General features: G+C 31.4%; 3 protein-coding genes and 1 long non-coding RNA gene across 8 annotated transcripts; 1 reads left to right on the plus strand and 3 right to left on the minus strand.

Annotated features, from left to right (window-relative positions):
* The first annotated feature begins 1,174 nt into the window (after positions 1-1,174).
* On the plus strand, positions 1,175-5,548 carry LOC108480094 (amino acid permease 3). The gene is made up of 7 exons (XM_017782946.2): positions 1,175-1,302; positions 2,130-2,253; positions 3,597-3,830; positions 3,931-4,024; positions 4,122-4,336; positions 4,427-4,566; positions 4,658-5,548. Exons 1-7 carry the CDS (start codon positions 1,297-1,299, stop codon positions 5,309-5,311), a joined length of 1,467 nt encoding a protein of 488 aa, XP_017638435.1. The 5' UTR covers positions 1,175-1,296; the 3' UTR covers positions 5,312-5,548.
* A 5,768-nt stretch (positions 5,549-11,316) lies between these two features.
* On the minus strand, positions 11,317-13,578 carry LOC108480806 (uncharacterized). 2 transcript variants are annotated; one of them, XM_017783916.2, is made up of 5 exons: positions 13,460-13,578; positions 13,051-13,216; positions 12,692-12,743; positions 12,128-12,194; positions 11,317-11,645 (listed from the first exon to the last, which is right to left on the minus strand). In XM_017783916.2, exons 2-5 carry the CDS (start codon positions 13,204-13,206, stop codon positions 11,555-11,557), a joined length of 366 nt encoding a protein of 121 aa, XP_017639405.1. In that variant the 5' UTR covers positions 13,207-13,216; positions 13,460-13,578; the 3' UTR covers positions 11,317-11,554. The 2 variants fall into 2 exon arrangements, with proteins under 2 accessions (XP_017639405.1, XP_052883679.1); XM_053027719.1 differs by having other exon boundaries at positions 13,051-13,139; positions 13,460-13,531.
* Positions 13,579-16,205: 2,627 nt separating this feature from the next.
* LOC108480414 (NAD kinase 2, chloroplastic-like) lies at positions 16,206-23,838 on the minus strand. Of its 4 annotated transcripts, none has more exons than XM_017783408.2 (9): positions 23,530-23,838; positions 20,144-22,102; positions 19,423-19,544; positions 19,189-19,330; positions 18,869-19,093; positions 18,075-18,149; positions 17,863-17,964; positions 16,963-17,185; positions 16,206-16,554 (listed from the first exon to the last, which is right to left on the minus strand). In XM_017783408.2, the coding sequence occupies exons 1-8, from the start codon at positions 23,608-23,610 to the stop codon at positions 16,982-16,984; spliced, it is 2,910 nt and encodes a 969-aa protein (XP_017638897.1). In that variant the 5' UTR covers positions 23,611-23,838; the 3' UTR covers positions 16,206-16,554; positions 16,963-16,981. The 4 variants fall into 4 exon arrangements, with proteins under 4 accessions (XP_017638897.1, XP_052883517.1, XP_017638896.1 ...); XM_053027557.1 differs by having other exon boundaries at positions 20,144-22,099; positions 23,530-23,828; XM_017783407.2 differs by lacking the exon at positions 16,206-16,554 and having other exon boundaries at positions 16,730-17,185; positions 23,530-23,835.
* A 30,417-nt stretch (positions 23,839-54,255) lies between these two features.
* On the minus strand, positions 54,256-55,409 carry LOC128293060 (uncharacterized). The gene is made up of 3 exons (XR_008283088.1): positions 55,294-55,409; positions 54,735-54,819; positions 54,256-54,298 (listed from the first exon to the last, which is right to left on the minus strand). It is a non-coding gene; the product is annotated as an uncharacterized LOC128293060 (long non-coding RNA).
* Positions 55,410-66,586: the final 11,177 nt, after the last annotated feature.

Genomic DNA, 66,586 nt, shown 5'->3' on the forward strand with positions numbered 1-66,586 from the left:
AAAATTATATTATTCTTCAACCAACAAAATTTATATTATTAATGTTAAATTACATAATCATTCTTCAATAAATATTAAAAAGCTAAAAATAAAATGTGCATCCAATAATATAAAACTTAACATATCTAATAAGGATTAGAAGCATACTTTATCAAAAAGTATATATATATATATATATATATATATATATATTTCGGATACTTTAGCTAATTCCTATTCTCAATCCAAATTAACCAATAGTCAATTTTAATTTAAAAATATTAATTAACTAATTAATTAAAATTAAAACCAAAGTATGCTATCCTAAATAATTTCTTTAGCAAACGCAAGGTCAGTGAAAAATAAAAATGTCGGTCCTAGAGCATCTAATTATATAAAATTGACTACCATTTCCTCAAAGAGGAAGGAGATAGTGTTCTGTTTTTCTCAAGAAAATAAGGGTGTTCAAATCACTTGGAAATTTATGCTTTCATTAGGAAATGTGAACCAAAGATAGGAATTAGGTGCTATAATTGCCCTGTCCACCCACAAATGGCAATGCTTTTTAAAATCTTACAATAAAAAAAAAAAAAAACCTAGTTAGAAGAAATTTAATTATATTTGTGGATGATGAAATTGAAAATTGAAAATTTTTAAATATCATGGTTTTGCAAATCAATTTAATTAAGTTGGAATTCACACTAAATTTGATCAGCTTTGTTTAATTATGTTTGCTTTAAGGAGTTAGATGTGAAAATTATTGCTTAATTAATTTTTAAAAATTTTAATTATTAATTCTACTTTTTAATAATAAAATAAAAATAGTATCAAGAGAATTTTATCAAAGAAAATAAAACCAAAAGTTTAGAATTTTATCAAAATTATATAAATACACATGTGCTCATACATATTGTATTGTACTCAAACAAGTTTGTTTTCCCTTTGTAATAAAGGGCTGAAATAGTGGAGCCTTGTTTATTGTTTAGGGTTATGATCATTTAATTAAACAAAGTATTTGACTGTCATTAAGTAATTATAAATATTAAAATTCTGGGGTTCATGCAAATAAAGAAGAAGGAACCTTATTCCCCTTCAATAAGGGATGGAGGAGAGGCAATGACCAAGAGAATTTGAATCAAAGGTGGTCCTTTAAAGACAATAAATTAAAATTTTAATTATTCTTGCAAAAAGCTCTTCCCTTCTACTATATAAGCAACCCAAATTTCATCACCTAGACTCATAACCAAAAATATATTAAAATTTATTTCTTGTTAGCATCTATCCTTGTAGAGAGGTGAGGGTACCTAAGGCACAATAATGAAGGTATGAATATTTTAAGCTCATTTTTGTTTTGTAGGGTATAGCATTTACTTGGTTTTCAAGGAAGTAATGGTTAATTAAGCTAATTGTTATTTATAATAAAAATATATAAAAGCTACAAGTTAACCATGAAGTCTATAAGTAAGTAAATCAATCTGCTTGATTAAGGTATTTACTCTGTTTGAAATTCAGAGATAACCTTCTTCTTTAAACTGTCATAAGAACACTTGGGAACCAAAACAGTGAATCAGGGAGCGTCTGTAATGGATTAAAGACTTGCAACTTGCAAGCAACTAGGAAAGTGAAGTGATATGCATGCCTAGTTTGTGGGGTAACCCTAAGATCGTTAGGAAAGATTTTGTGATATAGGTTAAACACGGAAAGAGAGGCTGATAGGGCTATGCCTAGTAGTTTTAACCGAGTGAGTGGTCTCTGCGGCCATTTTAATAATATATGGTCTGTCATTTAGAACACGTGCTAGTCTTTGCAACCTTTGTTTTTCAACCCACAGCAGCTATATAAACTCCAACCCCCAAATTCAATTCCCCATATCTCTACCCCATCTCCTGGAAGAGGGACTTCATTGCTCTGAATCATTGCGTTTGGAGTATTGGGAAGTGTATAAATCTCAGTGTCAGTGAAAAACAACTGTCACTGCCATAACCGGACGTTGATACCTCAACGTCAAAGACCCATCACCTTTGATTTATTTATAGAGGAAGCTTGCAAGGCTATAGTTGAAGGGGTTCTATTCATCATTTCGTTTATCAGACAAGAAGGCGCAGGCTTAATTTTTGTTGGGTGTTTTCTTTTCTTTTCTTTAACAAAAGATGGGAGACGATGGAGCTGCAAGAAATCACCTTCACAACAACCAAGTGTTCGACCTCTCCATTGATGTGCTTCCACAAGGTGGGACCAAGTGCTATGATGACGACGGCCGCCTCAAGCGATCTGGTAAGTTCCACCAAGTTGTAATGATATGAATCTTTTTGGCTTTTTGTTTGCCTTTTTAAATTTTGTACTTGGAAGGTAAAAAGGGTCACTTACACATCCTATCGACGGGGTATCACCCATCGAAGTTCGAAGATGATTCTGAAATTTAAAAGCGCTTGGATAAAAACATTGCATACTGAAATTGAGTTTTATTGGTTGCATTTAAAATATAGTTTGGGTTATGGTTTAAATTTAGTTATTTTTAGATTTATAATATTTTATATTATGTTATTTTATATATTATAATAATTTATTATTTATAAAATTAAATATATAGTAATATATACTATTATAATATAAACATAAAAAATATTAAGATAATTATATATATAATTTTAATAGATTAAAATATATAAAATTATTATACATTAAATTAAAAATAATATAAATAATATGGACCAGTTAAAATGAATTTTAGTTAAATATATATAAATATAGTTGAGTTTTAATAAAATTTTAAGTTCATATTTTAAATTGGTTTAGACTTGAGAAGTATATCTAGTATTAATATCATGGTTAAGACCGATCCTAATCTAACCCAATTGATAAACACTTACTTGGAACTATAGGTGCTCATGGGTTGAGGTGTGTTGGGTTCGAGTCAAGCCCATGTAAGGCATCTAGACCATTTTTTCAAGCTTAGGCCCATATCGACCTGAAAAATAGGCTTACATTTTTGTCCAAGCTTGACCCAATTTAAGAAATGTGAACTTAGACCCGACTTAGTCCGCCCATATTTAAATTTTTAGATTAATTTTATTTTAAAATATTTTTAAAAAAATATAATACACTAAATGCACTAAAAAGGTAAAGTAAAAATCGTCGACACATTAAAATATTTATATTAAAAATAATACCATAAATATAATAAATGTTTTATTATATTAAAAAATAATACCATAAATATAGTAAATGTTTTATTGTATTAAATATATTTTTAAAATTTTATATTTTGTGTTAGGTTATTTAGTTGACTAAGTGTTTTTTTAGGTTTTGGGTAATAGATTTAATTGTTATTGGGTTAGTGATTTAATATAAATATAATATAAATAATTATTATTTTACCTATATAATTAATATAATTATTTTTATAATATAATATATTTGGGCGGATGAAGTCGGGTTTAGACAAAAAAATCTTACTCAAAACTCGAGCCATGTAAAAAAAAGATAAACATTAAAATTAATCTAAATCCTTTTTCGAATAAACCTTCGTACCTAGATGGGTGACTCGATCTATCAGCATGTTTGAATTCACATTTTTTTTTTCTGACCTTAACATCGCTGTTTTTCCTTTTCGGCAGGAACCGTGTGGACCGCTAGCGCACATATTATTACAGCAGTCATTGGTTCAGGGGTTCTGTCACTGGCTTGGGCCACGGCTCAGCTGGGATGGATCGCTGGTCCAATAGTGATGATTTTGTTTTCTTTTGTAACTTATTACACCTCCACTCTTCTTGCTGCTTGTTACCGCTCTGGTGACCCTGTTAACGGCAAGCGAAACTATACTTACATGGATGCTGTCCGATCAAATCTTGGTATCTATCTATACAAATCAAACTTTCACTTCCATTAGCAAATCGGATTTTCTTTTCTAAATGTTTTTAAGCTTAACATATTTGATTTTTGCTTTTTCAGGTGGGTTTAAAGTTAAGATTTGTGGGTGGGTTCAATACTTGAACCTTTTTGGAGTTGCCATTGGGTACACAATTGCATCATCAATTAGCATGATGTGAGTTTCCAACTTCAAATTTGTAGATTTAATGAAAGAATATATGTTTTTTTTTTTTGTTGGGGGGCTAAAATAGTTGGATGTTTTGATATAACAGGGCTATCAAAAGGTCGAATTGCTTCCATGCTAGTGGCGGTAAAAATCCATGCCATATGAATAGCAACCCTTATATGATTGCTTTTGGTATTGTTGAAATCATTTTCTCTCAAATTCCTGACTTTGATCAACTATGGTGGCTTTCCATTGTTGCTGCTGTCATGTCTTTCACCTACTCTACAATTGGACTTGGCCTTGGTATTGCTAAAGTAGCAGGTATTAGCAGCTCCGTTGCTACCACTCTTCGTTTTTCTTTAAGTATCAGTGTCCGACACTTTTATCTAATAACATTTTTTAATTTACTAGAAACTGGGAAAATTAGGGGAAGCCTGACTGGAATCAGTGTTGGAACTGTGACTCAAACCCAAAAAATATGGAGGAGTTTCCAGGCACTTGGAGACATTGCTTTTGCCTATTCATACTCCCTTATACTCATTGAAATTCAGGTATATATAATTTATCCAAACTATAATAATATTTCTTCTTAAAGCCGTTAGAACTTGTTCAACTTGAACAATATGGTGATTTTTTTTATAGGACACCCTTAAGGCTCCACCATCAGAATCAAAGACAATGAAGAAAGCAACCTTGATAAGTGTTGGAGTGACAACCTTGTTTTACATGTTGTGTGGTTGCATGGGCTATGCTGCTTTTGGAGACTTGTCACCTGGAAACCTTTTAACTGGTTTTGGATTTTATAACCCGTTTTGGCTCCTTGATATTGCCAATGCTGCCATTGTTATTCACCTTGTTGGTGCATATCAAGTTTACTGTCAACCTCTTTTCGCCTTCATTGAGAAAAGCGCGACCGAGCGGTTTCCGGACAGTGAATTCATTACCAAAGATATCAAAATCCCGATCCCGGGTTTTCGCCCTTACAATCTCAACTTGTTCCGATTGGTTTGGAGGACAATTTTTGTGATCATTACAACATTGATCTCCATGCTTCTTCCTTTCTTTAATGACATTGTTGGACTCCTTGGGGCACTTGGATTTTGGCCATTAACAGTTTATTTCCCAGTTGAGATGTACATTTCACAAAAGAAGATACCTAAGTGGAGCACAAGATGGGTTTGTCTTCAAATCCTTAGCATTGCTTGTCTCTTTATCACCATTGCCGCAGCTGCCGGTTCGATTGCCGGGGTTGTTCTCGATCTCAAGTCGTTCAAGCCCTTTGCGACAGTATACTAGTTCGGTAGAATTGACCCGGTATAATTCGCAACATTCACGGACAGTAAAAGGCGAAGAAAAACTGATCTTTTAGGAACAAATGAAGGTTGTCGTTCCTGTGCATATGAAGCCAGAATTTGCAGTTTTTAATTACCTTATAAATTCAACAAAAAATGGAGGCCATTTGGGTCACCATTTCCACTTGTAAGTTGCAACTTTCAATGTCACTCAATCCAAATGGAAAAGAATTGAACTCAAGTTGAATTTTTTATCATACAATTAAAGCTAGAAATTTAAAAACTTTACTGCATGGTTCATGCCAAAAACTGCTTAATATCTAGTGGGGAAATCCGACACCTCCATTAAAAGCAATATAGCATTGAAAGTGTCAAAGTGCACATGTCTATTCAACAGTGGCACCAGCTTATCTGCAAACAGAGACAACATTTATCCATTGAATTTCAGTATCTATCACCTTTATTGAATTTATTCTTTTTAAATAATGGTGATTTTTACTAATCCATAGGCCATAGGAACAGATTCTGATTGTCACTGTCCATCTATTAAACAAGGTGATGGAAAGAAGCTCACTTTCAGTGGCCCTCAATAGATTTGACCTTTTAACACTTGGACCCCTGGATTTTGGTGTTATTAAAAACTAAAAAGCTGGATGAAGTAGGAACCTTTTATCATGTTATGCTACGATTAGCCCAAATCTTTTACAAGCATTTACTTAGTGGACTTATCAGTGATCAATTTAACTTCAATTTCAAGGCAAAATAATTCACACCATTAGAATCTTGTTTGAGACTTATCTACTCCACTACTTGTGCTCCCACTTATTTCTAAAATGCCACTACCATGATATAATAATAATGCCGCCTCCTAAATGAGCCATTTTTTTTGGTCTTCAGTATAATTGAGAAACGTGCAAGTTTAAACCTTAAATAAGGCATAAAAGGTGATACGATGGACAATTCATCATGTGTTGCACATGTAAAAGCTCCGGGTTGTGGTGAATGGATGCAAAAAGTTAAGCGGCGGTAGTGACATGGTGAGGGGCTGCCGAAGGGCGTAGGTAGACAGCCGGCAGGCGCCAAGGATAGGCTGAAAGTGGTAGGCCCTGGATAGATGGATTATTAGTGGGTTGATACTAGTCATCAATGGGTCCATTTTGCCTAGTACTACTAAACTTTTTGAGTCTTTTTTCCGTATTTATTGGTAATGATTGTTTCCAGAGTTTTAGAGAAGAATCTACAAGTGAGTCTTTATTTTACTATTTCTTTTTTTTAATTTTCAAATGAATTAATTATTTTTTATGAAATACGAAATGAAGTATTGTTTTATATTATAAATTATGGGTAAAAGTTTTTAATTTATGGGTGGATTGTATTTCGATCTCTTTATTAAAAAGAAGTAAATTATTTTATATATTTTGAAATGTGTAAATTAATCTTTGGGTTAAAATTTTTTTTAAATGATGATGTGGAAGGTTAAATCTATTCTAAAATTATTTTTATGGGTAAACTATAAAATGAGCACTCAACTATGCCTTTCGTTTTATTTCAGTAACTCAAGTATTATTTTTTTAATTTAGTCACTAAACTTTTTGAAAATAAATATTTTAGTCACTAACGTAAGCTTTTTATTGGTCTAGTAACAAAATTAGCCTCTAATATTTGCACATTCTATCAAATTGATCATAAATATAAAAATTCAACAAATTTAATCATTGATGTTTATAAATTTGTCATTTTCATTTTAATTCTAAAAATCAAATAAATTTGACTCTCAACATTTACAAAATATATCAATTTAGTCCTAACTCTAAAAATTTTAAAAATGTTTAAAAATTATTTTAGCCCTTTAAAACCCATCGGCTCATTCATATGAGATATTAAAATAAGAAAATAGTATATTCTTTCAAATCACTTGCAACAATTTCTTTTACTATAATTTAAACTTCATAGTAGAGCAAACCAATTGAATTGGAACCTATCTGGAATAATTGACTGCATTACTACCCCAGCAGATAACATTTTTAATGTCTTTATTTTCTTTTGGATCTTAATTTTTTGTGTTTTATCCCAACTTTTTAGAGTTCTTTTGAAAATGACTTGGGGTACTTTTTTTTTTTTAATATCTCATATAAATTAGCCGATGGGTTATAAAGGGCTAAAATGATTTTTAAATATTTAGAGCTAGGATTAAATTGTCAGATTTTATAAATATTGAGGTCAAATTTTTTTTAGAATTAAAATTAAAATGACAAACTTTGTAAACATTGAGGATTAAATTTTAATTTTTTTATATTTAAGATCAAATTGATAGAATACGTAAACATTCAAAGGCTAATTTTTTACTAGACTAATAAAAAAACTCACATCAACTCAGAGTGACTAAAATATTTAATTTCGAAAAATTTAGCCACTAAATTAAAAAATTAATAGTTAAGTGACTAAAATAAAACAAAACGCATAGTTGGATGACCATTTTCATAGTTCACCCATAAAAGAAAAAAATTTGAACATGAATTTAATGTTCCACGTCATCATTTAACAAATAAAATTTAATGTACGGGCTAAATTTACACGTTTAGAACTATATAATAATTAATCAAACTTATTTTTTTAATAGAGAATCGAAATGCAATTCACCATAAATATACAGGCTTTTCATACTTTTACCAAAATCATCACATGATTTGCAGGTAAATTTTGTGTGGAAAAAACAAGAAAGTGAAAGGAAAAAAATTGTGAGAAAGAAAATAGTTTATGTGTATTTTATTTGAATAGTTAAAGTTAATAAAAAATGAAAAAAAAATTATTGACAATTTTTACTTGTTAAACCGTTAAAAGGAAAGAAAATAATTGATTATAACATTGTTACACTATACTCGTAAGCATGACGGAAGACCTAGCAATGCTGATGGCAAAAGTTGACAAAGGATTGAGCTGCCAAGGCTAACAGCAAGAAGACAAAGGATCGACGCGGTCAGTTCATTATACAGAGCAAGCAGGAGTCAATCCCATCACAGCTTGGACTTTAAGACTAAGAAAACTATCACCTGAAAGATAAGAGCAAGGTAAGTATTAAAATACCCAGATAGATATTTCGTTTCATCATCTCATTCACTAAACTCATCTCTGAAAATTCCTTTAGCATCAAAAAGCGACTCCAACGCCCTTTTAACTCATCCTTTGGTTTTGCAGATCGTATCAAATCTCTTGAAGTATCTTCACCAGCCCAAATCCATACTAGCTCAAACAAAACTCTGACAGATACATTAGACATCAAGCTACATACTTACGTGAATAGCTATATTTAATGATGCATGGATATTCTAGAGTAAACATGATTATAAATTAATTTATATTAACATATATCTAACTTTTTTTATGAGTTAATTGCGCCATACATCTTCAAATAACGGCTTTCATTCTAAATTGGTCCTCAAACTTCAAAATATTTCAATTACATCGCTAAACTATTAATGTTATACCAATCATATTCTTTTATTATTGAAAATGAATTTAACCATTGAATGACAGTAAAATATTATGTGACATGATTTGAAATAAAATCTTTAAATCAAAAAAAAATGTTGTCATAACTTATAAATCTCATATTCTACTTAATTTAAAATTTAATAATAATCGTCTTCCATATACGACCTGATAGAATTTCGTAGCCTGCATTGTTTGGGTTAGTGTGCAGGGAAATTTGGCAGCAACGCAATTTGTTTATCTTTCAACAAGCGGACTGTAGCACGGACAGGTTGATATCTCTTTCTTGGAATTGGACTTGTGGGGTTGAAAAAGCTGCGGATCGAATAAGTGGACATTACCTGACCAAGGATGGGTAAAAAAACAATATTGATGGAGCAGTAGAGGTCGGGACGAATCGCGCGAAGGATTGGAGTGTTATACGAGATTCACAAAGCGTATGGATTTCGGGATTTAGTAGGAACATTGGGATTGCATTGGTTCTTCATTTGGAATTATAGGCTATCCGAGATGGGTTGGAGGTGGCTCGAGGCTTTCGAAAAATTATGCTGAAAAATGTTTGTGCTGAGGTTTTGCAATTGGTAACATATTGAAATATGGCTGTTAACATTTGTTCACTAGGGAGACATACAAGGAGTCTACTTCTTCGATAGTGGGAAGTAATCGTTGGGCATATTTTGCGGGAGTGCAACCGAGTAATTGATGCGATGGCGAAATGGGTAGGAACGGAGAGATATATGCTACAATTATATTATACACCAAAGTCTACTTTATGAGGGTTGCATTGTCATATGCCACTGATCTAATTTGGTGAGAAATGCATATAGAATATTTTATGGTGGTCAATTGATTAAATATGATTCATTTGACTCACTTAAATTGATTCGATTTGTAAAACGCATGAAAAACTCATTTATTTGAAGCTTTAGTGACCTAGTGAAATATTTTAGTAAAACTAGAGTTACAAGATAATAATTGTAAATCCTAAACGATAAGCATGTATAGAGTTTAAATTCTTTAATACTCTCATCTAGTAGATAGGCACTAATCTTACTTGTTGATGTAATTCTATCTATACTGTTGGCCGGGGCTCCGACCCCCCTAAAATGAAAAATATTTCATTTAGGCCCTTTAAAATTTTTAAAATTTTAAATTAGTAAATGTAAAATTGCACTTTAACCCTTTAAATTAATTTAATTCTTTAAAAATTATAAAAGATATAGGCTATTAAAATGGTGAGATTGTATTTTTACCATCGTAAAAATTACAATTTAATTTCGACCTCCCAAAAAAAATTTTTAGCTTTTGTTTAGTTATAGTCCCCATCATTTGTAATCATTTAGTTATAGTCCTTCAAATTAATAGAATACTTTTGAGTGTATTCACTTAATTACTTAAGTATGTTATTACTCTTTTGGCTTTTCTGTTTAATATAAGTTCCTTTGTCTTTTCAAGTTTTGTTTTTGGTACCTTAAATTTTTTTTACGAGAATTCTCATTTTTTGAGAGTAAGATTGACTTAAGCGGATTTGAACTCAAGAAATTACTTAAGATTACACGGCTTTACCAAACTAAAGTTCTAAGCTCGTAACAATTGTAGAAGAATGTTTACACTACTGAAAGGTTCTATTTTCTATATGAACAAGGAGATAAAACCCCTAAGCCAAACTTCCATTCGAAAAATTGTAATGATAATTTCAAAATACAAAATAACTTTTTTTTATTGTAAAGCAATTTAATTATATTTTTAGATTTTCTTTTTAATTAAAAAATTGTGTAAACATATATTAAACAAATAAAACTAACACATGCATGGTGTGAATAATAAACTAATGTGTATATGTGTTGAAAGTTATTATAACATATTTTCTTTCAATTATATCTTTTTTATAAGAAAATGTTTAAAATATTTCATTTTATCAAATAATTAATCTAGAAAATTAATAAAATAAGATGATATTTGACATTCTTTTATCTTCCCTTGCTTATATAAAAGGTACTTACCCTTTGCTTTCTCTTACTTTCTTTTCCTTGTTTCAAATCAATCCAAACATAAGTTTAACTTGAAGCGCATTTAAGTACAAAAAGTGGAAAAGAAGAGAGTGAAAGTTGAAACCAAAGTAAATTTTGAATATGAATTGTATGAAAGAAAAATGAGATTTATTCTAAAAGAATTACTCTGTATATAATTAAATTATTCTAAATTGAAATTGTACATTTTTAAAAAAATTCATTTTCTTTCCACTTATTTTTTCAATCCTACCAAGCATTGAATGAAAGAAAATTACTTTTTTTTTCTATGTTTCCTACCAAACACAAACACATTAATGGAAAGAAATTATATTTTCATTATATTTTTCAACTCATTCAATCTTTCTTCCATTTTTCCAATTTTATTTTCTAATTCATCACACTTCGCCATGGCAGGGCATGAAGTCATTTGCTTGCATACAAACTGGAATCCACTGATACATTGTTGTCATATAAAACCAAAGCAAAATGAAGAGGAAAACAATAACGATTCTCAAAATTCTTCATTCAAAAGAAATAAAGGGTGAGGAAGCAGAGTGGGGTGAAGATCTATCTGCCATCCACACATGTACAAGTCCTTGGAGCCAATAAGTGAAAAGCAGTAACGTCTAAAGGAAATTTTCTAAATTGGCATCACTGATAACTTTTGATTACATCTTAATCCCCTAATAGCACAAACAGGCAACCTTCTAATCAAATACCTTTTATACTGAAAAGGAATTATTAGCTCAGTGCCTCTTTGCTTTCGATTCAATTTTAGAAACAGTCACTGCTGAAATCTTGTTGACCTCATAAAGTAACCCGGCCGAGAACAAGAAACTGCATTGAACATGAAGGTAGTCATTGGTAAGCAGTTTTGTAAAAAACAAAATGCTGGTTCGCCATTAGTTGTACTAACAGTCCATATTATTCATAAAGTTTCTCGTACCAAGCAAGTTTTTGTGCTTTTATACTCTGAGTGGCACTCATTTCCATAGCATGGAACAAACTTACTAGGAAGCATACTTTTCCTCATTTTAACATTCATGTTTAGTCATAAGCCTAAAACTTGTCAAAAGGAAGTCTAAGGTTCAAATCCATCACCCTGGCTTCACCATGACTCTATTCCATAGCAACTATTGGTTTCACTTTCACATCGGTTGGTTCTCAATTATATGAGGACTTTGCTTAAGCATATGCTTCCTTCCACATAAATTAAACTCATAAAACCACGATGTTCATGGATTAAAAAGTTTTTCATCAAGAAAACATGGTAGGAACATGAAGTATAATGCAGGTAATGAGTCAATTATTAACATTACCATGTTGTGATACACACTCGGTGGACAGTGCTAGCAGCAATCAGTGCTACAGCTTCTGCTAATATGACTGCCAAAGGAAACAAATAAGAGCAAATTCAAGTTAGTCTTCTTAACAAATGATAACTTCTGTAGCAGAGAACCCAGTGCATTGTAAAATATGAAAAAAGAACATGCTACTTATTAAGATGGATTCTTAAATTCCATTTTAAATGAAAAACTATGCCTGGTTGATAAAAAATAAATAATTTTTTCTTCCACATAAAGGAAAAAGTCAATATCGGGTTTCAATGAACTTAAGTAGCTGTTACTGAAACAAGGAAATTACGACACTTAAATATTAACCTCTGAGTTTCTTATATTTAACCTCTGAGTTTCTTACTGCTGTTGTTCAGTAGTGAAACTCATAAGCCATGAGTGGCCCATGCATGCTATATTCTCACCAAGGAAAGTTACAATAAAATGTTAAAAAGGTTTTTTGCTCTCTGACCTTTGTCACCATAACTAATGAAGAAGAAAAGAAGAGCATACAAATTAACTTTAAAAAAAGGGTATTTATATGCTTACCAGCACCCCAGCCGGTCTTCACTCCACTTGCTTCCTGGAAATTCCCAATGAACTGAAAGAACAGAAGTCAGGAAAAATATGGATTCTATCGCCAAATCAAGTAATGCAAGTCACACAAAAACAATAACTAGTTCATCAGCTAGTAAATTCACTAACAAGAGGATTCCCACTTGTAAAATCCAAAGAACATGATAGCTATAGGAATTAGGATCAACTTAATGTACTAAAATAACAAGAACAACAATTCATCAGCTAATGTATTCAAGGAAATTTGAAATTCATATCATAAATCAGAGGATTATGAATCTGGGTGATTAACAAATGAGAAAAGGGTAGATTCAGGGCCTCTAGAGACTCACTGTTAGTAACACAAGAAACAAGAGGGAGCTGATGAATCCTCCAAGTATTGTAAAAAGCTCCGACGATGCTAACTTCCCTCGATACATTTCTTGGAGTGAAAGAATGACAGTAAACAAAAGAAATGAATATAGCATCGAACTTCCTGATCCAGCCATGACTAACGATCTACAAACATGTGAAAATTTAGATAAACCCTATTTGAATCATGATCTTATAATCTACGTAAAATTTTGGATCTTCATCAAATAAAATTGGAATTCAACTTCGCAATCCAATAAAACCAGATGAAATTTCGGATCTCCTCAAATAAAATTGGAATTCAGCTTCGTAATGCGATAAAGTAAGATCAAGATTTGGAATGAATGCTAATAACATAAATTTTTTGAAAAAATTCTAAAATTTCCGTACCTTTTACGCCCTAGCAATGCCCTGATCCTCTCTGTCGCTCTGCCGATGCGTAAAAATCTCAGAACAAGGGAAGTAAATTTTTACTTATATATAGATATAATATTTCCAGTTTCATAGGTAATAATAATTAGGGGTAGTTTAGGGTTTTCAAAAGTTATTGTAATTAATTTCTTTTATCAATAATAAATAAATCTCAAAATTATTCATGAATTTTAATTAAATGTTGAAGGTTAAAATAATTTTTTTTAATTTTATACATCATATTTTAATTTAATTTAATTTTAGCTTTTTAAAGAAAAAATTCAATTTTAGTTTTCACAAATTTTTAATACTATTTTTTTGAACTAACTATATTATTTATATAATATTATTTTATGTTTACATGCATAAATGATTGTGCTTATCTAATATGAAATAAATTAATATATTTATTTCTTAAAATATAAACAATTGAATCAAAATAAAAGTTTTATACATACATTTGATCCATAATCAATTACATGTGTAATTGTGTATAATTATATAAAACCTAAGTTCATGTATCAAATTGTACGTTAAATCAAAATTCACATCTAGTTTTATATTTATCCCAAAAAGAGAGAAAGATTTTGGTTCTTGAACTATATTACTTTTATTATGTTAGTATTTGAAGTTTTTTAAAGTAATGTTTGAAAAGTCACTTAGTAATTGGATTATAATACAATTGCTTGTAATTACACAAGCACGACACGTTTGGATAACCATTATAATCAATAAGTCTCACTAAATTGGGTGTAATTAAAACGTCCAATTACACTTTCCAATGCTAAGGGAAATGTGATAATTAGAGTAATTATGCAGGTAATTACAGGCAAAAAAGTATTTTTATACAAGTTATAAAAATTATATTATAAGTATAGACATATATTGAGTGTTTGGGATGGTTATAGCAAAAATGTCTTATATTATAAATCTTAAAATGTATATTGTAAAAATATTTTGTATATTTTATAAAGTTATAATAAAAATTATATTATTTAAATATTAAAAATTTCTAAAGTTATGGTAAAAAGTTTATTATAAAAATAATTTATCTATTATAAAAGTGTTATAATATATTTATTTATAAAATTTATAATCAAGAAGTATGGACATAACTTACTTATGTGATCATACTATACAAAAAATAAAACTTAAGTTGAACTCTCTTGAATAAGAGCTCTATATAATGCATTTATTATTATTAAGTTTACAATAAATGATCAAAACTTAAACTTATATAAACTCGACACTTATAAATTCGAGTTTTATATAATGCATTTATTATGATTAGATTTAAGCTAAGGTAAATGATGAAGGCTTAAATATATCTAAACTGTACTTGAACTCCATATATTATAAAATTTAAACATCACTAAACTTGATGCATGTAAGTGTCAGAATTTCATATAATGTATCTATTATAGTTTTTGACTCTCAACTGTGAGAATCAATTTTAATTATTAAAAAATCGCATTTTAAGAAATAAAATTTGGTATACCCAGAATGAGAAATAATATTATATAATACAATATTAAAGTTAAAAAGCATAAAACGACATTTCAGTTCTAGTTTTTATTTGAAGAAAACTATAATTGCAATTACATTTTGTTTTTTTTTTCTGCTACCTAACTTTTCTTTCTATTCTGATTTTTTGGGCACTATTTTGAAGTTCATAAAACCAGATTGCAAAATAAACAATACATGTTTATAAGATTATCTTAGTAGTTTGATCTTTTCATTTAAATGAATTTCTTTTATTTATCAATTCTCCTATTTTCACTTTTTGTTTATTTTTCTAATATAAATGTATTTTTAATAATTATTTGTTTTACTCACAAAGTAAGTGTACATAAATATTCAACCATTAATATATGGTTAAATGATGCTGTTACTCTCCGTGCTTTGCATAAGCTGAATATTTAATCCTTAATGAATTTTAATTTTTATATTTTTAATTTGATCAATTTTAGTCATTCTATTTTTTAAAAATTTAATTTTAACTCAAACATTAACAATTAAATTCATTTTATTTAATTCAACCATTAATTTTGCTATATGTAAATTTGTAAATTTAATTCATGTTCTTCAATTAAATTATTTTAGTCCTTATACTTTTCAATTTTGAAATTTCTATCTTAACGCAAATGATAACCGATAAATCTATTAACTGATTTTTTTAATAATATGTGAAGATAACAAACCGATATGACATTACCCATGTGATAGTATGTTTGTTGTATCATTTTGAAAATAACATATCTTAATAAATTTAAGAGTTATTTTTAATCGTGACTAAGATTTCTATATTCAAAAAATACAAAGACTAAAAATGATTAAATTAAAGTACAAAAATTAAATTCGCAAAAAAACCGAATAGCAAGACGTCCAATAAGAACATTTGAACATGCCGCATGTCATGTTATCATTAGTTGATATATTGTTTCGAGATAAAATGAAGCACCACTTTTATTAAAAATTTTAGTACCTAAGTGAAGCAAACTATATACTTTGGAGACCTGTTTAAGCCTATAAATATCAACTTTGAATACTAAGCCATCTGGGGCCTATAAAATGTAAACCTAAGGCTGGATTCTTTCAATAAAGCAAAAATCCTTTTGAACATGATTTCTGGCTTTGTAACTAATGAAGAGCCATACAAATGAATTCCCATAATAATAAATTCGTAAATTCCTTTGGAGGGGAAAAAGAAAATCTCAAGCATTGATTTTACCCAAAATCATTCAAAGCAAAAGCCCTTAAATCAAAGCAAAAATTTTACCCAAAATTTTCCTGTTCGTCAAAAGCTTTCCCCTTTCCAATTCTTAGGCTGTCAAGCATGGAATTACAAACAAAGAAATAGGAGAGAGCTGCTAAAAGATGGAGTTGAAGAAAGCATTAGATTTATTTTGTATTGAGTTGAGGTTGCTTGGTAATAGCAAAGTCTAGAGCTGAGGAGGAGAAGCAACCGATTGAAGGAGCAATGGGTTTCCTAAAAAGGGGAGTTGGATGATCGATTTACATGCCGAATTCAAGTACTAAAATCTACATTAACCCTATATAGCCAATATGAGATCCTGCATGGGCAAATTGAAATATCAATGTCAATACACATACCCGTGTCCCAAACTCTTACCTAAGTTGGAGTAACAAAGTTTTGTACCATTCCTTCATTTAGTTGCAAAAATACACAATAGAAAAACTACAAGGAAAAAAAATGCATGTAACTAACCGAAACAAAACACACAATGATTAGATCCTTCAACAAAAAATAAATATTAGATCTTTTTATTTACTTTAAAGCTGTATCATGACTAAAATGTCACTCTTTGTCAATTGACAAACTTTACTTTCATGGTGAAGCCTATCGTGGTAATGAATAAAATGTCACTCTTTGTCTGTTAAACTTACTACTCTTTCCAATTTAAATCTGTACAGCAATTTACATTAACCTTTATCATATGTTAGAGGACGAAGAAACTTACTTTCCCATGTCTGAGGACCTTACAGGGCTTTTTGATCCATTCGCTCGTTCCAGTTGAGGCAACGAATCAAACTGTGGAACCAATCACCAGTTTGATCGCATTTATTGACAGTTGGAAGGGGGTGCTGGCTCATGGATATTCTGACAGAATGTCCTCGTGAGAGTTGCTGCCTTCTTTTCCCATCAAAAGAAACCCAAGCATTACTCCTAGCGTCATCAGGTATCTGTGAAACCACAAACAAAATTGTGTCTCAGTGCTTTATATAATGCACATAACTTGGCTAAGAAGTTTCCTTCAAATGCAGATATTGTGATGTTATTGTTAAAGAAATCTGAGACGAGATGTGGCAAATTCATACATTTTTTATGCCTTGTTTAGCAACAAGTGCTCTAAGCTCGTGCAAAAGAAATGATCTTATTCTCATATGCCAATGAAAACTAACATGGTTAACCAGGGATTAGGAATAGCAATAGAGGAATCCTTAAATAATATAGCAAAGACTGGATAACGTCAAATTCTTGAAAACAAAACAAACCTTTCACATGAAGTTTAGAAGGGTGGACTCGAATGCCGATGGACATATATTATCATACCCACACCTATATAATGTAGGTAATATGCCGACAAACTAAGAGGATCAACAGACCGAACTTAAAATTGTTCTTCCCATGTTAACATCTTTTGACAAGCATTGAGCCATCATGCACGACAAAAAGAAGTAATTAACCTTTTCTAATATGCAACATGATAAACAACATTCAATTGAAAAAAATAGAATGTTAACCTAGTTTGACGGCTTAAAGCAAAAAATGTACAGTAGTTTAAACCAAAGCATAAAAGAATTCTACTTTGTTCTCATTTTGGGGAAAAAATTATAAAATAAACTATAAGCGCATTTACCTTCAATTCAAGCCTTGCAGAATCTGGAAGTATAACAGGTCTAAATGAGAGGGAATGTGGGCAGATAGGAGTGAAAAGCATGCAAGGAACATTTGGATGAACCTGCATCAACAACAGTATCTTGTTACTTACAGGATAACCAGTGATACCAAAAATGGTGTAATATAAAATAAACCTCACGTGTATCTCTGAAACTTGAAAGGACAACCTACCATGGAACCTCCAGCAGCTGTAGAATAAGCAGTACTCCCTGTAGGAGTAGCTACTATGACTCCATCACCTTGCACCTAGAGGCATATCAATGACATTATATTAGAACGAAGCTTTTGTATATTTTAAGGCCTCAATTAGGGCCACAAATGGCTGCCATTTTGCATCCAACTAATCCTCTTTTAAACAGAAAGGGGGGGGGGGGGGATTCAATTAGTGAAAACAGTTGTTACAAAATCAGTAAAATAAATCATATTAAAACAGTTTTATATTATTTTACAGCCTCAATTAAGCGTTATTGGCTGCCAGCCATCTTCAAATGTTATCTAAAAAGAGAAATGAAATCAGTATAAAAATACAAAATTACCAAAAATATATATAAAGAGAACAAAATATTATTAAAATCCAATTAAAAAGTAAACTATCAACACTAAGAAAAATATGGGGAAAAAACATTTTATTAAATAAAATTAAAATAAAAGCATTGTAATCAAATATGCACATAATAAAATACAATAAATATCAATCAACTATTAATTTTGTGATGAAAAAGAATAAAATATATAGAAGTTAAAAGCATAAATAAAAATTTGCTCCGCAGCTAAGCGCAGGCAATTTTCTGATTTTTAGTTAAATGAAAGCGTCAGAAGGTCATAAAAGATTGGCCACCTCTGAACTTATTTTAGATCGTACATTTTAACAACTAAAGCATAAAAAAAAAAAGGAAAAAAGAAAAAACGATAATTGAGGCTAAAATTTTTTTTCTTTATCTTTTCATGGAAAATAATTAACTAACCTTCGTTATTAGTCGGTCATGTTCATAACATTCAATCTTAGAAAGGTATGGATTAGAACCCCGATCAACAACGACCTCATTTAGGACATCAAATATTTTCCCTGGAACTGCTTTACCATTTCGAAAAATCTCACACCGTAGGCGCATTCTAAGAGTTATGTAAACACCTTCTGCTGTGTTATTACCATGGATAACCTGTTTCAAGTCTTGCCTGTAGTCTTCAAACTATAGTAATAAATAGTTAGAAAGTATTGAACATATAAAAAATCATGAGGAAACTCAATATCCAGTAACAAAGATCACATAACTGGACAACTTACAGTGTGGGAAGTGAGGAATCCAAGAGATCCAAGATTAAATGATACAACAGGTGGTACAGCACCTCTAAATAAATTTGATGCATGCAATATAACCCCATCGCCACCCAAGCATGCCACAAAATCAACCCTCTCATGGAGATCACTGTCATGAGAGCATACAATAAGTAAGATTCTAACTCAAGTTTGAGGAATACTAGATTGTCAACTCTATTGCACATTAAATCATAGTGCTACCTGGTATCTTGAGTGTAAAAGGTTTGAACAAATCCAAACCCAGGGATTCTAGCAAATATGTCATGGACCTCAGGTTCAACAAGGACATTCATTTTCTCTTGATAATACAAGAAAGAAGCAACCTGAGCATCAAACACAAAAATGCAGTTACAACTGCTACATACCAAACGAACAACCGTATCAACTGCAGAAAAAAATGGGATGCATTTGCAACTGCCAGTTCAAGAAACTATCATTGCTCAAGTTAGATTTTGAAGATGTTACTTATTATGCCTTACATTGACTTCCTAACAACAAGATCCTTTGTCAACCACCTGTTATTATCCACAACTTACCCTCAACATGTCACAAGTTTAACATACCAATTCCCCACTCTACCTCCATCTATGTCTATCAAAAATTCCAATGAAAATTGAATACTTGTATAAGAAACAAAAACAACAATACTAAGAGGATTGAAAACTGAAACCAATTCAAATAGTACCCTAATAGTTGGAACAATTCAAGCATGCAAAACATCAAGGTTACAAGTGTCTACATTCAGCCCCATCAACATCCACGGAATCTATAAGTCTGATCCCAGTGTCATTCCGGTTTCAGATTATGCATGCACAAACCAATAGAAATTAGAACTGACTAACATAGAAATACTCTAATAGTTACTTTTCAAAGTGCAAGGAGGTAATTATTCGCATTAACAAACAAATTCTTCATATGGTACCTCTTTAGCTTCTTTCATCAGTTCGGGTCCCAGCTTCTTTAACAGTAATACAGTCTTTGGTGTAGACTTCCACATAAGCATCTGTTGTTGGGTGCTAGGATGAGTGAAGGCCAAGGAAGATTCAGTCACCTTTTCCCTGGCACAAGAGAACCCATCTGTCCGCACTAAAAACATCTCTGCTTTCTTTCTTGACTGCACTCTTACAACACCAGTTGCAGAAGCACACATATTTCCCTCAATTGACACCAATTCATCATCGCTTGAATAGGAGGAGGCATTTCCATTGCTCTTCTGGATCTTGCTCAAAGAGTTAGATGTAACATGCCCATCGGAACTACTGTCTAAAGTTGCGACCTTGGTTTCAGTCATGGAATATCTCTCACCTTCAACAAATCCATTCACATTTAGGCTACTGGAAGCATAACTAGTTCCATTCATGCGTTTCTCATTGGCAGCAGCAAGGTTCTTATTCTCTTGAGCTTGATTTTTAGCACTAAATACTCCGTTTGAACTTTCAGTCTCTACAAGCCCTGATTTAGCATTAGCATGAACCACCTCACTTCCCCATGTTCCTCCAATAGAAATCTCTCCTGAAACAGGCTGGATCTCCAATCTTTTGAGCTGACGATTAAAATGCATTGGAGGAGAGATCTTTTTACTCCTTAGAAACTTGGACATTTCTTTTCTAGAGAAAACATTGCAAGGAGGAAACTGAGCCTGTAGAGGATTGGCATTCTGATAGATGTTAATCTTTGATCCATTCTCATTATCAACTGCTTCCCCAGATGTCATAACTTGGCTGGGAATAGGGTCATTGTTGGCCTCACAAATTCTGTGATCTTCTTTATCGCTGTCTGAGAAGGCTCCTTCTAGATGTTCCCCATTAGAACTACAAATCAAAATTGAACTTTCTTCCAATAGCTTATTTGTCTCTTGTAACTTGAACTTTTCTTCTTTACTAGAAGATGGCCGAAGTGTTCCCAATCCATTTGCGTCCAGTGACAATGCATCACTTGGACTTGCTGACTGATTTGAAACAGATGCAAAGCGAGTCATGTACTGCTGCCATCTGGAGACCATTGCAGAAGTTCTCCATACTCCTTCCTTACTATGGAGATAGACTGGCTTTTTGTTGCAATCTGAAACCAAAGACGCAAACTTCTCAACCTGCTCCATGGAAGGTGCCGTTCCAACCTCCACCGGAATTTTTACAAATTCAACTTTCCCAGATAAAATAGCATCATCCAAGGCTGATTGATAAAAGTTGTCCTTTACAGTCTCAGCTCTTAGATCAACAATGGTTTTAAATCCTTTGTCAATCAACCACTTCAGACCTTCCTCTGTCACTTGACCACCCCTCCAAAATTCTATTTCACAATCTTTTGACTCTACCTCTTCTTTAGAGGTGGACCAACAAACAGATTGCCAGTTGGCGAACAATGTATGGCATGGATGGTTATCCTTGCGTGGAAAACCCAAATCGTAACAAGCATTCTTCAACCTTTGCAACTTCCTCCAAACATTCAGACTTCGATAATCATCAGGTGTCAAATAGTTCTCAAGAGCGACATGTAAGCTCTCACAACACCTCTTCATCTCACTCCTGAAAAGAGCAAGTGGTGGAAGCTTATCCTCCATAACACGCATATCTGCCATGCGAAAAGTATTCATAACTGAAACTCTTCCAGAAAGAACATCTTCTCTTCCTTTGTTCAAAAGAGATAGCATGCAACCAAGCACAGACACAATCTTATCCTCTGCCACTGGTTTTTCCTCTGGTGTGAAATCATATGAAACACTACATTCACCTGTTAGTGGATTGCATAGAGTCTCCATCAAAGCGGTATGGAGCCTTTCAGCTGCTCTAAATATTCTACAATAAGCCTCAACTTCTGCAATATCCCCAGGAACTGGACCAATCCACCGTAATTGTGATACATCATGAGACTGGGCAGTCTTCTAATCCAGATAAAGCAGTGTCAGATGATGCAAGAAAAGAGAATCCAATTTCTTCTCTATGGAAAATAGACATTAAACACAGCTAACAAAAACAGTCTAAAATTTTGTTGTGTGGTGGTGTTGGGGGAAGAGCAGCAATGTAACTCAAATGTATTGATACAAATTATTGGCATCTAAAGACAGAAACAAGGCACCAACAAGCGTTGGATGCAATGGTAAGGCACATTGCACTCTCAAGGACCTTGGAGATGCATTGTTGAGAGGGGCAGCCATGAACCCCAAACATAGACTGTTAAATGGACATCGAGGATAAACAAAAAAAGATGAAGACAAGGCATTAAAAAAGCTTAGAGAAGGATAATATTGACCAATTATTGTTGCTGTTTCATTATGCTCCGCAGATATGCATAAAGAATGTGGTTAATTCACAGGAGGACATGGATTGGATGTCACAACAGAATATCAATAATCACTGTATTTAATCCAGCATGAGTTCAGTAAAATGCTTGAGAGAATCAAGAGACCTTTCTTCCTTTTTTAAAGCTACTTCCAGCTCTTTTGTTCATACCAAATAGACCTTAATGGCATATTCAGGAACAAATTTATTAGTGCGTATTTTAACAGAAACAATGACAAGGATCATAATCAGCTAATTCAGTGAAAGTAAAAAATCACACCATGTTAGCAGCAATAGGAATGACTAGGCTTTTCTTACTTAGAAGAGGTATGAACTATTAAACAAATTCTAAAATTGAGATATTGCACAAACAATACTTCATACAACAAAGCAGGAACCCACATTCAGCTCATTCAGATATTGCCAAGCTTCTTACATAAAGGAGGGAGGGAACTATCCTACATCAACTAGCTAAGGATTAGACTATGGCTACATAAAGCAAATAACCACCTTCCCCTCATGAGACACTTTTTCTCAAATGGCAAAACCGTGAGGACAGTCTTCTCCAAAGCAGACAATACTTAAATACTTAAATGCAGACGCAGTCCATTGCATCAACTAGTTGCCATAGAAGTAGCCAGGCTTTCCTACTTTAAGCAGGTATGAAGCATGAACTATCATAAAAATCTTAAATTTGAGAAATTGCATAAACAAATAATTTATAGAACAAAACTGGAACCAGGAATCGAAGCTCATATAGAACATATAGAAGCCATAGATCAGCATTGCCCTTAAGGTTCTTAAACTAAAAGCAGGAGCAATTGCAATGTCTATACAAATCAAAATCAGAGTATTTCCAACAAATTAGATAACACCAGCCCTAAGACTATGCCAGTCATTACAACCGAGTAATATTTGTTTCAATAACAAAATACGATTGAAACTAACATAAAAGGCAGGAAAAAAAAAAGAAAACAAAGTGAGAGGAAAGTGAAAAAGAATTAAGTGAGAGAAAATAAGAAGAAAAAACCTGGGAATCCAAACCGAGATTGACAGAGAAAGACTTGGATAACTCCGCCTTCACTTTAAGCGCAAGACGCACACTTTCCATCTCTAGAGGATTGAATTTTAATTATTTATCAGAAAAAGTTATTTTTCATAAAAGTACGTTTATGTCAGCGCAAAGTCAGGGGACGTCTCAGCAAAATGCATCTCTAGAGGAGCATTTTGTCCCACCCCCAAAGGTCACTTGACTGTTTGAACTCTAACGGTCAAAAAAAACTATAAGAGGCCCCTCCCCCTTTTCATTTTTTCACACAATAGTCTTCTCACAATTCTCTCTAATTTCTCTCCAAATTCTCTCAAATTTCTTTCAATTCTTATTAAAGCTCTTTTTAATTTTGCAAAAAAGCTCTATTTAATTTTTTTTGAATTAGTTTTATTTTTTAAATTGTAAAAATATTTGATCGCATTAGCAATGGCCGGAGAATTAATTCATCTCGATACGAAACACATCTCCGTCGATCAAATGACAATAGTAAGTGATAAGTTTAATTAATTTTTGAATAGTATTTTTTTTCATTTATGCAATTTTAATTAATATTTATTTTATAATCTTTTTATAACAGTCTGTAGATCGGGTGTTGTAATGATATATCTATAATATGTCTGATCCTCCATTGCCGTTCATAGAGAATTACCTGCAGGAAGCGGGTTTTTGGCACATGGCCACGATAGGCCAGAGGTGCAAGTTGGACCCGAAACTAATCAGCAAGTTGATAGAGAGGTGGAAACCCAAGACGCACACTTTCCATCTTCCATGCGGAGAGTATACTATCACTCTAGAAGACGTACAATTGCAATTGGGATTGCTGGTCGATAGGTACGCAGTCACCGGGCCCGTTCAATCTGCTGATTGGGGAGTTCATATGCTATGAGCTTTTGGGTGCTATTTTGGATAATCTTAACGGAGGTCGGATCGAGATGAGCTGGTTACGAGACACATTTTCGGAGCCGGATAATGATTCGACTGAATTAAAGAATACGATATGTTCGGGCATACATTCTTGAGATGATTAGAGGTTATCTGATGCCGGACTTGTCACGAAACCACGTACATCTGAGATGGCTGCTGAAACTCGTTGATTTTAGAGCAGCTGGTGAATTAAGTTGGGGGTCTATCGTGTTAGCAACATTGTACCAAGAGATGTGCGGGGCGACGCAACCGAATAAAGCCAAAATCAGAGGATGTTTATCACTACTGCAATCATTGGCACGGTTTCGCTTTCCATTTTTACGTCCTCGAGTGAACCACCCTTATACATTCCCACTAATAACGAGGTAAATTTTATATTAGATTTTACAATTATTACGTAGATTTAAAATATGATTGTATGCTAAAAAATTATTAAATTAGGTAAAACCATTCGGCAAGTTATGTTGGAATACCCACATCTCTTGAAGATATACGACTTCTATTAGACCAACGATCAAAAGCACAAGTAAGTATTAAATAAAATATATATACATAATAAAATAGTCATTTCGTATTTAGTATTTAGTATTTAGTATTTAGTATTACGTATATAACTAATATTTTTATCATGTTCATATAGTTTCAATGGACACCATACGAGGATCCGGCAATTCGGGCAGTAATTCTGGATGAATTTTTTCAAAATTCGAACATTTAAAATGTGAAGGTCCCATTGGTCAACTATTGTAACACTCCTTACCCAAGACTGTTGCCAGAATCGAGCACGAGGCATTACTAAACTTAATCTATCACTTAAATAGTTTTAAATTGTTTATTTAAGCTTTTGAATGTGCTACCATTCTGCGTCAGAGTCGCCTAAAATTCATATCTTGAGTTTCAAACTCAAATTAAGATCCGTAAATTTTCCTGAAACTAAACTCATATATCTATCTATTAATTTTTTCATAGATTTTGACTTGGCCAATTAGTACAGTTTATTAGTTAAAGTTTCCTGTTTCAAAACTCAACTGCACTAACCTCTTCTTACTACGAACCATGTTTCTTCCTGTAAAAAATTCATATCACTAAGCCGTTTATTTCTCTTAAAACTAGACTCAACAAGGATTATAACCATATAAAGTACACCTTCTAATTAGTTTTTTTACAATTTATGGTGAATTTCCAAAGTTGAAATAGGGGATCCAAAAATCGCTCTGACCCTGTTTCACTAAAACTCAGATATATCATAAAATATAATACCTTTACCTTTTTTGCTTATTCCATAAGAAAATAGATATAATAAGCTTTAATATCATATATTATTCATCTTCAAACTATGTTTCTACAATTTTTAGTGATTTTTCAAAGTTACGTTATTTCTATTACTTGAATCTGTTTTTAGGTTACTTTCACATTTTTCATAATTTTCATGTGATAATCACCATTCAATCATACATATTAATAAACATGCATATCATCGGCCATTTTTATTAGCTAATCAATAGCAATTATTTACACACCATTCATTGTTCATATTATACCAAAAGTAGCTAAGTTTCTATACATGCCATGCACAAAACAAAACGTCTAATTATACCGAGTTATTTCTTTGATAGTGTGATCGGCCTCCAACGTTTCCTTCGATCCCCGAGTAGCTAGATAAGTACTATAAGAAGAAGAAAATAAAGAGATTAAGCACTAGGCTTAGTAAGCTTACAAGCAAATAAATCACAACATTCAACATAATGGATAATTATGCATAATATCATCTAACATCATAAATTTCTTTACTTCTCAATTTCTATCTTCTTCTTTATTCCCTTACCTTCTTTCTTACCTGACCTTTCCTTTTTCATAAATATAATCTACTTTTCCTTTACTGTTAATTCACTGTAATTTAACTCGTATCCTGACCCGTTGAACCACTCGAATACTAAGGATAATAGGGTCGTTCTCGCTCATCAATATCTCGCCAATGCCATGTCTTTGACATGGACTTACATGAATTATTCTGTCTCCAATGCCATATATAATATGGACTTACATGGCTCAATCCTGTCTCCAAAGCCATATTTCTAATATGGACTTACATGACTCATTTCTGTTCTGTCCTGTCAACCCTAATATCCTAACATTCCTAGGGTTCAACCGGGGCTTTCTAACACATTTCCTCTGTCACTTCACTTTAAATTCAACTTTAAATATTTTCATAACATAAATATATAAATGCTGGAAATTGAAAATAATAATGTAAAATAAAATAATATTGCATTTATTTACTGTAAACTTACCTCGATACAAAATGTGCCTAAACTTTACAATTTAGTCCTTTACTTTTTTCTTTTCCCCGATCTACTCCCAAATTTCGCTCTTCTTGATCTATAATAGAAAATTTAGCTTATTTAATATCAACATTTATCAAAACATCCCTTTACTCAAACTTTGGAAAAATTACATTTTTGCCCCTAAACTTTCACATATTTGCACTTTTGCCCCAAGGCTCGTAAATTAAACTTCATCCTATTTTCTTATGTTTTATGACATGCTAATCATTTTTCCCTTCTATGACAACATCAAATTCACACACTAACATGTACTTATGACTATTAGGTATTTTTACCGATTAAGCTTTTTTACTCGTTTTCACTTAAAACCAAGTAGCACAAGTTGTCTAACATAATTTAAAACCTCATATTCCATCATAAAACATCAAAATACACAAATTTAACCTATGGGTATTTTTCCAAATTTGATTCCTAACTTAAATTATTGCTAGCATAAGCTTTATCGAGCTACCGGGACTTCAAAAACGTAAAGATCATTAAAAACGGGGCTTGGAATCACTTACTATGAAGCTTGAAAGTTGAAGAAGCCCCAGCTATGGAGAGAGGTAAGGTTCGGCTGGTAACTTGAAGAAGATGATACAATTTTGTCATCTTTTTACCTTTTTATTAATGTTAATAACCAAATGACCAAAATGCCCCTCCTTACTAAACTTTCAAAAATTCCTTCCATGTCCTAATTTTGTCCATGAACTTAAAATTGGTCAAATTACCATTTAAGATCTCCTAATTAATATTCAAACAATTTCATACTAAAAACTTCTAGAATGCAAGTTTTACAAAGTATTCGATTTAGTCCCTAACCTCAACTTAAGCACTTTATGCATAGAATTTTATCACGAAATTTTCGCACAATCATGTAATCATACCATGAACCTCAAAATAATAATAAAATAAAATTTTCTACCCCAGATTTGTGGTTTCGCAACCACTGTTCCGTTTAGGCCCTATTTCGGAATGTTACATTTCTCCCCCCCTTTAGGGATTTTCGTCCCGAAAATCTTACCTGTGAAGAGATATGGGTACTGTTTTCGCATAGCCTCTTCGGGTTCCCATGTAGCCTCGTCTACCCCATGTCTATTCCATAGTACTTTCATAAGTACAATACTTTTGTTCCTTAATTGCTTTACCTCTCGAGCTAGAATCTTTACTGGGTTCTTCACCGTAAGTCATGTCCGTCAATCTCAACCTCTGTCGAGAAATCACATGTGACGGATCTAAACGATAACGACGTAGCATAGACACATGAAATACATTATGAATCTTCTCTAACTCAATTGGCAAAGCTAACCGATATGCTAATGGTTCGACTCTCTCAATCACTTCAAACGGTCCAACAAAACGTGGACTTAGTTTGCCTTTCTTGCCAAATCTGAGAACTTTCTTCCACGGGGATACTTTCAAAAAAACTTTGTCACCAACTTGATATTCGATCTCTTTTCTTTTTAAATCTGCATACGACTTCGCTTCGTCTCAAGTCGCTTTTAAACAATTTCGATAACTTTCACTTTTCTTCATTTCTTTAACTAGATCAACCCAGTAAATTTGGCTTTCTTTAGGCTCATCCAATATAAAGGTGTGCGGCATTTACGTCCATACAAAGCTTCATAAGGTGCCATCTTCAAACTTGTCTGATAACTATTATTGTAGGCAAACTCCACCAATGGTAAGTATTTTTCCCAACTACCTTGAAATTCTAATACACAACATCTAAGCATATCTTCAAGTACCTGAATAACTCTCTCGATCGACCATCGATTCGAGGGTGAAAAGCCGTACTAAAACTCAACTTCGTACCTAAAGCCTCTTGTAACTTCTTCCAGAACCGTGAAGTAAATCTTGGATCTCTGTCTGAAATGATCGATAATTTAAATATATTTTCATACCCCAGTAAGTTACGTATTCTTGCAACACCCCCTACCCGTATCCATCGCCGGAATAAAGTACGAGGCATTACCGAGGAGTACAAAAACACTTACAGATAATTTAAATATAGTTTCATAACAACTTGTCTCGATTTCATACTATTTCATATTTAAGCTTTACTCACCAAAGTATTTGAAATATCATCTTTATGCAAATAGCACACATGAGGTACATAATTCCATAATTAAGAATGAACACATTTATCAAACATATTCCACATTCATATATCAATGTCTCACATTTCCACATATCAATAACCGTCACTTTTCTTATTTTTCAGATAATTATGTGTAACCATTGATAAGCATGCAATTCACTGTTTCTTCCTGTCAATCACAATTTCAAATGACAAATTGTGTGAATGAGCTCAACCTCATTAGGTGTTTAAATTCATCACTTTGATTCACATACTCATAATTTACTAACATATCCTGTCAAACACAATCTCGAATGACAAAATCACATAATTGAGCTCAACAATAATAATGATAACATTACTTACATTTCTTTTTCCACATGTTACATTTACGACTTCCCAACTTGTCCATCCAAGGAACAACTTACGGATTTGAGTATATCGTGATCTCAAGCCCAAATCTAGTCAAGTACATAAGTGCTAAACGGGTCTATAAGGCTAATCAAGCACATAAGTGCTAAACGAAGCCAGAAGGCTAATCAAGCATGTAAGTGCTAAACGGAGCCCGAAGCTAATCAAGCACATAAGTGCTAAACAAGCTTGGAGGCTAATCAAGCTCATCGAGTGAATCGAAACCCCAAAAGGGTTAATCAAACTCATATGAGTTAACGGGCTCGTAAGAGCTAAACGGAAAGCAAACACGAGAATTGCAACAAATGCTGAATCTCGGTTTACTTGGGTAATTCATCGTCAATTCATCTTTTCACTGAAAGATTGTACTCATTTCTGCGTTCGTTCCTCCAAATTCTCGCTTTAATTTCATAACTTTTGTACATAATTTACTTATTTTCAACAATTAACATACATAAATATTAATCACTATTCATAAAATAATATTAAAATTTAATAATATTAACAAATGGTCACTAAATTTAGTTATATAAACTCACAAGTTCGATTTTTGTATTATAGCGATAATCATAATTTCATAATAAATATTCCAAATAGAACATTATATCTTTTCTAATTCAACACTTATCGATTATAATCGGGCATGTGATCAATTTATACACGAGTCATTCATATATTTTTGTATATTTTCCTCCTCCTCCTCTCCATCCACATCCTTAGTATAAACAACACACTTGTAGGTAACATTATCCATAATTTTCACTATCTACTTATGTGAATATTCAAGCTGTCCATTTGTGTCATAATCACTAAATTATTTTTATCTTGAGCTAAAGAACTCCAAATTAAGATCCATAAATTTTCCCAAAAACTAGACTCATATGTCTTCTTACCATAAAAATTTCATAATTTTTAGTTGGGCAATTAATACAGTTTACTCATTGAAGTCTCCCCTGTTCTGTTGTCTGACAGTTCTGACCCTTCTTCACTAAAAATTAATTATCTCCTTGTACAGGATTCGAATGATGTTTCCATTTGTTTATCTTGAAAATAGACTCATTCAGGATTCTAAAAATATAAATTTAAGCCCTTAATTATTTTTATCTAATTTTTGATGATTTTACAAAGTCAGAACAGGGGAACCTGAAATCATTCTGACCTTGTCTCACAAAATTGATCATATCTCATGATTTACAATTCCATTGCTTACATTATTTCTTCTATAAGAAACTAGACTCAATAATCTTTAATTTCATATTTTATTAATCCTCTAATTCAATTTTTAAAATTTTTTGTGATTTTTCAAAGTTAGACTACTGCTGCTGTCCAAAACAGTTTTTGTGTAAAATGTTGATTTCCATTTTGCCCCAAATTTCACAATTCATACAATTCAGTTGTTGCTCAATTAACCCCTCAATTAAGATAATTTTCTCAATTAATACTTTTCGTAAACATTATAAGTTATTTCATAACTATTGAAATTCAGAATTTTCACATAAAACTCTAACTTCAAACTCTTTTACAATTAGGCTACAAACATTCACTTTCTATTCAATTCTTACAATAAAATCAACATATAAACAATTTAAAACTTTAATTCCATGCCAAATCATCATATAATTCCAGCAAATATGTATAGAAACTTTCAATTTCTTTCATAGAATCAAAACTAATGACTTCAACAAGTGGACCTAGTTGTAAAAGTCACAAAAACACAAAAATTTCAAGAAATAATCAAGAATTGAACTTACTTGGAGTAAAAATATGAAAAACCAGCTTAAGGGAACTCTTCCATGGCGTTTTTGCTGACGAGAATGCAGAAAAATAAAGAGAAATCTAGATAATTCCACTTTAGTCCTAGTTTTATTAAGTAAAATTTGTAATTTTCCAATTTTGCCCTTAATTCTCCTTATTTTCTTGCTGATTTCATGCCCTTGCCATCCAGCCCAAATAGAACTTGGGTCTATTTTCCTTTTAAACCCTCTTTCTTTTATCAATTAAGCTATTTAATCATTTCCCACAATTTTGCATTTGATACAATTTAGTCCTTTTTGTTCAATTAACTATCAGAACTTTAAAATTTCTCGACGAAACCTTAATACTAACATATTAACACTCCATAAATATTTATAAAAATATTTATGGCTCAATTTAAAATTCCCGAGGTCTTGATACCTCATTTTCGATTCTAATTATTTTAATATTTATTTTTAGTACACTATTCACTATTTCAAAATTTTTCGTAACTTCACATTTAATTTATACTCACTAAATTAATAATATTTCCTACTCATTTTTTGGATTTAGTGATCTCAAATCACTGTTCCGACACCACTGAAAATTAGGTTGTTACAATTCTAGTCGAGCAAGGTCGACCCTTTGGTTTATAACACAATTCTCTATCTGATAACAGCTTAAATGGAGCAAGCGATACAAACGACCACTTTCATTCATCTGCGATCGGTGGGAATACGTGTCTCCACACGTTGTACATGCTATTTTGTAGGGGTGTGCAAAATTCGGATAAAATTGAAAAAATTCAATTAACCGATCGAATTCGATTAATCGGTCGGTTAACCAAATTTTTTCGGTTTAACCGAAAAAATAATATATAAAGTTATAATATATTAATAGCCCACTATTCACTCAAACCCAATTCAACATAAACCTAAATACCCAATCTAATATATATTAACCCAAGTACTCAACCCAATCATAAAAATTAAAAATAATTTAATAAATAAAAATAAAAACTAAAACTAAAAATAAAAATAAAAACATATAATTTTATACAAATAATTCAGTTAATTTGGGTAATTCGGGTAATTCAGTTAATTTTATACTTATTTTAACCAAAAATAAAAAAATATAATTTTTCGGTTAACCGACCGAATTAACCGAAAAAATTTCGATTCGGTTAATTTTTTTGAAAAAATTTTGGTTCGGTTAACGATTAAAAATTTTGAAGGGTCGGTTAATTCAGTTAATGTTATTTTGGGTCGGCTAACCGACTGAACACCCCTACTATTTTGTACACTTGGTCGACATACGTCATGGGATCCAGACGGAGATTCTGACAAGTTGCAATTACATGAGCGCATGATAACGTAGTGCGTCAAACACCCCACAGTCGCATGTTTTATTTATCCAGTGCACACAATATTGCCCGTCAATAATACCTTGGTTCGGTCTATTAAACCCCGTCACATAAAACCATAGGTTGTCGTAATCGTGACACACTATGTGCATGGTGTTGGCTCGTGCCTTCGCCTTGTTAATCTCTCATAATACATTCGCGCACCATACATGGCCTCCCTACATTTGGCCTTTATAACTCGCTGCTCGCTTTGGAAATAGTGCTGCTAAACGAAAATGTGTCTCTCGCACAACGGCTGTTATCAATAAATGATGCGTTCATTCTAGAACAAAATTTATGCATTCAGACAGGTTTGAGGTTAAATGACCATATCGTAGGCTGCCGTCGTATGCTTATGTCCACTATTCGAAAGGTATGTTACAAAGGTAGTCTGCGCTTTCTTCATTAACTGAACGCAAAACTGCCAACATCTCATGAAAACGGTCCTTACTTATCTCATACCCTGCCAATATAAATTCATAGCGAAAATTACATACCCCTCTTCCATTTAGAATAAAATCAATATTACAAACAAAATTATATTAACAGAGATTAAATACCCATGTTGGCCACTTGTCGTTTTTCCCTTGTAGATCAAAATTGCTCATAGTAATTAGACGCAACGTGCCTTAGGCAATACCGATGGTGTGTGCGATGCCATTGGCTGCGATGCCATTGGCTTTCTTGTCGCTTAATTATGGCTAATATTCCAGTGCCCCGATCCGATATAACGCATATATCAGGTTAGGGGCAGACATGCCTCCTTAACCTAGAAAGAAAGAAATTCCAGTCATCAGTTGACTTCCCCGGTGTTATTGCAAACGCAATTGGAATGATTCTCCCACTGTCATCCTATGCCACAGCTAGCAATAGCCGATAGGTATATCTACCATACATAAAAGTACCGTCAATTTGTACCAATGGCTTGTAGTATTTAAATGCATCCCGACATTGCTTAAAGCTCCAGAATAGACGCTTGAACACTTGGCATCCACGGAGCAATCGATCGTTGTAGTACGCAGGTGTCGTTTCAAGGTCTATTATGCAACCTAGGACATATATCTCCAGCACCTGACACCACTGCCACACTTCATTATATGAAGCGTCCCACCTACCATGCATCTTTTCTAAAGCCTTCTGCTTAGTTATCCAAACCTTGCGGTAAAGGGCGCGTACTTCAATTGGCTACGAATATTGGCAATTAAGACGGCAATGAAGTCTTCGGATTTGCCTTCACCGTCGGTAGTATTAAGTTAGTTAACATATCTGAATCCATCTTGGGATGATCTTGTGAAACACCTGTCAACAAAGTATGTTAAATAATGCAACATTACGTAATAATAGTGTCAAAACCATTTTTATTTTGAAAAACAGAGGTCGACTTTAAAACGAAAATGGAGTCGCCACTAATCCTTTTTGTTTAGGTGTGATCGGGTCACCTTGTAATCGATCATTTTAATAAAGCACTTCGGTTTATTAAGACAACATTTTTGGTCTACGAAAAACTAGAAAATGGATTTGGGAGTCAGTTACGCGCGAGGAAGGATTAGCACCCTCGCAACACCCAAAATTGGTATCGTATTGATCAATTAACGTCCTAATGTTGAAAATTTGAAAAAGATTTTAAATACAATTCCTTTAAAACGTTTGGATAACTTGAATTGGATATTGAGATTCTCTCGCTTAGAAGGAATAAAATATCATATCCAACACGATAGGACACAATATTTCAAACCCTCAATATAAGATCATCTTATAATTTCCAAAACTCATGCATTTGAAATTTCAAAAGGATATTTGGCTATCTGGTCAAACGGTAAGTCGAAACCAGCACGGTTGGGCACGATTTCTCAAATTTCCAAATACAAAATATTGGCTCGTTTTAATTTAAGAGAACATGGACGAAATTTCAAAAGGATATTCAGTTATTCAGTTGAATGAAAAATCGAAACCCAGCATGATTTGGCACGATTTCTCGAATTTCCAAACACGAAATATTTTCTTATTTTTTAGAAATCCTTATCTCAGGATACAAAATGTCATATCCAGTGAGTTAGGACACAACACCTCCAATTCCTGAGAATAAGCTTTTATTTGAAACTTATACGTTTTGATTGAAAAAGGGTACACGGTTACTTAGATTCAACGAGAAAAATTGGAATCCAGTAAGTTTGGGCACAATTTTCTCGAAGATGCCAAATACCGAGTATTGCCTTATTTTGAAAACTTTTGAATAAATTGATTTTACAACTTAAATGCTATTAAAACACGACCCTTTAAGCGAATAAAATGCGATGGAATAATAATGTACAACGCAAGTAATAATTCATAAACAAAATGTTATAATAATAAATCACAAATAACAAATAAATACAAAGTAAGAAAATATAAAATAAAATATAAAACAATTCTAAGCAAATAATACATAAAAAGATTTAAAATGGATGTTATAAAAGCGATCTAAAGTATATAAAATAATTTAAAAAAATTAGTATCCATTCAAGATAAAATAATGTATAAACAATTCAAAATATATAATGTGTAAAAAGTTTGAAATACATAATATATGAAAATATTAAAGTTAAGAATGTATAAAATTAAAATGAGCGTTATATAAAAAGTTAAAATAGATAATAACAAAAAATGTAAAATAAATAAATAAGTAGAATGTTAATAACAAGAGTAAAAAACATATATAAGAAAAAAGTAATAATGAAAATAATATTAGTATATAAATACAAATAAAAATATAATAAATAGAAATAAAATGATAGTACAAATATAAATAGATAAATAAAATTAGATAAATAATAATAGTATTAGAATAATAAAATAAATATAAATAGAAACATAAAAATAATAGTAATAATATATTAAATTAGTTAATTTGATAATAAAATAGCCAAAATAAAAAAGGATTAAATCGAACCTTAAAGCAAAATTCTGGGGCAAATCAGATATAAATAAAAGAAAATGGACCAATTTGAACGTGCGAATAACAATGAGGGACCAAAAGGGAAATAATCCCCACCCTCCAAAACACACAGCTTTAAGGAAGACCAAAATGTAGTCAAAATAAATTTTAGGGCCAAAATTAAGAATAATGAAAACTTAATTGCAAAACAAATAAAAACAGAAGGGCTAAAAGCAATCGGACAAATTTAGGAAAATAAAGAAATTGAAATGAAATGGACAAAATTCCCACGTAATTGAAAGAGAAAAGAAAATAATTCAATTCCAATGGAAATAGGAAAAGAGAGAATAATCCAATTCCAAATTGAAGTAAGAATACCAAAAGTCCTCCAAAAGTAATTCGTTCTCTTTCAAAGAACAAAATACTTCTATTTATATACATGGAGTTTACTAAAAATAGCATAACTAATTTAATAATAAAATAAAATAAAATAAAAATAATATCTTTCTACTTTTAGCCTTTTACCAAGTCAACAAAATTTGATAATCCCTTGGCTTCCTCCATCTTTTTTATTTGGCCACAATTTAATGATTGTCTTTCAATTTGGTCCTTTTTGGCTTGTTTTCGACCGATTGCATCCTTTGGCTTCGGTTATTACTTTTTCGGGCCCAGGCCAAAATTGGTCTATTACAGCTGCCCCTCTTTGCTCATTGTCGTGTAACGAGAATAGAGCAAAGACTATAAAAGAGTCAATTTTTCCTGGACCTGCTGAGGCTCGACTTCTTGATGCTTCCTTTCTTCAGGTAGCCTTGATTGCAACTTCAGGAAGGTGGGACTTATATCTTCGACTAAAGTTTCAAGGGGAAGAGACTTGTAGCTTCGATATACTCTACTGGAACTTAAAGGGGATAAAATCTGGTAATCTTCAGTCTGCTCCACTATTGCTTAGGGAGATAAGATCTGTAATTTTCAGCCTGCTCCACTACTACTTAAGGAGATAAGGCTCACTGTTTTCGATCTGCTCCGCTACTTCTTAGGGAGATAAGATCTGTAATTTTCAGCCTGTTACCCTACTACTTAAGGGGTTAAGGCTCACTGTCTTCGATCTGCTCCACTACTGCTTAGAGAGATAAGATCTGTAATTTTCAGCCTGTTATCCTACTGCTTAGGGAGTTAAGGCTCGTTGTCTTCGATCTGCTCCACTACTGTTTAGGGATAAGATCTGTAATTTTCCAGGCTGTTACCCTACTACTTAGGGGGTTAAGGCTTGCTGTCTTCGATCTGCTCCACTACTGTTTAGGGGAGATCTTTATTTTCCAAACTATCACTCTACTGCTTAGGGGGTTAAGGCTTGCTATCTTCGATCTGCTCCACTACTGTTTAGGGGATATCTGTATTTTTCAGCCTGTTACCCTACTGCTTAGGGGGTTAAGGCTTGCTGTCTTTGATCTACTCCACTACTGTTTAGAGGGATCTGTATTTTCCAGCCTATTACCCTACTGTTTAGGGGGTCAAACTTGCTGTCTTCGATCTACTCCACTACTGTTTAGGGGAGATTTGTATTTTTCAGCTTATTACCCTACTGCTTAGGGGGTTAAGGCTTGTTGCCTTCGATCTGCTCCATTATTGTTTAGAGGAGATCTGTATTTTTCTATCTGCTCCATAGCCGATACATGGAAATAAGACCTGTAATTTTCAACCTGCTCTCTTGCTACCTTAGAGAGATAAGGTTGGTGGCTAAAATTTGTTCTATAACTGATACATAGAGATAGGACTCGCCATTTTCGATCTGCTTTATAGCCGATACATGGAGATAAGATCTGTAATTCTTAATCTGCTCCATAGCCGGTACATGAAGATAAGACTTGCAACTTTCAACCTGCTCTCTTGCTACTTCAGAGAGATAAGCCTGGTGGCTAAAATCTGCTCCATAGCCGATACATGGAGATAAGACCTGCAATTTTTAACCTGCTCTCTTGCTAATTCAGAGAGATAAGGCTGGTGGCTAAAATTTGCTCCATAGCCGATACATGGAGATAAGACTCGTCATTTTTTATCTGTTCCATAACCGATACATGGAGATAAGATCTGTAATTTTCAGTCTGCTTCTTACTACCTCAGGAAGATAAGACTTGTATCTTCAACATGCTCTTTTGCTCCTTCAGAGAGATAAGGCCGGTGGCTAAAATCTGCTCCATAGCCGATACATGGAGATAAGACTCGCCATTTTCGATCTGCTCCATAGCCGATACATGGAGATAAGATCTGTAATTCTCAGTCTGCTCCATAGCTGATACATGGAGATAAGACCTGCAATTTTCAACCTGCTCTCTTGCTATTTCAGAGAGATAAGGCTGGTGGCTAAAATCTGTTCCATAGCCGATACATAGAGATAAGACTCGCCATTTTCGATCTGCTTTATAGCCGATACATAGAGATAAGATCTGTAATTTTCAGTCTGCTTCCTTGCTACCTCAGAAAGATAAGACTTGTATCTTTAAAATGTTCTCTTGCTATCTCAGAGAGATAAGGCCGGTGGCTAAAATCTGCTCCATAGCTGATACATGGAGATAAGACTCACCATTTTCGATCTGTTCCATAGCCGATTCATGGAGATAAGATCTGTAATTTTCAGTCTGCTTCCTTGCTACCTCAGGAAGATAAGACTTGTGAATTCACCGATATCGATACACTGTCCTTTGGGGAACATGCCCTGTAAACTCGGTTTTATATGTCTATGTTTATGCCAAATTGATTAAAATGCTATGATCAAAATGAATTAGATGATCCTAACCAAATGCACTATGAATGCTATGAATGTAGAAATGTTATGAGAATGATTCGTTTTAAAAGCTTAAAGTGACATCATTTGTTATTCATCAGAGTTTTATCACTATCGTATTATGCTACCTTCCTGCTCGGCTAGCATTTCCAACCAAAACTCGAAGAAACAATCCACTTTGCTCAACTTGTTTGCCCCATTGTAATTTTAGGGTCCATTTTACTGTACTTCTGGGACTCAAGGTTTGTATCATTTTCAAATCCTTCTTTGTAACTCAGGAGTATAGGACCTGATTCTTTCATCGATTTGGACTATTACACCATTCCTCGGGTGTAATGAACAGATGTATATGCCTGATATCTGCTTGAATACAGAATACCATTTTCTTTTTCTCGAGAATAATCTCATTGTTCGTTCTTTGCCGGGATTATAACACCAATGTAATTTTCTTTTTTACTCAACCAATATCTTTGACGGAAAACCTAATGAGATAATTTCAATTTCGGCTTAAAAATTTCCAACCCTTAAGCTTGGTGAGTTTTAAACAGTAGTCCCATTTCAGGCTCCTGTATTATTTAGAAACTTTCAAAGTAATATACGAAACTCCTTTTATGAAAATATTATTAGTCCACTAATTATTACTTCAATGCAAAATGCTTGAAAAAGATCATAACAAAGGACCAGAAACATAGCTCGAAGCAAGTAAGTTAACTAAGAATGACAAAATGCAATTAAGAAGGAAATTTATTGGGATGTATCTTGAAAAGAATAAGATAATTAAATATATCAAGTCCCAAAAATTGGTAAAATAGAACGCTAGGTGTCCCAGGTATTGCAGCTTGAGCTTCTCTGTACCAACTTCTTGAGGACCACTTTGAGCTCAATTTGTGTTTTGGGGATCCGGAACACTTTGTCGATGCCCTCAGACATAGCATACTTCTTCATAGCAAGACTACTGTATGCCCCTTTTTTATCCAAATTTGAGCCGCCCTTTTTGGGTTTTCAACTCAGATCCCCTTTGGTCTCAAGGTGCCCTTTGCGGGTTTTCGCCTTGGCCTCTCCTGTTTCTTTTTATTTTCTTTTATGTTTTTTTTAAACTGTTAACTGTGACTAAATCTAAATTCACTAGATTGGTCAGGTTCTTACCATCCATCTCGGTCAATATCAATGCTCATCTAGGAAGGCTTTCTTTACTACATAAGGTCCTTTCCAATTTGGGATCCACTTTCCTCTGAAATCCTTTTATATAGAAATCTTCAATGCCAGGTCCCCTCGTGGAATTCTCTAGGGTGAACCTCTCTATCGTAAACTCGTATCCTTCATTTTTGGTATGTTTTTACCTTGACGGGTAACTTTCAACCTCTTTTCTTCAATTAAGTTCATTGAATCCTTCTGCTTCATCCAATTCTTGACTCAATCGAAGCTTGGAGAGAAAGAATATCGATTTCAATACCGTTTTTTATCCCATAAACAAATGAGCAATGTGTTGCCCTAACGAGTCCTAGTCGACGTTCGGTAAACATAAAGGGTAAATTGTAACTTCTTTATGTCAATCTTTACAAGTCTCGGTCGCCTTTCACTATGAGCTTTGTTTTTTTTGGGGTTTGATGACTTTGTAACATTGGTATATGAAGTGACCTTCACCCTCATCTTAAAGTAATTGACGACTGCTAAGATGAATCAATGTATATTAGTTGAGAATGACATGATAACATCCATACCCCACATAGAGAAAGTCTGTGAAAAAATGAATGAGGCACATGAATTTTGTCTCACTAAATAGCTAATGCAATCCCCTTCCATGGTAGATCAACAGTATCCAAACCTCATGATTAGCATGGCTACCGTAAAGCTATTAACATATGTCCGTCTGACACCGTATAGATATTTTTATCGTCTACAGGTCTTAATATCTCAGGTATATCTTGACATGATCACGCGAAAACCTCTTTGATTTCTTGGAATAACTCAATGACGATTCGCTTTGTCTTCGTGGTAATGCAGGCACCGATCTTTACCTCTTGTTTATAATGTCCACTGACCCTTTGTAGAGTAAGATCTATTTTTTATCTTGTTCTACCATTCTTAACAAATCAGGAGATAAGCTACAATCTTTGTCATCTTTAAAGTCCTGAGATCCACTTAAACACATATCTCACCCCCAAAAGGGAGTCAGTTACAATATTGCTCCTGTCGTTGATATCTGGGGCCCTATTGTAGGTACAAAGGCATATTTCCAAAGAATAAATGATTCTAAGGATGATTATTTATATGATATGATTATGGATGAAGAAGAAAAAAATATTTAGAAGACAGTCCAAAGAACAAAAGAATGTATATTATGAAATGGAAAAAATGAAAGAATATTTGCTCGACAAGATATATTTTATTGAAATAAAAAATTATGGACACAAGCCTATGTCACAAAAGGATTCTTATTGCCTCTAGGCTTAAAGCAACAGGCGTGTTTTGAATATTGCTCTAGATTAGCTCTAAAAATACAGTGATCTCTTCCACAGTCTCATTGTTCAAAATATTCCTAAGTATGCAAGGATATGGAAACTTTTATTCCCCGATTCTCTCTTCGGATATGTCATTTAGATTCGCCGATATTCCTTCCTCTTTTGACTTGTTCAAGACATTGCAACCCTTTTGCCCTATCTTTCAAATATCGCATTTTCTCCATTGTTAGAGCGATTGAAGAGTCGTCGAACTTCACAATTCCCATATTGATGAACCTTTTGACTACTCTTTTGAAGGAGGTGCAGTTCTTTATCGATTGTCCCGCAATGCCTGCATGATATTCACATTGGGCACTTACATCATACCACTTGAGGTACAGGGGTTGCAACGGTTTTAAGTAGAACGTGGATACGACGTGTGCATCGAATAAATTTTTGTACAGCTCCCGATACGTTATAGGAATGGGAGTAAAATGGGGCTTCTCCATTTTCTGCCTTGTATTAGGTTTCTGTCTTGATAAAGCTTGCTGGCCTGTGACCGTCGTTCTTGGTTGATTCACTGTGATTGGTTTTACATGACCTATGCCCACATTGCTGACCTCATTTTTTTTATTCTTAGGGGCTAACCTCCTAACGCTATTCCTAGCCTCTAATTTTCCACTCATTATCGCATTCTCTATCATTTCACCGGAGATTACTATGTCTGTAAAACTCTTTGTCGCGCCCTCTAGCATGTGGTTAATAAAAGGTGCCTTCAAAGTATTAATGAAAAGCATAGTCGTCTCCTTTTCCAAGAGCAGCGGTTGAACTTGCGTAGTGACTTCCCTCCACCTCTAAGCATACTGCCTGAAACTCTCATTTGACTTCTTTTCCATGTTCTGTAGCATGATCCGATCAGACACTATGTCCGTCATATGGCCATACTGCTTTATGAAGGCCTGTGCTAGGTCCCTCCACAATTTAATTTTGGTGCGACTCAATTGATTGTACCATTTAGCCGCAGCCACATTCAGACTTTCTTGAAAACAGTGAACTAGCAACTGATCATTATTGACATGACCAGTCATCCTCCAACAAAACATCGTGATGTAGGCCCCAGGGCAACTAGTTCCGTTGTATTTCTCAAACTCTAGCATTTTGAACTTCAGAGGGGGCACTAGATCTGGAACCAAACTCAACTCTTTAGCATCCATACCACATTGATAATCTGTACTTTCCAGTACCTTAAATTTCTCTTCTAGCCATTTGTATTAGATTTCAGCTGCTCTGGGAGTTCTCCTTTTGCCTTCCCTACCTCTACCATCTCATCAAAGTCGAGGACCGAAGGATTTACCCGATCGTCCTCAGGTTTGGAACACAAGCCCGTCGGGAAATTCATTGGTGCTGAAATACCAGCCTGATACTGGGGTTTGATATTGACAGACACCCTTTGAGGTGGTGCTGGGGTATTCACTGGGGTGAAACCCGGAGGATAAGTAAGGATCTCGCTATCGCCCTTTGGGTTGATCATAGGGCTCTTCCCCTTTCTTGGCCCTCCGAGCAACAACTGAGTTAACTGATTCATCATGTCCTTTTGCGATTCTTGCATCTGATCTTTCATATCCTACTGAATCTTGGCCAGTTGCTCTTGCATCTGTGCTTGCAGCCACTCCTGCATTTCTCTCTGCATTTGTTCCAATTTTTTCAGCCTTTAATCCATAGCTTTGGTTTTTCTTCGTATGTAGTAGTGATGTTCCAGGGTAACTATAACATGATTTCTAATTAATTAGGGTTCTTTTGTGAAGTTTAATGCACATGATGCAATGCAATGCAAATGCATGGAATGAATGAAAAAGAAAGCAATGCGTTGATTCTGAATTGAATTCTATTAGAACAACTTTTCTAGAAAACAATTTTCTTTACATAAAACGGATTACATATGCAGCATTGCCTTCATGTTCCATCCGAAGACGTCGGTTTCTTTTCTTTGTAAAAGTCAAATCTCGCAAGCTTCCAATAAATGCTTCCATTAGCTCATTTTTCTTGATCTAGGCCACGACTTATTATCCTTGCATTGTTGATTAGCTCATTTAAGAAAGTCGGGATAGGACGGCTCTCGAACAATCTTTATCGGCTTGAATCCTCGGGCAAAGTCTTATTTTCCTCCGCAAACTATCAGCCTTCTTTTATTGTGTTTACTTGGACCATATTCAGACAACCGTATTATAATCCACTTTATCAAAAAATCTGTTTTCTCATGACAAACTGTTCTATTTAGCAATCAAATATGAATCAATACCTCATTTCTATGATGATGTAATGTAATGTAGTCATAAATAAAGCAAAAAGAAAACACATTAGTACAGAAGAAACAAATAACAAATGAAGCACCTATTCGGGTGACCTCTAAATTTGGGCATGGCTCTACCTAAGGTGGGCTCTTAAGTCTCTCTATATGTGGTTCGGTTCTAGAGAAAAGGGTACCTGAACTAGCAGATTCCTCAATCCTCACCGATTATAGACTCATATAGACCGAGTTCAGTTCAGGGGAATACATTTCCCTATGACTGCACGGAGGTGAAAACCTCACGATGACATAGGTACGGATGTATCTCGAAAGCGATCCACTATCCTGCACGGAGGTGAAAACCTCACGAAGGAAATAGTTTCTCACTCCCACTTAAAAGGAGTGACCACAACGGTCATGCAATGCAATGCAAAAGTATTCTATTAGACTTGAACCAAAACGAATACAGTAAAAGGATCGTATGTTAAAAATTCGACAAAAGGACAGAAAATAATCAATTTTGCGGCTTGACTCTCTTATTGTCCACAATGGAGTCGCCAAGCTATAAAACCATTTTTATTTTGAAAAACGAATGTCGACTTTAAAACGAAAATGGAGTCACCACCAATCCTTTTTGTTTAGGTGTGATCGGATCACCTTGTGATCGATCATTTTAATACAGCATTTTGGTTTATTAAAACAACATTTTTGGTCTACAAAAAACTAGAAAATGGATTCGGGAGTCAGTTACACGCGAGGAAGGATTAGCACGCTCGCAACGCCCAAAATTGGTATCGTATTGATCAATTAACGTCCTAATGTTGAAAATTTGAAAAAGATTTTAAAATAAAATTCCTTTAAAACGTTTGAATAACTTGAATTGGATATTGAGATTCTCTCGTTTAGAAGGAATAAAATATCATATCCAACACGATAGGACACAACATTTCAAACCCTCGATACAAGATCATCTTATAATTTCCAAAACTCATGCATTTGAAATTTCAAAAGGATATTTGGCTATCTGGTCAAACAGTAAGTCGAAACCAGCACGATTAGGCACGATTTCTCGAATTTCCAAATACAAAATATTGGCTCGTTTTAATTTAAGAGAACATGGACGAAATTTCAAAAGGATATTCAGTTATTCAGTTGAATGAAAAATCAAAACCCAGCATGATTGGGCACGATTTCTTGAATTTTCAAACACGAAATATTTTTTTATTTTTTAGAAATCCTTATCTCGGGATACAAAATGTCATATCCAGTGAGTTATGACACAACACCTCCAATTCCTGGGAATAAGCTTTTATTTGAAACTTATACGTTTTGATTGAAAAAGGGTACCCGGTTACTTATATTCAACAAGAAAAATTGGAACCCAGTAAGTTAGGGCACAATCTTCTCGAAGATGCCAAATACCGAGTATTGGAATAAATTCATTTTACAACTTAAATTCTATTAAAACACGAACCTTTAAGCGAATAAAATGCGATGGAATAATAATGTACAACGCAAAGTAATAATTCATAAACAAAATGTTATAATAATAAATCACAAATAACAAATAAATACAAAGTAAGAAAATCTAAAATAAAATATAAAACAATTCTAAGCAAATAATACATAAAAAGATTTAAAATGGATGTTATAAAAGCGATCTAAAGTATATAAAATAATTTAAAAAATTAGTATCCATTCAAGATAAAATAATGTATAAAACTCTTTAAAAATATTATATAAACAATTCAAAATATATAATGTGTAAAAAGTTTGAAATACATAATATATGAAAATATTAAAGTAAATAATGTATAAAATTGAAATGAGCGTTATATAAAAAGTTAAAATAGATAATAACAAAAATGTAAAATAAATAAATAAATAAATAAATAGAATGTTAATAACAAGAGTAAAAACATATATAAGAAAAAAGTAATAATGATAATAATATTAGTATATAAATACAAATAAAAATATAATAATAGTAGAAATATAAGTAGATAAATAAAATTAGATACATAATAATAGTATTAGAATAACAAAATAAATATAAATAGAAACATAAAAATAATAGCAATAATATATTAAATTAGTTAATTTAATAATAAAATAGTGAAAATAAAAAAAGGATTAAATCGAACCTTAAAGCAAAATTCTGAGACAAATCAGAAATAAATAAAAGAAAATGGACTAATTTGAACATGCGAATAACAATGAGGGACCAAAAGGGAAATAATCCCCACCCTCCAAAACACACAGCTTCAAAGAAGATCAAAATGTAGTCAAAATAAATTTTAGGGCCAAAATTAAGAATAATGAAAACTTAATTGCAAAACAAATAAAAACAGAAGGGCTAAAAGCAATCGGACGAATTTAGAAAAATAAAGAAATTGAAATGAAATGGACAAAATTCCCACGTAATTGAAAGAGAAAAGAGAGAATAATCCAATTCCAAATTGAAGTAGGAATACCAAAAGTCCTCCAAAAGTAATTCGTTCTCTTTCAAAGAACAAAATACCCCTATTTATATACATAGGGTTTACTAAAAATAGCCTAACTAATTTAATAATAAAATAAAATAAAATAAAATAAAATAAAAATAATATCTTTCTATTTTTAGCCTTTTACCAAGTCAGCAAAATTTGATAACCCCTTGGCTTCCTCTATCTTTTTGATTTGGCCACAATTTAATGATTGTTTTTCAATTTGGCCCTTTTTGGCTTGTTTTCAACCGATTGCATCCTTTGGCTTCGGTTATTATTTTTTCGGGCCCAGGCCAAAATTGACCTATTACAAACAGTATTATTCAAAAACCCTAAACACCTAGTAATACTTTACCGCCAACACATGTATATGGATCTTTGTACTTTTTTATCTCCTACAAACCTGTCATTTTCCTCAATGAGGCCATGATTTTCCATGAACATGTATAGTCTTGCACTGCATACTTAGCCTCAAACTTATTAGATTTGGATTTAACCATGTTGTAGTTAACCCCGTTCATGATGCTATGTTGTTTCAATGCATCAAGAAAACTATTTTAGAAAACTCCCTACCAACTTCCATTTCACCCGAATCCAATGACGAACTTGTACGGTCACGCCTTCTGTGTGGTAGATCTGGAAACTTCAACGCATTATCTTGAGATAGATTGACATTATGCATGTGGGCTGGAGGTGAGTACTATAATACCCTGAAAATTTTTACAGTAAGATATTATCCTTGATATAGTAAAATAAGGAAATAAAGTGACAAAAAGGGAAATTTTGAGTTATGTCAATATTGAGAAGTATGTTATGATATATTAATTCAAGAAAGGACTAAATTGTAAAAGTGAGAAAAGTTGTGTTGCACAAGAGTAAATACTCAAAATTTGAGGGGTTAAAGTGTAAATATGAAAAATTTGAAGGACCAATAGTGTAAATATTTTAAGAGTGGAATGATCTAGAAACTAAGGAAAATGGATGAATTAGGACCAAATTGAATAGGTGAAGAACTATGAGGGACTAAATTGTAATTTAGCCAAATTAAATGATGACTCAATGATGAAATTTTAAAAGATAATAAAGGGCAAAATGGTCAATTGAAAGAGAGAGAAATCTAGAAAGTAATGATGATGTTGATGATATTTTATGATTATTTAATTAGATATATATTATTTTAATGAGATATTTTATTATTTTATTATTATTTCATTATTATTTTATTATTAATTATTTAGTATAAAAGGAAGGAAAGATGAAGAATTTTCGTCATCTTTCTATGCATGCAACCAACGTTAGAAGAGAAGGAAAAGAAATAAATTTTCTTTTCTTTACAATTTGGTCCTTCCACCAAAAATTCACCATTTTCACCTGGAAATCAAAAGAATTTTCATAGCTACTAAGAGAGAAAAATGTTAAGGAGACCATGGGGAGTTAGAATATCAAGTTGGGTTCAAGAAATAGAAGCTAGAGGAGAGAGAAAATCAAGTTAAAGGTTAGTATCAATAGAAGAAGGTAAGTATATCAAGATTTCAATATGTTTTTAAGTTTGTTATTATTGACAAAGCATGGAAATAATGTTATAGTAGAGTTTTCGTATATAAGGTCCTATGTTCTTGATATGTTAGTGAAGAGAAAATAAGAGAAAGTGATGAGAAATGGTGTAGAAAAAGAAAATAAGGGTGTTATAACATGGTAATTAATATCTTGTACTAAAACAGTTTTGGACAGCAGCAGTAGCCTAACTTTGAAAAATCATAAAAAATTGTAGAAATCTAATTATAGGATGAATAAAATATGAAATTAAATCTTATTAAGTCTAGTTTCTTATAGAAAAATTATGTAAGCAATGGAATTGTAAATCATGAGATATGATGAATTTTGTGAGACAAGGTTAGAATGATTTCGGGTTCTCCTGTTCTAACTTTGTAAAATCATAAAAAATTGGATAAAAATAATTAGGGGCTTAAATTTATATGTTTAGAATCCCGAATGAGTCTATTTTCAATAGAAACAAATGGAAACATCATTAGAATTCTGTACGAGGAGATAATTAATTTTTAGTGAAGAAGGGCCAGAACTATCAGACTGCAGAACAGGGGTAACTTTAAAGAATAAACTGTACTTATTTGCTAAACTAAAAATTCTAAAAATTTTATGGTAAAAATATATATAAGTCTAGTTTCATGGAAAATTAGCATATATTAATTTGGAGTTCTATAGCTCAAGATATAAATAATTTAGTAACTATGACGCAGATAGACAACTTGAATATTCATAAAAGTAAATAATAAAAATTATGGATAATGTTACTTACAAGTGTGTTATCTACATTAAGGATGTGGAATGGAGAGGAGGAGGAGGAAAAATATGTATGAATATTCATCTAGCATGGCTAATTTGTATATTTTAGGCTCAGGGACTAAATTGAATAAAAGTAAAACTTTATGGGCAATTTTGAAAAAAATGTCAGAAATGACAAAATTACATTAAATGAATTATTTTATTATTTAAATTACAAAATTTAATGAAATTATTAATTTAGTTCAAGATCGGGGGAAAACATGTTTTAGGGATTAAATTGAAAAGTGTTGAAATTATGGAAAATTCTGATATTTTATAGAATTCATGGGCTGTTATCAATACATGTGAGAATAATAGCTGGAAATAAGGATTAAAGTGCAAGAATTTTATTTTCCTGACCCTAAGGATGAAATCGTCATTAATTAAAAGTTTAGGGGCAAAATGATAATTTTGCCTAGAGCATTAATTAAATGCATTAGAATATGAAATGAATGAAAATGATGATCAAATTTATTTATAAAGATCTGGACGAATCAATATGAAACTTGATCGTGGAAAAAAAAAGATATCGGATTAATGAAATTATAAACACAAACAAGCAATTAGGTAAGTTCGTGTAACTTGAATTATATTCTTAAATGCTTGAAATGCATGTTTTTTATATGAATATGATTTGAATGTTTATTATATGGAAATTTATGAAACATTGATATATTTGATAAAAGGGGAAGAAATCCCGGTTGAATGAAAGGAAAATTCGATGGATCTCTGAAAAGGAATTGACGGTAAAAAGGTTCTAGCCCGGACGAGTAATCCTATCCTGATATAGCCCTCCCGAAGAATATGTGGAAAATGGATTTAGCCCGACGGTAATCCGAATTAGGGTCTAAATTTACCTCGATCGGTAATTCGATCCAAGCTTATTAGAGTAATTGTCGCTTGTGGGATTTAGCCTGGACCGGTAATCCCGACAATACTCTATGAGCTTATATTACGGGATTTAGCCTGACCGGTAATCCCACTATAAGGATGAGGTTCATGGAGTGTGCTCTCTGATATGAAATGTGTAAGACCATGGTTGAAAGATACCATGGCAACCTGATATGAAATGCGTAAGACCATGGTTGAAAGATACCATGGCAACGTGATATGAAATGAACAAGACCATGGTTGAAAGATACCATGGCAACATGACAGAAAATGAGTAAGACCGTAGTTGAAAGACACTATGGCATCATGTCAAAGATAAATAAGACCGTGGATGGGAGACGCTTTGACATCTGTTGAACAATTGATATTCAGGTAATATGTATCAGATGACGAATGATTATATGAAATGGTTGTGTGAAATGTTTACAAGAACTGGTCATATGGAAATATATGTACAAAATAGTTGTATGAAATAATCATGAAGATAGATAAACGAAATAAGTATAAGTACATGGAATATAATTTATGTTAAGATATAAGCTATTACCGGAATAAATATACATAAAATGATGGAGCATGAAATATTGATATAACTGAATGATATATGCTTATGAAGAAACGGTAAGAGCATGATATGTTTCATGACATGTACATATATGATTATCTTTGATATGCTGATACAAGGAAATTATGTAAGTTAAGACTATTATTAAACTCAAGTGCGATACGTCGAGAAAATAGATATATCAATGTTGAATTTATATGAGATATGTGCAAGTATACTAACAATGTTGTTGTTTGATGCTTATACAAGTTCCAAACTGTTGATTGAATGGTAATATATTTATTTATATGATGCATTGAATCGGTAAGTATTTAAAAAAAAATTTAAGTGATCTGTAAATGGTAGTAATGCTCTGAAACCCTGTTCTGGCAGCGGATACGGGTTAGGGGTGTTACAAGTACGCCCTGAATTACAGATCTTCTTCTTCATTATCTAAGCCCCCTTCAACATCTTCAGGTATGGTTGGAATAGACTCCGGTTCAGAAAATAATCCAACTTCTGCACCATCGGGGCTGGACTGTCGAGGTGAATCCACATCGGACTCATCATCCGACCCACCATCATCTACAACGAACGAGGTCCCCTCGCGGGTGGATGTCGTAGGGAGTACATCATTCCTTCTTCTGGACGTTCCATAACGTCCCTAATTTGATTTGGATTGTCAATCACTAGAAGTTGATTTTGTAACACCCCCTAACCCCAAACCGTCACCGGAATGAGGTTATGAGGCATTACCGGACATATCAGACAACTTACGAATAATTTACAATTAATATAACTTTCATAGTATAATATAATAATTAAGTCCCTATCTTGGACTCTCGAAGTTCAAACACGTATTAAAAGTAGAACGAGACTTGTTCGAGTATTCTAATTTTTTTTTTATAAAAAAATTTCGGCAGCATTTCTGCTTATTTTTACCTAAACCTCTTGCAAATTCAAACCAAAATCACCAACACCAATGTTTCACATTCATATAACTAATATTTATATCATTAACATAATTTTAACTTAATAACTATCATAGCATCATTCAAATTTGATTATAAACTTCATTCATTTAACAACTTAATGTTCATGTATCAAAATATCATGTACTTTCCTTACCATTTCATTTAACCATCTAAATCTTGTAATTCATCCTTCACTACTCAAAGTAATATACTTATTCAAGTGATTAAACAACACTTATGTACATGCCACCTTTACCCAAAAGAAAAATATACATCACCAAGTTTGTGTTGGAGTCGGGATTGTTCTGGATGCTTTGAGCCGGACACTTGACTTCTACTAACTCAAGCACGGAAACAACTGTGATTTGAGTATGGATATACTCAATGGTATTTCTATAAATCAAAACTATTTAACATTAATAATTTACAAACATCAACCATAAATTTTATAATTATTTAAACTACTTTTATATATAAGTATTTTACTTCATAAATCTTAAATTCATAATTATTTTCTCATACTAACTCAATTCATAATTTAGTTCATACATTATTTCTCGTACTTTTCAATAGTGCTAAAACAAATAATCTCATTTTCAAAATTTCATTTCAATTATTTACCCTATTAACAAAGCTCAGACTATGACAGATACGCGAATTTCCACCCAAACACACCAGAATGTCCAACTCAAACACACCCAGAATATTTTAAATCCTCCATAACACACCGGTAAGGCATTAAGTGCCTCTTCGGATAAATCGAAGTATATAATAACAGAAACATCTTCTCGGTCGAACTACAATCTCTTCATCACATCACAAATCCAATGGCATGCCATTTGTATCAAATCTAGTCCGACAAGTTAATAGGGTATTATTTTACTTTTTCTAATTTCAATTTCATTTACACAAAAATTTTCAATACTCATTCAATTCAAATATCTATTATCTTAATTCATATACAAATTAATTTTCACCATTTATTTATTTTTCAATCAATACACTTTTCAAATAATCACATACTTACCTCAATTCTTACTTACCATACATAACAATTAAAATTTCAGCAATCAATAATAATTAAAATTTGAATTATAGTAATACACACCGTAATTCTCCGCTTTAGTCCTCGATGACTTTCTCCTTTCCTTTCGATGCTGACGTTTCAGGTTCTTTGTTGGCTACTGAAAATAATAGTAATTTATATTATTATTTACAGCATTAATTATAATAAATAATTAAATTTCTAAACAATTCCTACCTTATTCCCAATTTAATCCTAACTAAACTTAATTATTTTCTTAATCCAATTCACTCTCTTTTCTATTCAAATTTTGTCTAAACTTATATTTAACTATAAAATTTCCAGCATATTTCCCTAATTTCGAAATTTCTTCAATTTAGTCCCTTCAACATAAAACTTATAGCCTAGTTTAAAATTTAATCCCTTAATCAATTCTAACTTAGAATTCATTCAATTAAATCCTTAATTCCATAATTTATCCAACATGAACCATATTTGGAAACATATGAACTCTTGAACTATCAACTTAATTTCATCAAAATTGTAACACCCCTATCCCGTAACCGTCGCCGGAATAGGACAAGACGTTACCGGAAATCAGAAAACAGATCTTAACAGTAAAATTTTGAACATTCTCTTGAAATAAAGATTTTTTTTTATATAAATGCTAGACACAACTAGTGATCGAATTTCTAACTTATAAAATTAAACATCCAAAAGATGTCATATTCGCATGGCTTAAATACGTTAACCAAAATATCCTTCCACTGTTAGTCTATTCTATACATGCCTTAAACCTTAATGATATACAAACTTTATCTACTCACATGATAACTCGATAGTGTGATGAAATCTCCTCAACTTCCAACCCAAGCAATTTCTCCAAGCCCTATAGACATAGGAAAACACACGAATAAGCTTTGAAAGCTTAGTAAGCCTTAAGCAAATAAATCATTTCAATGATTATGAAAATTCCATATCACTAATCCGAATTGAAAAATAATCTCAATTGCATATACATTCACAGTACTCTTAAGTTCATATAACCTTATTAAATAGCTTCACTTATTTATATTTACAAATAACTTATGACTATGATTTTAAATTCGTGTGATAACTGTCAATTCATTCGTATGAACAAAACTTGCACATATCCAATACATACCAACCAAAATATGTCATATTTTTCCATGTTTGATTCATGGAACCACAAGGTCACATGTCAAGCACATATAGCATATATTTATCTGTTATTTATCACGTCTCATTTTCACATGGACTACATACATCTGACCAAATTTATTCAATGTTCACAACATAATCACATAATCAATACAAGCTGTCTTGCTGAGCAGCAGTCACTAAATTATTTATAACTGGAGCTACAAAACTCCAAATCATGTGCTGTTAATTTTCCCTGAAAATAGACTCATATATATTATATCTCTAAAATTTTCAGAATTTTTTGTTTGACCAATAAATACCAGATTTTTCTTAATTTTTCCCCTGTTTCACTGTTTGACTATTCTGACCATTCTTCACTATAAATCAGATTTCTCATTGTACAGAATTCAAAATATGTTCTCGTTTATTTCATTTGAAACTAGACTCATTAAGGAGTCTAAGAATATAAATTTTATCCTATAATCATCATTGTACAATTTACAATGATTTTCTAAAAACAAAACAGGGGATTTCGAAGTCATTTTGACTCTATGTCACGCCACTTCAAATATCTCATTATCTACAATTCTTTTGCTTACACGGTTTCTTTTATAAGAAGCTAGACTCATTAAGCTTTAATTACATAATCTATTCAGCTTCTAATTCAATTTCCACAATTTATGGTGATTTTCAAAACTCACGCTATTGTTGCTGTCCCAAGCAGATTTATTACAAATTTGCTCTTTGACACATTCCTTGCATTCAAATTATTTAAACATGTATATCATGTCATTCAAGATCGAACTCATATAACATAGGCATTAAAATGCTTCACTATCAACTTTAGTTCAATTGAAATGAATAAAATACAATATCATATTCACATTTAATTTTCCATGATCGTAATCACCTAAAAATAAAATCATATACTTCCACAAACCTTTCCACAAGGACCAAGTGTTTATATTTGAATATAAACATAGAATCACTTCACATAACTTCACACATTTACTGAATGTATCACGATCACATTTATAGTCATAACACTTATTCACAGATGCATCACTTTATACATTTATAATTTAATTCAAATCAAAATCGCATACGAGTACATGGTACATACCTGGCCAACTTAATATGTAATACACTTTCAATTTGTCATCTTAGTGTAGGATCTTGTAATTGTATACTTTTATCAAATTCATCGGCACTTGGCCTGTTAGGTATAAAACCCGAAATTATATTACCAAAGACAAAGCTCTTGGACTTTAGCCCGGATACATTTCCTGCACGAAGCCTACGAGACTTTAGCCCGAATACATTTCCAGCACGAAGCCTGCGGGACTTTAGCCCAGATACATTTCCAGTATCTTGCATATTTTTTGCACATGTTAACACATTTCACATAACGTATCACATTAGTAATTCAATTGCTTCATTCGAATATAAGCACAAAATGTACACCTACCCTTTAACTTTCGGTTCAATAATCTTACACAAAGAACACATAATCTTTTCACTATCCCAGTTTCACTTTTAATAACCATTCGGCTATATGCCATAGTCACAAATTATTTCACACACAACCTCGATCAAGTAGGAACAATAGTCACAATTCATCAATTATACAAATATCCCATTCTTTGACTTTGTTTCATAATAGCTATTCGGTCACCACATATATACCATTCAATTCACATTCGACTTTATACAAACAAGTACAGTAAAATTGTACACACATATTACACACTTTCACATCATTACTTAATAGTCATTCAGCCACATTATATACATAAATCATCCATTTCATATCCGGCTTTATAGGCTAAATTCAATATACTTATTGCAAATCGAACTTGTAAAGGTCAAATAATTTCTTATCATATTATATAATCTTAAGCGCGCAGCAAATCAAATTTAATTACTTAAGGACTTACCTTGAATGTCATTGCACAATTATGGATTGATTAATCAACTACTTTTGCTTTCCCCCTTTCCGAATTTAGCTCCTTTTTCTCTTGAGCTTAATTCAAACAAACAAATAAACATTTATTCACCTTAATCCATCTTTGATACGTAAAGATAAACTCGCACACTTAGTGCTCATTAATCGATCTCGTACATTTAGTACTCGGTATAAATTCAGTTTGCACACTTAGTGCCAAATGATCAATTTTTTTTACACTTAGTACTCATTACCAATTTCACTTCGCACACTTAGTGCTCATCTCAAGCTTACTACCATTTTGAATATATATACACATACTTATACCACAATCGGCTAGATCAAATAAATGTATATATATATATAAATATATATTCACCTTCGGTGATATCAAACCATACATATGTATTCACTTTTGATTATACCAAACTATGCATATATAATTATGTACTTCCATTGAATTCATGAATTACATTATAATTAAATTCAATCAACTCAATTGCTTAAAACTTACCTCGATTATCAACGGATTAAGTTTCTCGGCTATTCAATTAATTTCGCTGTTCTCTTATCCGCTTCTGATCTCCTTGTTTCTTGATCTAATTAAAATTTCAATTTCAACTCATTCAATTTAATTTATAAACAAATCAATTCTTAATGCATAATTAATAAGTTTACTTATTCGCTCCTCATGGTATTCAACATTTGCTAAATAGTCCAAAGTATTTAATAATTAAAATACATCAATTCTTTATTTCAATGTACCATGCTCCATATGCCTATATGAATCCTTACATATCTTCATTTCGCAATTAACTTCCCATTTAACAGTTTATTTCATTTTCATACCATAAACACAAAATCACCTAACATCTAAATTTAAACCTCAATAATCAAACACCAATTCTTATTTTCTAACACATTCAACAAAGAACTAAAACATTTCTTCATATCAACCTCATGACCGAGCATTCAATGTTCAACAATTAGGAAAATAAATTCATGGGTTATGATCAAAAGACAACTAACATCTTAAAAATGCAACCAATTTCAAATTAAAGCTAAACACATACCTAAATTTTGAATCAAGGAAGGCCGAATGTCTTGTTTCTTTTCTATTTTCTTCTTCTTTTTATTTCGACAAGAACAAGGTGGTTTTATTTTATTCCTTTTCTTTTATTTTTATTACTTTCATTTCATATAATATAATAATACTAATAGGTAAAATGCATATATTCATTATATAAAACTAATAACAATAACAAGTGCCGCCCACTACACTTTGGAATGGCAAAATTTCCTATGAAATCCCTCCACTAATAATAGTCCTCATAATTTGGTTATCACCAAATAACTCATTAAGTTTTAATATTATGCATTTAGACCCTATTCAATAAATCGGCATTCAAATGATGCAAATTTTAAAGTAAAATTTCATGCCAACCAAATTCATGCATTCAAAACATAGATAAATAATAAACAAATAATAACTTTTTTTTACTTGGATTCGTGGTCCCGAAACCACCGTTCCGACTAGGGTAAAAATCGGGCTGTCACAAAAATCTTGTTTTAAAGCTTCTAAAACATAAAAATTAACTAAAAAGGACTTAATTGACTTACCAAATTAACTCCAAATTTCAAATCTTTAGTTTTCTCTTTTATTTTTCTTTCCCTTTTTCTTTCTCTTTTTCTCCCCTGCTTCCCGTTTTCAATTATGTTTCTATTCCCTTTTGTTTCTTTATTTCTCTTTTATATTTATTTGTTTTACTTATTTAATTAGCATATATTATAATATATTTATTTTAAATATCTATTTTAACATCATTTACATATTTTACAATTGTACACATATTTAATTCTACATTTGTACCAATAATTTTATTACATTTGTCATTATTTAATTTGTTTCTCAAACAAAAATCTCATAATTTAATAATTTAATTATTCAATTAACAAATATCTTTTACTTAAATTATAAGTAATTAAGTATTTAAATTACAAATGTACCAATATAATTTTTACACATGTATATTTTATTACCATACAATTATTTACTATTTAATTTATTTAATAATAATGCTAATAATAATAATCTAATATAAAACCATAATGTTAATTAATAATTATAATAATTTAATATAAAACCATAATAATAATCATTATAATATTTAAAACCTAAAAAATTTTGATTTTATTTCACCAATATGCCGCCTCATTTGTAGTCAATGGCTTAATTGCCATTTTAATCCTTTTATTTCTATTGCTTTATAATTAAACTTTTACCCTTTATTCAATTTAATCCTTTTAATTACTTACTCTAAATTAAGCTAAATTCACCTAATTAGATCCTAATTAGACGCACCGCTAGGCTCATAAATATTTTTAATAATTATTTTCGAACTTATTTCACTAAGACGGAGGCCCTATAACTCACCTTTCCGGTGCCCGTGAATTTCGGGTTATTACATTTCATTCCCCAATACGTATTTCCAGCATCAAACATCGACCCACCGAGGTACATGTCTTATCCACCAATAGAGTGTCGTGCAGAGGTTGTATATTCCATACTGCTACAAAACACGAGCGCTTCTGTGTTTTGCCACCAACTAATTGTAATGACCCAAAATTCACAGGCATCGGAAAAGTACAATATCGAGCCTCCGTCTTAGTAAACCGAATTCGTAAATAATTATTAGGAATAATTATAAGTCTAGTAGTGTGTTTAATTAAGTTTTAATTAAGTGAAATTAGCTCAATTTAGAGTAATTAGTAAAAATGACTAAGTTGAATAAGGGGTAAAAGTTAAATTATAGAATAATAGAAAATAAAAAGGACTAAAATGACAATTAAGCCATTTATATGAAATGAGCGGCATATATGTAGGGGTGTGCAAAATTCGGGTAAAACTGAAAATATTTGGTTATCTAACCGAATTCGGTTAATCGGTCGTTAACCGAATTAATTCGGTTGGGGGTCGGTTTAAATTTTTTGAGTTTTCGGTTAATGGTTAATTCGGTTCGACACCGGTCGGTTAACCAAAAAAATTAATAAAAAAATTATAATATATAAATAGCCCACTATCCACTCAAACCCAATCCAACATAAACCCAAATACCCAATCTAATATATATTAACTAAAGTGCCCAACCCAACTCAATTACCCAACTCAATCATAAAATTACAAATAATTTAATAAATAAAAATAAAATAAAAATCTTATACTAAAAATAAAAATAAAAACATATAATTTTATACAAATAATTCGGTTAATTCAGTTAATTTGGATAATTCGTTAATTTTATATTTATTTTAACCAAAAATTAAAAATATATAATTTTCGGTTCGGTTAATTTTTTGAAAAATTTCGGTTCGTTAACGGTTAAAAATTTTGAAAGGTCTCATAATTCGCTTAATGTTTTTTCGGTCGGTTAACTGATTGAACACTTTTACATATATGCATTAAAATCGAAGATTTTTGTTTTAATTATATATATTATGTTATGTTATGTTAATTTATAGTATTATAATTTATAACTAAAACAAGTAAATAAACCAAAACATGCCACTTGTATGGTTATAATTAAATATATGTGTAAAATACAAGAAAATACACTTGTAATATATCTGTATATTTTTTTAAATAAGTAAAAGATATCTTTTGATTATTATTATTTAATTTATATTATATTAGTGAATAAATTAATAAGTTAACAAGTTTAGGATAATGAGATGATACATGTGTAATAATATGTATAATACAATTATAATAAAAAGTATTATTTATTAAGTAGATATTTATTATTTATTATTAATAAGTTATAGATATTTATTAGATAAATAATTAAAATTATAAGATTTTTGGTATGAAAAGTAAAATAGATAATGACATTTGTAATAATATGAGTATATACATTTGTATTAGAATTATGTATTTACTTAAATTTTAAGTTAAATATATTTATTAATTAAATATTGATATTATAAGATTTTTATTTGTTAAATAAATAAAAGAAAGACAAATGGATGATAATAATAGTGTACAAATGTACAAAGATACATGTATACAATGTATTAATTATATTGTTATTAAGTAGAATTTTATAATTATTAAATTAATAATAATCTATATTAGTTAAATGATAAAATAATATAAAGAAAATAAAATATAAAAGAAAAACAAAGAAACCAATGAAACAGAACAGAAAGCATTTCGAAACAGGGGAAGAAAAAGAAAGAAAGAAAAGAAAAAGGAAAAACTAGGGTTTTAAGGTTTAAAGCTTTGATTGGTAAGTCAATTAAGCCCTTTTTACTTAATTTTGATGTTTTATAAGCTTTAGAACAAAGTTTTGATGAAATTAAATTGAGGTTTTGGAAGTTTGTAGGTTTTGGAACATAGTTCATGTCGAATAAAATAATGAATTAGGGATTTAATTGAATGAATTTTAAGTTAGAATTGATTAAGGGATTAAATTGTAAATTAAGCTATAAGTTTTGTGTTGTAGGGAATAAATTGAAAGAAGTTTTAAATTAGGGTTTTATTATGAACATTAGATAGTTAAGTAGAATATGGAAGGAAATTGAATAGAAATAAGATATGATTTGAGTTAGAAAAGTAAATGAGTTAATTAGGATTAAATTGGAATTATGGTATAAATTTGATAGAAATTCAGTTATTATTATTAATTAATGTTGTAATTAATAGTGTAAATTATTATTATTATTTTCGTAGCTAACAAAGAACCCGGGGCATTGGCATAAAAAGGAAAGGAGAAAGTTATCGACGAGTAATCGCGAAATTCGGGTTTGTATTACTATAATTCAAATTATTTATTATTAAGTATTAATTTTAAATTTATTTATTTTATAGTAAGTAAATATTGAGGCCAATAATTTTATTGAATTGAATATAGAAAATTGAATTAAATGAGAAATACGTGTTAGTATTACTATAATTCAATTTAATTATTATTAATTGTTGAATTTTAAGTTAATATGCATGGTAAGTATTAATATTAAATTGTATGAAATTAAATTGAATCGTAATTATATGTGAATAATTGAAATGCATATTGAATTGAGAAAGTGTATTGAATTATGAATATGTGAATTGAAAATTGATTGAAAAGTGGAAAATGATTAAATTGAAAACGTGAGAAAATTGCGATTGAATTGAATTGAGATTTATATGTGATCCAAAAACCCTATTAACTAGTCGGGCTGAGTCGGATATAGTTGGTATGCCATAGGATTAGAAGTGTTCAGGGATACTTCGACCTCGAGTTGATGAGACACTGGGTGTCATACTGTTACTTCGGATAGATTCGATGAGGTACTGGGTACCACTTTACTTCGGCTAGGCCGATGAGACACTGGGTGTCAACTTTGCTTTGAACTATCCGATAAGACACTAGGTGCCAAACTGGTGTGTTTGGTTGGATCCGTGTATCCACCAAAATCTGAGTCTGTTAATAGTATAGGGGTAATTAAAAGAATAGTTAAGTTGAATAAAGTGAATTGGTTGAGCCACTGAAAGAAATGTAAAAATGGAACATGAATTGAAAATGTGATTTGAATGTGAGTATGAAAATAGAAAGCATGAACTACTGGTTCATGAATTAGATAATGGTTCAACATGAATGTTTATGATTTTAATTGACGAATAGCTAAATTAAATTGTATGAATATATTGAGAATGGCAAATTTAATGGAAAATTTATATTTAAATTAGTTTAGTGAAAATTAAAGTTATATGAATTAATTTATATGATTAATATGTTTATAATTTGAATTTGTGGTAATACCACTGAGTATGAAATACTCAGCGTACGGTTGCTTTCGTGAGAAGGTTAATAGGTATTCGGAGTCTCGGTTCAGCATCCAGGCGATCCCGATTCTAGTGCAAACTCGGTGATGTATTCTACTTTTTAACTAAATAATACCTTGAAAAAAATTAAATTTAAAAATTAAATCTGAATTAAATCAAAATCAATTAACAATAATAATAATAACTAAAATAAATAAATTATTTCCTTAATTTAACATTAATTACTCAATTTATAAAAAAATACCTTTTTTTCCTTCTTTTTCGTTCTTTTTCCTTCCCTCCCTCTTCTTCTTCTTCTTCTTCTCTTTTTCTTTTTTCTTCCCTCACCAGTGCCTCCTCCTTCTCCTTATTCTTCTTCTCTTCTTTTCTTCTTCTTCTTCTTCTCCTTTTCTTTTTTTCTTCTACTTCTTTCTTCTTAGTCGAAATGAACTTTGGGGACCATATAATGGTCCCCAAACAAAGAAAAAAAACAAGCAGCTCTGTCCCATCGCCGGTGTCGCCTCTACCATGTCCACCATCAGTGCCACCTGCGGTAGGCCCTCCATCGCCTGCCATGTCCTATCCCATCATTTCTTTTTTTTTTTTTACAACTTTTTTTTCAGATTTTGTTTTTTTTTTTAGATTTTGTTTTTTTTTAAACAAATAGTGTTAGAGGCAGGGTGGTCACACCTCTGCCAGAGGAGACACCACATTGCATGTACCATTTTGGTATATAATTTATGGTTTGTACCATTTTGGTGTTTTTTTTTATTATATTAGTAAAAAACCTTCAACAACAAAATCCAGGATCTATTGGATTATGGGAAACCATATATAACACCCTCTACCCGTATTCCGAGCCTAGAATAGGGTACGAGGCATTACCGAACTTAATATGATCAATCATGAAAAAAAAATCAGCCATAAAATTTTTTCTAAATTAAAAACTTTCATACATATGTTTAACATCCCTTATATGGGCCAACGGGGCCCAAAACATACATTCAGGGTGGTTCGGGACCAAACCATAAACATATGAAACTTTTGCAACATTTAGAAAATTTTCACACTTTAGAGAGTCACATGCTCGTGTTTTCAACCCGTGTAACTCTCTATTTATAACTTCATCACCCTTGTCAGTCGTACACTTCATATAAATAACAAGAAACGTCTATGGGCTTAATTCTCATTCAATTTCTCATATATATACACAATTTCACGTTATGTAATCATACAACATATATCAGCCATATCTATGTAATCTAAATATATTTTCATAACAACTTATCTTGATTTCAAACTATTTCATATTTAAGCTTAAATAGCCAAAGTATTTGAAATATCATCTTTATGCAAATAGTACACATGAGGTATATAATTCTATAATTATGAATAAACACATTTCTCAAACATTTTCTATATTCATATATCAATGTCTCATGTCTCCATATATCAATAACCGTCATTTTCATGAATTCCGAGTTCAATTTCATAATTATTTGTCGCGTGTTCAATTTATTCCATATCGGAATTTTATTCATTAAAACATTTAAATTATCAATACATATAGACAGTACATTCAAGATGAACAATTATATAATCACAAATGAATTCATTTACCAACCAAGTTCTATACTCATATCTTATCAACTCGTACTTCATTGTATCACATAATTCCATGTAACACTTACCAAACTTTTTCAAATTAGTGAACGTCTTACGAATTTGAGTACTTCGTTTTCCCGATGCCATAGTTCAACTATGGTCTTACACATATTCACATAATGATGCCATAGCCCAGCATTGGTCTTACACATATTCATATATCAATGCCATAGCCCAACTATGGTCTTACACGAATCACATATCTCACTGATGCCATATCCCAGATATGGTCTTATACAGTAGCATATATCACACCGATGTCATATCCCAGATATGGTCTTATACGGAAATCACTTGTCACTTGTCACTTGTAGCCGAAGCTACTACTATTCACTGATCAAGTAGCCGGAGCTACCATTTTCATCGATCGTAGCCGGCTACCACTTTTCACTGATCAGGTAGCCGTAACTACCACTTTTCATCGATCGTAGCGAAGCTACCACTTTTCACCGATCAAAGGTTTTAACTACCACTTTTCATCGATCGTAGCGGCTACCACTTTCATCGATCGTAGTCAAGCTACCACTTTTCACTTGTCATTTGTCATTGATCAGATAAGTGTAGCCGAAGCTATCACTTATCACTTTCACTTTTCCTTGATCAGATAAGTGTAGCCGAAACTATCACTTATCACTTGTTGACATGGTCCAACCATGGTCTTTTCCTTCAATTCATCTTGTCACTGAACTGAAATGCTCAATTTGATCATTTATTCAATTTTCATGCTTTTACATTATTCATGATTTTATCACCAATACATATGAAATAACACATCATGAAATTCATAAAATTAACAAATAATCACTAAAATTTAGCCATATAAACTCACAAGTTCAATTTTTATATTATAACGATAATCATAATTTCATAATAAATATACCAAATAAAACATTATATCATTTCTAATCCAACACTTATCGATTATAATTGGGCATGTGATCAATTTATACACGAGTCATTCATATATTTTTGTATATTTTCCTCCTCCTCCTCTCCATCCACATCCTTAGTATAAACAACACACTTGTAGGTAATATTATTCATAATTTTCACTATCTACTTGTGTGAATATTCAAGCTGTCTATCTGTGTCATAGTCACTAAATTATTTTTATCTTGAGCTACAGAACTCCAAATTAAGATCCATAAATTTTCCCAGAAACTAGACTCATATGTCTTCTTACCATAAAAATTTCATAATTTTTTGTTGGGCCAATTAATACAGTTTATTCATTGAAATCTCCCTTGTTCTGCTGTCTGATGGTTCCGACCCTTCTTCACTAAAAATTAATTATCTTCTCGTACAAGATTCGAATGATGTCCTCGTTTGTTTCTCTTGAAAATAGACTCATTCAGGATTCTAAACATATAAATTTAAGCCTCTAATTATTTTTATCCAATTTTTGATGATTTTCCAAATTCAAAACAGGGGAACCCGAAATTATTCTGACCTTGTCTCACAAAAGTTATTATATCTCATGATTTACAAATCCATTACTTACATAATTTCTTTTATAAGAAACTAGACTCAATAAGCTTTAATTTCATATTTTATTAATCCTCTAATTAGATTTATAAAATTTTTGGTGATTTTTCAAAGTTAAACTACTGCTGCTGCCCAAAACAGATTTAGTGCAAAATGTTGATTTCCATTTTTACCCCAAATTTTACATTTCATACAATTCAGTCCTTGCTCAATTAACCCCTAAATTAAGATAATTTTCTCAATTAATACTTTTTATATACATTATAAGTTATTTCATAACTATTGAAATTCATAATTTTCACATAAAACTCCAACTTCACACTTTTTTACAATTAGGTCCCAAACATTCACTTTCTATTCAATTTTTTCAATAAAATCAGAATATAAACAATTTAAAGCTCTAATTCCATGCCAAATCATCATATACTTCCATCACTCATCCATAACAACTTCAAAAATTAGACATGGAATCAAAAACTAATGAAATAGTAAGTTGGACCCAATTGTAAAAGTCCAAAAACATAAAAATGTCAAAGAGAAAGCAAGAATTAAACTTACATGAAGCTAGAGTATGAAAACCAGCCTGAACCTTCCTCCATGGCTGTTTTTCAGCTGATGAATATGAAGAGAAATGAAGAAAATTCTGGATATTCCAATTTAGTCCCATTTTTATTTAGCCAATTTTGTCAATTTTCCAATTTTGCCCTTATTTCACCCATTTCCTGATTTTTCTCAGCAATTGCCGCCCAAAATATCCCCTTTGGGCTTATTTTCACTTTAGGTCCTTTCTCATTTAACAATTGAGCTATTTAATCCTTTTAGCAACTTTTACAGCCTTTTCAATTTAGTCCTTTTTATTTAATTAACCACCCAAACGTCAAAATTTTCTGACTAAATTTTATTACTACCTCACCAACACTCCAAAAATATTTCTAAAAATATTTATGGCTCGATTTATGAAGTCGAGGTCTCGATACCTCATTCTCGACCCAATTTATCTAATTAATTCTTTTAAATCACCAAATTCACTAATTCAAAAATGCTTTTATATTCACATTTGACTCATAGGTATTAATTTATTAAATTTTCAACTCACTGGTCGGATTTAGTGATCTAAAATCTCTATTCCCGATACCACTGAAAATTAGGCTGTTACACCATATACTTATGTAAAACAACTTAGGTTATGTAGGAAAAAAAAACTACCTTAATGAGTAGTGCTGAGTAGTATTTTTTTAAACCGAACGTTAAATCGGTTATACCATTGATTTATTGGTTTGACAAAAAAATATTAAAATTTAAAAAATAAAATTCGGTTCAATGCTGGTTTAACTAATTTTTTAGCTAGTTCATATCGATTCCCGATTTAATCAATTTAAAACCATTTTTTGAACTGATCTCCGACAAGTACAATTGATCTAACCTTTCGATTTAATTCGATTCAAACAACCTTGGTACTTAGCAATGAAAATTGGCAGACACAATATGGGATGACATGAAGGAATTGAAACTAGAGAGATTGAGGGTGGAGTTTTTGATTATTGCAACAACAAAAAAAATTAAGAGAACGAAACAAAAAAAATTAAGAGAACGAAACAAAGGTAAGTGATTGGTGGAATTATGGATGATTATCAATTTTGTTATTTGAAATCATAAAATACAATAATATTAATCAATAAATGGAGTTTATTTCATATCCTTCTATAATCTTTTAGAAAGACAAAAAAAAATGAATTAATTTGCTCAAAAGACAATATATAATGAATATTTATGTAAATTAATCTAAAATTTTTATTTAAAATAGTGATTTAATGTGTCACATCATTGTCGTTACACCTAAGAAATAGTAACAGTTCAAAGGATCGATAACATTAGTGATTTGTAACAAATTAAAGTTAAGTGAGCAAAACATAATTTAAACAAAGGATCATTTATGTAGTTTACCCTATTTTTATTTTTTAAATATATAAGTATTTTTATTAAATATTTAATAATTATATATATTTTTCTTTTATTAAATCTTTCATGTGTATTGTGATGTTATCTTTCTATTTCTATACATTACAAACAAAAAAGACGGTAATTAATGAGTTTTATTGCTATCATTTTTGTCAATTTAGAAAATTTGAAATTCAAAAGTAGAAGAACCATGAACATGATCAAATTGGAGAACATTTAAGTCTACAACTTTACGCATAATACAATATTAACAGAGAATTTAACTAACTAGATTTAATTGCTACAATTTGAGTTAAGATTGAAATTTTAGAATTCGAATGGACTAAAATTAATCAAATTAAAATATGGAAATTAAATCCACAACTTACACAATACAATAACTAATAGCTAATTTTTACCTAAATTTTAATGCACACATATGCAAAAATTTTGTTTGATAACGTGTATTACATATATTAGATTATGTCACACCTACAATGTGAGTAAAATAAAACATCTTATGTAATAGATATTTTCTTTTAAAATTTATTCAACAATGATAATTGGTGGAGTTGTAAAGAACTTGTTAAACATGTGTCTGATCTTTCAATATATGATTTTTAATTGCTTATTTAAAGATTATATAAAAATACAAAAAGATAAAAATATCATTATAATAATATTAATTATCACTTAAAAGAAGTGATATATTAGTTTTTTAACCGAGTTGATAATTGGTTAACCGATGACACAAATTGATAAGAAAATTTATAATAAACATAGATAATAAATTTTAAGAAAATTTAACATATTTTTATTTAATAAATTATTCTAATTAGATTCACATAAACATTAAATACAAATTGGTTTAAAGAATGAAAATATTTTTATTTTAATTAAAATTAAGGCTTTTATGATAAAATAATAAAATAGGGTTTATCTATAATTTATAATTTTATAATATATAAAAAGTACGAGTTTAAAAAAATTTGTACTTACGAAAATATTTTTATTTTCCATCATATTATTAGATTTACATTTAAAAATAAAAATTGTAGTAAAATAGAAGTTGTGATAATAATATATTTAAAAATAATTACAATTTAAAAGAAGTTCTGGTAAGAATGCATTTAAAATAATTATAATTCCATTGACAATTATTAGTTATAAAGTTTATGCTAATTTAAAAATAGAGTTAATATTTAAATGAAATTTTAAGCATAAAGTATAGGAAAAATTTATGATAATTATAATTATAATTATAAAATTTAAATTTTAATTATTAGTTAAAAGATTTTGATGTTAAAAATTGTGCTAAATTTAAAATTTTAAAAATATGTGCTAATTTTATTGATGTAAAATGTAGTTATTACTTGAATAGAGTTTATTATGTTATTATTTTGAATAATGTTATTTTACATTAATTACATAAAGTAAAATTAATTGTAAGTTAAATACGTTAAAATGCATTTGAA

Source organism: Gossypium arboreum, chromosome 5 (assembly GCF_025698485.1).
Source record: "Gossypium arboreum isolate Shixiya-1 chromosome 5, ASM2569848v2, whole genome shotgun sequence".
In the NCBI taxonomy this organism is placed as follows: Eukaryota; Viridiplantae; Streptophyta; class Magnoliopsida; order Malvales; family Malvaceae; genus Gossypium; species Gossypium arboreum.

Coding starts and splice junctions, on each gene's coding strand:
- LOC108480094 (XM_017782946.2), top strand. Junction 2,254..3,596: donor CGGCCGCCTCAAGCGATCTG/GTAAGTTCCACC, acceptor CCTTTTCGGCAG/GAACCGTGTGGACCGCTAGC. Junction 4,025..4,121: donor GCATCATCAATTAGCATGAT/GTGAGTTTCCAA, acceptor TTGATATAACAG/GGCTATCAAAAGGTCGAATT.
- LOC108480806 (XM_017783916.2), bottom strand. CDS start 13,206: ATGGCTGGATCAGGAAGTTCGATGCTATATTCATTTCTTTTGTTTACT. Junction 12,744..13,050: donor TGTTTCTTGTGTTACTAACA/GTGAGTCTCTAG, acceptor CTGTTCTTTCAG/TTCATTGGGAATTTCCAGGA. Junction 12,195..12,691: donor GAAGACCGGCTGGGGTGCTG/GTAAGCATATAA, acceptor TTCCTTTGGCAG/TCATATTAGCAGAAGCTGTA.
- LOC108480414 (XM_017783408.2), bottom strand. CDS start 23,610: ATGGAAAGTGTGCGTCTTGCGCTTAAAGTGAAGGCGGAGTTATCCAAG. Junction 19,094..19,188: donor GATTCCTCACTTCCCACACT/GTAAGTTGTCCA, acceptor TTATTACTATAG/TTTGAAGACTACAGGCAAGA. Junction 17,965..18,074: donor CAGCTGCTGGAGGTTCCATG/GTAGGTTGTCCT, acceptor TTGTTGATGCAG/GTTCATCCAAATGTTCCTTG.